This window comes from Zingiber officinale, chromosome 6B (genome assembly GCF_018446385.1).
Source record: "Zingiber officinale cultivar Zhangliang chromosome 6B, Zo_v1.1, whole genome shotgun sequence".
Classification (NCBI taxonomy): domain Eukaryota; kingdom Viridiplantae; phylum Streptophyta; class Magnoliopsida; order Zingiberales; family Zingiberaceae; genus Zingiber; species Zingiber officinale.
Genome location: NC_055996.1, coordinates 111,790,138 through 111,853,087, shown reverse-complemented (window position 1 = coordinate 111,853,087; position 62,950 = coordinate 111,790,138). Strand labels below are relative to the sequence as shown.

The 62,950-nt window shown below is 38.2% G+C and overlaps 4 protein-coding genes across 4 annotated transcripts; 3 read left to right on the top strand and 1 right to left on the bottom strand.

The window, feature by feature from the left end:
• The first annotated feature begins 6,499 nt into the window (after positions 1-6,499).
• On the top strand, positions 6,500-7,225 carry LOC121991381. The gene has a single exon (XM_042545390.1). The coding sequence runs from the start codon at positions 6,500-6,502 to the stop codon at positions 7,223-7,225; it is 726 nt and encodes a 241-aa protein (XP_042401324.1).
• A 24,912-nt stretch (positions 7,226-32,137) lies between these two features.
• Positions 32,138-32,866, top strand: LOC121991380. Its single transcript, XM_042545388.1, has one exon. The coding sequence runs from the start codon at positions 32,138-32,140 to the stop codon at positions 32,864-32,866; it is 729 nt and encodes a 242-aa protein (XP_042401322.1).
• Positions 32,867-33,522: 656 nt separating this feature from the next.
• Positions 33,523-37,950, top strand: LOC121988938 (vacuolar protein sorting-associated protein 2 homolog 1-like). The gene is made up of 5 exons (XM_042542670.1): positions 33,523-33,746; positions 33,950-34,080; positions 34,961-35,065; positions 37,301-37,561; positions 37,670-37,950. The coding sequence occupies exons 1-5, from the start codon at positions 33,710-33,712 to the stop codon at positions 37,805-37,807; spliced, it is 672 nt and encodes a 223-aa protein (XP_042398604.1). The 5' UTR covers positions 33,523-33,709; the 3' UTR covers positions 37,808-37,950.
• Positions 37,951-41,628: 3,678 nt separating this feature from the next.
• Positions 41,629-46,557, bottom strand: LOC121988937 (BTB/POZ domain-containing protein At5g60050-like). Its single transcript, XM_042542669.1, has 2 exons — positions 45,851-46,557; positions 41,629-42,885 (listed from the first exon to the last, which is right to left on the bottom strand). Exons 1-2 carry the CDS (start codon positions 46,421-46,423, stop codon positions 41,917-41,919), a joined length of 1,542 nt encoding a protein of 513 aa, XP_042398603.1. The 5' UTR covers positions 46,424-46,557; the 3' UTR covers positions 41,629-41,916.
• Between the last annotated feature and the right edge of the window lie 16,393 nt (positions 46,558-62,950).

Sequence of the window (62,950 nt, the reverse complement as noted above, 5' to 3'; positions counted from 1 at the left end):
CAATCAGCGTACATCACTTCAGCTCATCTAGTCATCCGTTCGTCCCCTTTCCGGGCACTTGAATAAATTCCGAGCACTCGAACCTCTGGGCGCTTGGACTATGTCCTGGTGCCTGAAGCCCCTTTTTCAACCATATATTTTTTTGCATCACAAGGTTAGCATAGTAAAATAGAACTTACAAAATAAAGTTAGCACAATACATAGATAATATTATTAATTAGATCCTATTTTATTAAGACTGGGATCTACTTACATTCTTAGTTTAGGTTTACAAAATGGACATAAACTGGACCAGCACCTACAACTCCACTTGAACTATCCTCACTGGATCACTCTCCTCGAGTAACTTACCTCACTTACTGATGTGGATACGGTTTAGGGCAGAGGAGAGATTAGTGGAAAAGTGAGGGGCAATTTGGTAAAAGCATGGGGTAGGGTTTTAAGAAAAGGACACTGTAGCATGCAAGGGAGGCGTTTGGTTTTCTGGGGTTTTTCGTGGATTTGCGCCGCCGCCACCGGAAAACGTCCTCCCGCTCACGATCCTTGCCGGCGCCGACCTCCGGCCTTCGCCTCTGCTCCTCTCCTTCTCCTCACCAACGACCGCCACCTTTCTTCCTCTCCCTCTTCTCCTCATGAGGCCAACCACCGCTTTCTTCTTCCTCTCTTCTCCCGCTGGACACACCACCGTCACCACGAACGGAATGCTGCCTTTGCGACAGCTAGCCGCCGCGCCTCCTCTTCCTCATCTCCTCTGTCCTTCTCCTCTCGCCACCACCAAGGGAGGGACGCACGCCAGCGCCGCCTTCCCCACGCCAACGACGTCGAACCCACGTCCGTCAACCAGTCTTCACTCTCCCTACTCCTTTGCTCTCTCCTCTCCTCCTCCTTCCCAGCGGCCATCGCGGTCACTATAGCCACGTTCTCCGACGCCTCCCTCGACTCCTTGTGCATACTCCGCCTCCAGGCCGATGTCGTCGTAGAGCACTGCTGCAGCCCAAAGAGGCCTTCGGCGTCACCGGCAGCAGCCTCCTCCTCTTGAGCTCGCCGGCACGCTGACTGCCTACTGCCCTCATCGTCATTCATCTGACCGCCTCTGTGGCGGACCGCCTCCTCTCTCCATCGTAGCTCGCTGGCAGCTCCAGCGAGCAGCCCCGCGCCGACAGCCCTTTCTCCCCCTCCGCGTCGACGACATAATGTTACCTCTCTCTAGCATCACAGCCCCTACACCGGCCCCCCTCCCTTTTGGTCGCCATCTCCAGTGGTAGCCCTCAACGGACCCACTATCTTGGTTGACCTATTGTCCCAGCTGACCCACGGTCTTCGCCGACCCATGACCTGGGCCTACTGTACAACGTTACTGTCACTGTCGGCAGTCCACGTGTCGATTTCGTCCTTGTTGCAGCTTTGTATTGTGGTTGTGTTCCGGCCTTCGAGCTGTGGCTATGTTCCGATCTTTGTATCGTCCGAACTGTGTGCCCATATTTTACTCCGACCTACGTGCTAATCTCGTCTCCCGGTCTGCGTACCGACATCTTATCCCGGTCTGTGTACCGCTATCTTATCTCGGTCTGCGTACCGATGTCTTATCCCGGCCTGTGTGTTGGTGTCTTAACTCGGCTTGCGTGCCGTTATTATCTCCCGACCTGTAGCTCGTCTTCCGACTCCGTGCCGTATCCTGCTTCGCGTCGTCGTCAGATCCCTCTCTCCAGCCTGATCAGAGTCACCCGCTCTTCCGGGTCACGACAGCTCAAGCCGCGTCCCATCTGAGGGCGCCCCCTGGGCCAGGGTACGTTACCGTACTACTCTCTATTTATTTTATTATTATTTCAGTATTAGTCTGTTACTTATATGTTCGTTGTATCTGCCTCGAGCCTCGGAGTACTAGGGACCGGGGGGACCCGGTCGCTGGCTGCAGGGTAACGTTGACCAGAGGATTTCCGAAGACTTGGTCAACACGGGAGCCATCTCAGCACACCCCCCTCCGGGACGTCGCGACTCAGTCAACGTTCTCACCACCTCACCCGGCGGTCCATCCGACTCAGCTTCCGGACGGGATCACTTACCATTTGCAGTCACTTGACTTGCCTTTTAACCCACCTGGTCTTTCTACCAAAATCATACATCTAAACTTCAACCAACTGAAATTGAACATTCCGACTAGATTTCAACCAACTATCAGGTCCCGTAAACCCAGCTAGATTTCCTACCAGAATCGTACATTTGGACTTCAGCTTGTTGTAAAGTCTTTTAAACTCATCAATTCCTGCACACTCGGTAAAGAGATTAGATAACATAACATCTAATTTTAATCTATTTGTTACTTTATCAAAATCTAAATTTGACCATTGGTGCTAACTATTCCAACAAAGACAACCAAACAATTTCACCCATATGCCCTCACACGCATCACCGTTACCTTACCTTACATATCACACACTTGACAAGCATTTTTTTAATGAAAGATAAATGGTAACATCAAGAGACGATGAGTGGAGTCAACAATCGTTTGGATGATCAGACGATAATAGAATTTGGGTCTAGTCAGTCAATCATGAACCTTATTCGACTAGACCCGAAGGGGAGACTTGTAATACAACATGTTTTGGGTGACCCCGAAAATAATGTGTAATCAAGATGATATTGTAATCAAAGTCAAGGTGATGTGACAGTCAAAATCAAGGGGCAGTTAGGGTGTATTCCTTATGGGCATGGTTCCACCATACAACTGGTCGCCCCAGAGCCGAACGAACTCCCGGGACTTATCTCTCTACTCTTCAAGGGAAAGCCTCCTAACATACAACCGATCAGTCTAAAGCCGGTCGGACTTCCAAGACTTACCTCTCTACTCTTCAAGGATAAATCTCCCAAGATATAGCCAGTTGGCCCAGAGTCGATCGAACTTCTAGGACTTAGCTCCCCACTCTTCAAGAGCAAGTCTCCCAGCATACAGTCGGTCGCCCCCAGAGCTGGTTTGACTCTTGGGACTTAGTTCCCTACTCTTCAAGGGCAAGTCTTCCGGTATACAATCGGTCGGTCCCAAAGCCGGTCAGACTCCTTGGACTTAGCTTCCCACTTTTCAAGGGTAAGTCTCTCAGTATACAGTTGGTCGACCCCAGAGCTGATCAGACTTCCGGGACTTAGCTCCCTAATCTTCGAGAGCAAGTCTCCTAGTATACAGTCGGTCGGTCCCAAAGCTGGTTAGACTCCCGGGACTTATCTCCCCACTCTTTAAGAGCAAGTCTCTCGGCATACAGTCGGTCGACCCAAACCGGTCGGACCTACAAGGCTCAGCTCCTTACTTCCCATGTGCAAGTCTCCCAACATAGAGTCGGTTTACCCCAGAGCCAGCCGAATTTTCTCCAGGAGACAGCAATGTCAGAGAATCATAACAACCGTCAGAGAATAACAGTTACTCATCAAGGAATATTTCGCTATCCTGGCATCACACAATGGAACCTTCCTCTGAGGGTGACGATACATCTTCCTTTACTCGACATATTCTGACATCAGATATTTTCTGACACCTCATTATTATAGAGGTTATAAGGATTAGTATAAAAAGAGATCCTCTCTATTAGCCTGATACACTATACTATGTACGCATACAAATATCAATACTATTATTCTATTGTTTATCTTTTTTTCTATTTTTTCACAGTTTTAACTTGAGCATCAAATTACTTGCGTCACTCCCTGATTCTAGTTCTAATATTTTCATTTCCTCTCTTTTGATGTGCACAAAAAGAATAGCGTAGTGTCATCCCCTTTCAACGAGAGTCTTTTTATGGTCAATAGAAAAATCACCTACTTAACGCATTATTTTTTCAATTTCGATCATTAGTGATATATTGTCATAAGCCATATGAGCTTAATTTTATTTTGGCGAATATATGAGGAAACAATTTACGTAAAAAGAATATCCTATGGCTCCATTTTAATGATAAAATAATAATAATAATAATAATAATAATAATAAAACGATATTTAATGATTCTATTAAAAAAATAAAATCCTCTCAAATTTTGCCCTTTTCTTCTAGTCAGAGTAATGCATGCTAGGGTTACAGAAATTTCTGGAGAATTTCACAAATGGGACAGTTGCTTAATTATCGGGACGACGTTTGAGTGAAGGAGGTAACGTTACCTCCATCGAAATTATATAAGCGTGAGAGAGAGTTCGATGTCCAAGCCATGTTGGTAAAATCACGATCATGAATTCTAAGAACGTATAATCCTATGATTTAGAAGCACAAATTAATTTAGGATCATACCGAATCAATTTTTATAGTAAAATCATAATAGGATCGGTATGATCAAAACAGGATAGGATCGGAATAAATCGATGGAAGTTTTGAGAGATGATAACTTTTGATTCAGATTGAATCACGGTGCCTATAATATATCAAATCAAAATTAGCTCAAATATCTTTAATAAATTTCAAAGTTTATCTTTAACCATCCTATTTCAAATCCAAAAAATATTATTTAAATCATTTTCGGAGGTCCAGAAGATTTTATCTTTTTTTATTATCCTTTTTTCATCTTGTTAGGGTTTTAAATTATTTAAATATATGTTTAATTATTTTAAGTTAGTTTTTTATTAATAATATTCTATCATTTCTTTTCCCTAAAATGATGAGTTTTTGGATGCCTAGTGTCTAATATTACGTGACATCAACTATATTTTAGAAGATTATTTTTGACGTTTATATTTGAATCAAAGGATTCGATAACTTTTATTATACATTAGGTGCTTTGCTGGCCTTTAAATTAGATCATCTTATAAACCAAGGAAATATTTTTGAAGTTGAATGTGATATTATTATTGTGTTAATAGAAATTTTATATTCTTTCATTTTATGATATGAAAATATAAATATTATTATGCGAGAATAGTAGTTAAATTATTAGTTAATTTAAATATATACATGTAGTAATTCAACATGAGGTGTTGAATGTAAATGATTGTAAATATATGTAAAATTAATTAAGTATATTTTTAATTATTAATTATGTATGATAAGATTTGAAATGTTTTTGATAGGATCTTATAATTCTACGATCCAATTTCGACTGATCCAATCTTGATCCTAAATTAATTCTACGTAAAATTATGATTCTACCAACTAGTCGCAAGTAAGAGCATACCTAAGAGGTGCTTCAGCGTTAAGAAACCACCGTTATAATTCCTCGATGTTTGTGTTGAAAATAATTAGTCAGGGGCGGATCTAAGGGAGGGGCGGCATCGGCGGCCACCCCCCCTTGCCGGCGACGAAACCTCTATTATTGTAAGGTAAGAGCTCTGACCTCACAAGTCCACCAGCCAAAGCAATAGGCCCTACCACCCTCAGCACCAGCAACGCCTGTAGCAACATCAAGCCAAGGATGGGAAGAAGAAGAACAACAACTGGAACAAATGCCAAAGCGACCAAGTCCTCATCCAAGGCCTCAAGGCCTTCAAGCACCAGCACAACACGGCTGATTCCTTCAGCTCAGACGATGAAGACCTGGAAAGGGGCGACTTTAACGATGAGGATGAAGATGATGAGCAGCTGAGCCTTAACCTATTGAAGAAGCTGAAGCAGCCCAATAATGCTGTGGGTGCCAAGAAAACTCTACACACTGGTGGGAATGGTAACAAAAGGTCTGAGGAAACTTATCCCAATTGACCTACTGGATTGCAGTACTCAAATGTGTCACATGCCAAGGGATTAAATGTTGCACAACCAAACAACAGAATGGCTAATATGGTCTCATGGACCTAGCAGCTTTGCAAGGATATGGTCATTGGGGTTTCACCGACGGAGATGGAGGATACCGACCTTGTTCCGCACATAAATCATTCTTTGTTTTGGCGTTCTCCTATTTATACATTTCTGCTATTTTTTTTCTTTTTTAAACGTGTCGAATGACACGTCGTTTACTCGAAGTAGACAACGTAACGTTCGACGCATTTTATTTTCTCTTTTAAATGCGTTGAACGACGCCGACGCGTCGTTTGCTTTGAGCAAACGACGTTTGACGCGTTTAAAAAAGGAAAAAAATGAAACGCGTCAAAATGCGTCGTTTTAATTTTGAATAACAATCGGCGAGCCAAAATAATTATCCCTAAAAATTGATTGAACTTGATGTCTCGTCCCTCCATGCTTAAATTTCTGGATCCGTCATTGTAATTAGTGATATATATTTAATTAGTCCACGTGTAAAAGGAACGAGAAATTGGATAGGTGAATAAGTTGTATTTGATTGGTGGCTAAGTGGAGGGAAAACTTAAATTTTGAACGAGTGCAATAGTTAAATGTGAACATCTGTATATTTTGAAAGTCCACGACCTTTCCCAAAGGTTGCTTCATTCATATGCGTCTTCATGAAAAGGTGTATATTTGGGTTGTTTGGTTCATTATATATACATCTTTAAAGCTCAATTTCAGTGGGGGCACAATAAGAAGTTCTATCGTCGATTTATTTCCAACCCTCAGCCATTTGGATTTTGGATCATCATGGCTCGGCTGCTCCGTGATCGCCATCACCACCACGACCTGCTGCTACTGGCCGACGAAATAGAGCCTTTCTGGTGTTACAGGTGCTGCGAGATGGGTCTCGGCGCTCGATACGCCTGCGTCGAGCGGTGCGGCCATGTTCTCCACAAGGACTGCGCAAACCCCGGGGAAATCCTCACGCATCCTTTCTTCCCCGACTGCACCTTCCACTTCCTCGAGGCGAGTAAACCCAACCGCCGGTGCGACGCCTGCGGCGGGGACGTTAACGGCTACGTCTACCACTGCTTCAAGCAAGGCTGGGACTTGCACCCCTGCTGCGCCAACCTCAAGCATCGTAAGCTCGTCGAAGCAGAGGAAGGAGACGGAAGCATGCTGTTGACTCTCCACCGCAGGGAGCGGTCTGAGTGCTTCGTCTGTGGCAAGAAGACGCTGAACAGGAAGGCCAGCAGCTGGACGTACGTGTCGGAGTGCGGGAAGTACCACTTCCATGTGGCCTGCATGAAGAAAGAGGCGATTGAGGCTGTGGAGGAGGGCAGAGGGCAGGAGATTGAGAAGCTGGCGAATAAATTGTCGGTTGCTGGTAAGAGAAGCAGAAAGGCAAGTAAATTTGAAAACATGGCGAAGATCGTGAAGACTGCCATCGGATTCGTGATGGCCGCCGTCTTCGGAGATCCGAGCACACTTCTCATCTCCGTTATGACCACCCTCTTCAGTAATAATGGATAGTCCTGTTTCTTGCGTCTCGCAGCATGCAGCGAAGGAAACCGGCTTGGTTCATATATTATTCCCCCTGTTTGTTTCAATTATTGCATCTCATTGAGGAGATCATAAATGTGTTTTTTGTTGAAACTATGAATGAAAATAAAGAGTTGGATGGAGAGAATTCTGTTGTGCATGAGAATTTTAATTCCATTCTGGAATTTTATGTTGTTATACAATTTTAATTCCAATTGTACTGAATCATGTTACGAGCATGACTTATACGATTCAAATTTTGGACCGGTTGGGTTAATATTTATTTGAGATTAGTGTAATCCATAATCACACTTTTATTCGACCATTTACTATATCCAAAGGTTGAGCTTCTTTATATCAAGGAGCCCATGAGTAGAGTGAAAGAATAGTTCATCCACTTTGTTTCCCTTCACTCTCTTTCTCTCTTTGTGTACTCGCTCAACAGAATCAGGGTAAGCCTTAGACTTTGAAGAGTCCACGTAAAAAAGGACCCTGTATTAACTTAAAATATCATTACATCATAGAAATGAAACTAACTATTACAAACTATGAAAAATTGATCTTTTTATATTTTTATCTGTGAAGTCATCCAATAATTTTTTATAATTAAATTTTTTTAGAAACTCACTCTCAATTGAAATCATAACTAATGTATTCAATTTTGTTTGAGTTATGATTGATCTTGAACCCAACTTTTTAGCTATGAAAAGACATCTAAAAAGATCTTCATATTCCTCATATTGCTTAAACCTTTTTTTCAATGACCCAAATATTTGATCTATTATATATAAGCAATAATGAACTCTAAAACTTCCTCGGTCGATTCTTGAGATATTTTGGAAGACTCACATGTAACCTCATCAAAATATATTTTTCTATATATTTGTCTCTTTTTAGGAAAAACATTTTCAATCTTCATTGTTGAAGCAAGTTTTTTTGTTATATTAATGACTTGTCCAAATCCAGATTCTTTGTACTCTTTAAAAAAGCAATTAGCTTCTTAACCTTAGTCATAATAATATCAATAAATATGTTTTCAGATTGTAATCCTTTGCTAATAATGTTAACTTTACTCAATATGTCATACCAAATAATCATACCTACTAAAAACTCAAAGTTTCCAAATTCAAAAGCTTTTAAAGACTTAGTTTCACTTCTTATTTTAGGGTCTGTTTTTTCTTCTGCAACTTGAAGTAAAACTTTTCTAATTTATTAAGCTTGAAGTACCACCACTTTCACACATTTAATATGGCTTTCCCGTGTAATGATTGACAATGGTTTGAGAGTTAAACATTTTATCGTCACATGATCTATCAAAACCTTCCATCTCTTTATAGAATGAGAAAACATTGTATAAATCCATTGTACTACTCGAAAAAAGTCTTTCACTTTTCCATAAGAAGTTGTAATGTCACAAAGGGTTAAATTTAAACAATGACAACCACATGATGTATATAATGCTCTAGGATTTATATCCAATATTTTTTTTGTATGCCTTGATCTTTCATATTTGCCCCATTATCATATCCTTGCCCTATCACACTATCAATATCAAGATAAAAAATTTTCAACACATTTTATAGTTCTTCAAACAACTCTTGTCCTGTTGTATTATTTACTTTCAAAAATCCTAAAAGTATTCTTCAACTTTCATTGGACTTGTAGAAACATCAACATATCTTAGAGCATTGATATCAGCTTCCTTATCCAAAATACATAATTTAGAGTAAAAAAGTTACTTTATTAAATTTAGATATCTACTTTTCACTACACCATATATCATATTCTCTATTTTTTTCTCTCTTCTCTATGATGTTTAGTGAATGAAATCTATTCCCTAAATTTAAAGCAATACTATTCATAAATGTAAAATTTAAGGAATGGATAGAGTAGCTGATATAAAGGTTTTTAGCTACCCTATCTAAAATTTAGAATAAAATCTTTGGATAGGGTAATTGATATGGATGCTCTTATAACTAAAGTCATTTTTTCTTGGTTACTAATATCAGGAGTGTAATCAAGTATTACAGAAAAGAACTTAGCTTCTTTAATATTTTGAAGAAATAGAACTCTTGATTTCAGAAGCTAGCAAATATATCAACTCATTCTGAATTTTATGGCTAAGATAATGATAATGTATATTTCTTTCAAGATGTTCCTTCATCACTGAGTCCCACTCGACAATCATCTTAATAACAACTATAAATTTTCCATTTTTATCATCATAAGTTTCTCATTGCTACCATGAAATACTATGTTTTGTTTAGCCAAAAATCTCACAAGTGAAATTAATCGGTATAACACCTTCCTCCAATACACTTTTGCCTTTTTGATTTTATCTTGAATAGTGATCCCGCCCAAAATTGGCGAAGATGGTGGGCTTGGAATGTGGCACTCTCTTTGACCTAATGAAGACTTTTCGTGATCTGTAAAACAGGGAACGTCAGTGTCGGGCCGAGAAGGGGTTCTCGATGTTGGCATTCCGACGCTCAAGTCAGTTTCCGACTGTGTGTAAGATAGGAGAAACTATAGCATAAGTGTGTAGAAATGAAGTTGCACATACTTCTTGTAAATGGGAACCCCTTTTATAGCGTCACTGTAGTGTTCGTGCACGCATCTCCAAATATAGGCATATTTTCCTAGGTGTCCTAGGAAAAGATAAATTAAAAAGTGTCCTTAACACCATTCCTTAAGTAGTCATGTAGTTCTTTGATGTGATAGCTTAGAAGCTTCTAAAGTATAATTGTTTGCTAAATCTGTCTTGTTGTCAGCGACACAAACTCCCAAAAGGATATGATAAGATATTTGGTGGGGTTATGCACATCGGGCTAGAGTCTGCTCGGTTGGGTTGTCTCCACTCGGTAGTATCCTTAGGGCTTACCGACCCGTCTCTTTCTTTGCTTCCTGACCCTTGTCAATTATCCCTGTCTATCATCTGACGGGGCACAAAGCCCGGTTGGCGAGACTGCTTGCTGCTTAGCTCTCTTTATTGTCTGAGGATAATTTTATTCAGCCGGGGAGAGCTTGACGTACTTGTCTCCTGAGCTCGTACCATCTGCTCGACAGAAGCTGGTCTGCTCGGCCGACTTAGCTACCCCGCTTGACTTTGTCTTCCACATCATCCAGTCTTCCTTACTTTGACCTATCTTTGGTGGGATCACCCATCATTACTAGATTAAATAACATGATCAATTTTTGTACCCTTTACTAACCTGATACGCAATTTAGACTAGCAAGCATAATAATTGATATGTTCAATACTTGTCTCATGTTCTTTAAGTCTGCTACTAAGTGTAAGTACCCCAAATTAGTTTTGATATGGTCAACCAAGTCAAGTTATGTCCTGTTTGTTGGTGCAGGAAACATCCGACAGTCGAACCTGTGTTTTGATTATGTCAAAGGGTCCAAAGTTAAGTTATTTTGTTATCTAACGAGTTTGAATGAGATTGCAGGAAAGTCTTAAGTGTACTTAGACAAAAGTCCTAGCTGCAGTTAGGCAGGTGGAAAATCCTAGGGGGTTGTAACCCTATGTGAGGAAAAGTCCTAGCTGCGGTTAGGTAAAGGGAAAACCCTAGGGGGTGGTAACCCTAGGCGGAAAATCTTGGCGGGTCGAGAGCTTTGGGCAAAATCCTAGGGGGTGGTAATCCTAGGTTGAAATCCTGGTGTCGCGAACCGGGTAGAAGACTGGACGGGTCGTGGAGCGGACGTCCAGCATGAAGACCGAAAGCTTTGAACGCTGAGCAAAAGTCTAGTTAGTCTAGAGGATCAACTGGCAACAAGTAAACTCTCCTGAGTAGAATAGGTGAGGATGTGTTCCCCGGTGAGGGAACAGTAGGCGTCGGTTCGACCTAGGGTTTCTGGATGGAAATCCAAAGTCAGAACCGGACAGTCCAGAGACTGTCAAATACTTTATTTATCATATCTATATTGTGCTAACTTTATTTTGCAGGGTATGGTTAGTTTCTAGGATTAACGTATTTTGCAGGAAGCGAATTAGACACATTTGCCTCAGATGAATAGTACCCGATGCACCCTCCATGGAGCTTGGAGACACCTCGGGGTCACTTGTAGAGACGACCTCGTAGCAAGGTGCGATGGTGCCTCCATGGAGCTTGGAGGCGCCTTGGACATTGGCGCGAGGGCGCCCTCCATGTAGGTTGGAGGCGCTCTCAGGCGGATAAGCAGCGACCAGTTCAGAGCTCATCCACGCTGCAGTTTCGACGGGATTGAGGGCGCCCTCCACGAGCTACTTAAGCCCAGTTTGACCAGCAGCAAGGGAACAACGAAAACTGACAATCCTTCTTTCGTGTGCTGCTCAAAGATCGATTCTACAAACTTGTAACTCAACACCGACGACCACTTCAAACTCTCTATTTTTCATTGTCGGTATAATTTCCATTTTGCTTTATATTGTAAATCAAAATTGTATATTTCTGAGCTTATAGTGATTGCCCAAAGTAAACGCTCAATGAGCGTGAGCCTTGGAGTAGGAGTCGCCACTGGCGCCGAACCAAGTAAAACCCTTGGTGTGTTCCTGTGTTTGTGTGTTATTATTCCGCTGCGTATTACTCAAAATTTTCTGAAACGAATGTGAAAGCCAAGAGCGCTATTCACCCCCCTCTAGCATTCTTCGATCCTTCACTGTTTGTGTTTGATGCCTTGTGTCTAAGTGTGCAGGAACTTAGGAATACAAGAAATTTAGTGGAAGATACAACTAACGATAAGGGTAACATGAGAAGCGAGTTGATGGGCTAAGTGTATCTGAGAGACAAGAAGTTGCGTAAGAGTACACTAGTGCATGAGAAGGATATGTTCGACATTCAAGGGATGAGAAGCCAGGGAGTAAGCCCGCTCAAGGAGAAGATCAGAGTTGAGTTTGGATGAGAAGCCAGGGAGTAAGCCCGCTCAAGGAGAAGATCGGAGCATCACCCACATAAAAAAAGTCAACTCCAAAGTTGATTGGAAGGCATCAGGAGGTGCGGTAGAGAACCTGCTGACTTGGGGATCCGAGGCACCTCTAAAAGAATTAGAGGTGATCTCAAGGTAACTGGAGGTGCCCTCACACCTTTCTAGTGGAGGCACCCTTAATGTATCTAGAGGCACCCTCGCGCCTTAAGCGGAGAAGACCATTGCCATTGTAACCGTTGCGAAGAAGATAAAACTTCATCCATTTAGAGGCTCCTTGGATCCCCTTAAAGGTGGTCTCGAGCAACGTAAATCAATGGTTACATCATCCTAGGAGGCTATAAAAAGCCCCCTAGTGCTAGGAATAAATCAATAACTTCTATATTCATTTTCCTAGTTCTTTTTTAGAGTTCAAAGTATGTAAGAGGCTATTCCGCATGCACGAATGAGATTTTTCTTAGTGAAATTTTTAACTATCTTGGATTAACAATCACCTAAATTATAACTAAATAAATTCTTCTGTCCTCTTACTTTATTTATGTTATTACTTTTTATGTTAATTATTTGTGCTTACTTAATTTGACTATCTTTGCTAAGCAAAAATAAGAGATTTGGTAACTTATTTTTTAGGACAATTCACCCCCCTAGTCGACCTACGCGGACCTATAATTAATATCAGAGCCCAACTAGCTACCTCAAAAGAGCTAATCGTCGACTGAAGTAACAAGACGATGACCTAATACAAAAAGTTTCATCAACAAATTAGTTTTCCAATTATCAAAATAACTATTTTGAATTAGAAATTCATATTTTTGAAAATTTAATGTTTAATAATAGTTTAGAGTTCAAAAAATCATGTTAATTTTTTTGAGTCTAAAAGATATGATGTTTATGCACAAAAAAATTTTAAATTTGCAAAATTATAATTTCAAGAATTTTTAATTATTAAAACAGTATTTTTGATTAAAAAATCGTAGTAATTTATATAAGGGTCGAATAATTTCAAAAGAATTTCTATCAACCGAGTATTATGTTATGTTACAGAAAAATTAATTCCTTTAAAAATCAATTTCTAAAATAATTTTAATTTTAAAAATATTATTTTAATTAGAAAATTCATTAAAATTTATGAAGATTAAAAAAATTTCAAAACGTTTGCTGTTATTCGATCAAATATTATATAGTACAGTAAGAAATTTCAATTCAATTTATTAATAGTAAGTATATCAAACAATTACATTTTATAAGTAATATTAAAATTAAACTAAATATATATTTGAAGCAGGTATAAAAATTAATTTAAATTAGGCATGATTTAAGAATTGTAAAATAAATTTCTATCTACGGGATTTATCAAAAAATTTCTAGTAATTTTATTTCTAGAAATTTTTATATTGTGACTCTTATGATATTTAAAATATCAATTAAATCTACCATTATAATTCCTAAAATTTGAAGTTCGAAAAGTATTAGGACGTCCACTATTCTTTACATTTAAGGTTTTTATTTCCGCTTTTAATTTTATATTTTCAATTTTGATTTATTTAAAATTTTCTAATAGGCATTTATAGTCGTTTTTTGATTTTAAGTACTTGGTTCTAGTTTTGCATAGAGATCTACTTTATATTTGCATAAGCTCATATAGTTGGTTTGATATAAGGTTACGTACCTCACGTACCATGTTGGAGTTGTAGTTTGTAGCTCCCCCTTCCGCATTGCTGTCAATACTCATTTCGAATGAGCTTGCTCTGTCTTCTACTTCTTGATGACTTGTCATAAGTGCAAGTTCGACGTAAGCCTCGATCTCGGAATCTGACGATGACTCATCCCATGTTGCTTTTAGATTTTTTTGCTTCGATCGTCTTGAGACTTTTTCTTTAGCTTCAAACAATTGTCCTTTATATGTGCTTCTTCTTTATAATTGTAACAATGAACTTTTCATTTGTTCTGTATAGTAGTAGCTTTGTTGCCTATTTGTTATCAAAATTGTTAGTCTTAAAAAATTTATTGAACTTCCTTACCATATACGCTTCTTCATTTTCATCGAGCAAGCATTCTGACTCCGACTCTATCTGCTTGATTTTGAGTGTCAGGTTCTGAGTTGACTTTTCTTCTTTATTCCTTAAATCTGCACATCTCGACTCATGAAGTTCAAAGGTGGAAAATATATTTTCTAACGTACTTACCTCGAGGTCTTTTGAGATATACAAGGAGTCTGTTAGAATCATTGGCGACCGACTAGAGGGGGTGAATAAGCCTTGAACAAATCAAAACAAAATACCTTCCTCAAACTTATAACGTAATATAACACTTGCATAAGAAATAAATAAAAGACTAAAAAAAAAGAAACATCGAGAATTTACTTGGTTATAACTGGGGGGATGAGATCCTCTGGTCCCCTTGTCCTGGTCCACTCCTGGACCAGGACAAGGGGATTGGTGGAGGCAATGGCCCCCACCTGTTAACAGGTGGGGGGCCATTACCCCCACCAATGCAAAGGCTGGACCATGGATTGGTCCAGCCTTTGCGGACCAGAGGATCTGGTCCCACAACTGGGGAGGTTGTTAATCCAAGGAAGTTAAAGCGCGCTTGAAAATCTCCTTCAGGCGGAGAAGTCTCTTTACAGCAATGAACGCACAAAAAGATAAAGCTAAACAAAATAAAAACGCACAAGTGTTGTTTGAATATTTCTAGTTGTTGTTTAGCTTTAGGAGTAAAGCTGCTTATATAGCCTTACTTGATGCGCCTGGAAGGGTTCCAAGCGCCTGAAGGGGGATAAAATTTTATCACTTTCGCAACGAATTGTGATCAAATACGATCTGGATAAAATTCAATTCTGGGTACCCGGAGTCTGGGAGCCCAGACCAGGAAAGTCAACTAAGTTGACTTTTCAGTCCGGGCCTTCCGCTCCGGTTTCACTCGCCTCGGTCCGGGTCTTCCACTCTGGTTCCTCTTGCTTGGGTGATTTCAGCTATCCGGAATAGGGCTCACCCGAACCCAACTTCCGACCTTCTCGAGCAAGCTTCTGCTCCGACTTCTCGTCCCTCGGAAACACCGCGCGCCTTCTTCTCATCCGTCCGTGTACTTATCCGCAGCACCTCGTCCCTACCGAGCCTGTCGGCTCTCTCCCGTGCCGTTCTTCTCGCTAGCTGCGTCTTTTGCTCGATGCCTTGTGCTCCTAAGTTCCTGTATACTTAGACACAAGGTTAAACACAACAAGACCTAACCTAACTTGTTTAATCACATCAAAACAACCCTAGGATACCAATAATATCTCTTTTTTTGATTTGAGTAACCCAAGTTAAGTTAGGGAAAACTAACATAAAGTAATAAAGATAAATTTTGTAATAAAAGTGTAAAAATTAAAAAAAGGTTAAACTACCTCCCCCTAAACTTAATCTTCCCTTCTCCCCCTTTGATCACATAAAAAATGGTGTACCAAAAAAAATTCTAAGGGTAACTTTTCAAAAAAAAAAAAAGAAGCAAGTTTTTAATTAAAAAAAAACTCTGATTTTCCAATAATTTTGAAAAACTTATCAAGTTTTTAAAATTTTGAAAATGATTTTGATAGCACTTAAAAAAAATTACATTAATTTTAGAAAAAAAAAATTCTAAGTAAAAAATATTTTTGATCTCACCAAAAAAAAAATATCAATATTTCCTAAGTTAAACAAATTTGTAAAAACTAATTTTGTAGAAATAATTTTGGTAAAGTAAAGTTGATACTTTCCCAAAAAAAATTTAAGTCTTTAAAAAAAATTTAAGTTAAAAACACCAAATTTTTTTTGAGTAACTATTTAAAGAATTATTTAATTATAATTAAATGCTTTATCAGTTAGTCAACTAAACATTTTATTTCATTAAGCTTCCATACCGTGGCGAGGTACTAGGTCTTCTTGGTTATTGGAGCAACAACCACTTTCTAGACAAAGCCTCTTAAGGAAATTCAAACATTTAATTTTCTCGTTGAAAGCGCTAAGTCTAATTAAAGTTCAATTTAGACAAGACTTTGAAACCTAATATAGGTTCTAGCCAACTAGGTTACTTAAAAATCTCTTAGGAATATATTTCTGAGAAATTTTCCTAACTTGTCCCTTATGGTAATTAAAATACCAGTTCAAATTATTATATTTCTTAATATTTTAATTTTTAACATTTGAGCATGCACGATTTTTCAAGTCTTCTACTTGTATTTTTAATTCATTATTTTCTAATTTTAATTTTTCAAAATCTTCTAATAGGCAAGATTTGGCTAGAATTAACTTTAATTCTTTATTTTCTTTTTTTTAGTTTGCAATAATCTTTAGATAATAATTTAATAAATTTAAATAACTTATCGAGAGGAAGAGATCTTACCTGACTTATTTTATTGATCTCGTTATCCATAGCTCCCCCTGAATTGCTGCTCTCTTCCGATGTCGTTCCCCATTCATCAATGCTCTCGATGCTCATTTCGGATGAGCTTGCTTCGTTTTCATCGTCTTGATGACTTGCCATTAACGCAAACCTGGAGAAAGCCTCAATCTCTGATTCGGACGACATTTCGTCCCATGTCACCTTCAAGTTTTTGTGATTGTTCATTTGGACGGTCTTCTTGTTCTTACCCTTGTCCTTGTTCTTCAACTTAAGGTAGTTATCTTTAACGTGTCATTCTTTGTTACAGTAGTAGCATCTGATTGCTCTTTTCTTTCTACTCTGCAGATGATTAGATTTTCTTGTTTTAAATAATTTTTTCAATTGTCTTACCATCATCACCGTTCGTCGTTGTCTAGAGAGGATTCTGAATTTTGTTCATCTATCTTAACCTTGAGGCCAATATTGTGCTTTGGCTTCTTCTTCGAAACTACACATCTCGTTTCATGGACTTCAAATGTTGAAAGCATTTCTTCTAAGGTGACAACTTCTAAATCTTTAGAAATATAGTAAGCATCTACTAATAATGCCCACTTAGTAGATCTAGGAAATGCATTAAGTGTGTACCTTAGCGAATCTCGAATGCTTACCTTTTCTCCTAGAATCGTGAGTCCAGTGATTAGTTCTTCATTCTTGAGTGAAGATGTGCAACGATTTCTTCAACTTTCAATTTTATGTTGCTTAACTGATTCCTTAGCAGATCTCGTCTCACGAGCTTAGCTTCGGACGTCCCTTCGTGTAGCTCAAGAAACTTCTCCCAAAGCTCCTTTGCTGAGTTATAAGCACCGATTCGGTTGACTTCTTGAGGCGGTAGGACGTCCAGCAGATGGAACTCTTCTTTATTGTTTGCCACGAAGTCGACCTGCTCCTTCTCCATCCACTAGTATTCTTCCTTGCCTTCGGGTGCTACAAAATCAAATTTCATTATTAAAAGTAATTAAAAGTCAGTTTTAAAGAATACCTTCATTTTCTTTTTCCAGCTCGCAAACTCCCTCTCGAACTTTGGTGGGTAGATGCTCGGTCCGACCATCTCGTGTTCTTCGTTTGACAGTTAGTCCTCCTGAAACGTCCTGACTCTGATACCACTTGTTAGTACTCTTGGTGGCCGGCTAGAGGGGGTGAATAGCCCCTGCACAAATCAAAATAAAAATACCTTCCTTAAACTTATAACTTAATATAACACTTACATAAGAAATAAATAAAAGAATTAAAAGAAAGAGACACCGAGAATTTACTTGGTTACAACTGGTGAGGTTGTTAATCCAAGGAAGTTAAAGCGCACTTGAAAATATCCTTCAGGTGGAGAAGCCTCTTTACAGTAATGAACACACAAAAAGATGAAGCTAAACAGAAAAGAAAAAGCGTACAAGTGTTGTTTGGATATTTCTAGTTGTTATTTAGCTTTGGGAGCAAGACTGCTTATATAGCCTTGCTCGGGGCACCTGGAAGGGTTCCAGGTGCTTGGAGAGGGATAAAATTTTATCCTCTTCACAACGGATCATGGCCAAACGCGATCTGGATAAAATTTGATTCCGGGCGCTCGGACTCAGTCGGGGCGCCCGGACCACGAAAGTCAACCAAGTTGACCTTTTCAGTTCGGGCCTTCCGCTCCGGTTTCGCTCGCCTCGGTCCGGGTCTTCCGCTCTGGTTCCTCTTGCTTGGGTGATTTCGACCATCTAGAATAGTGTTGGTTGGTCCTAGAAAGATCGTACCGGTTCCACTGTACAAAAATTTTGTACAAGTGTCGAACCTTTTCTAAACAACCTATTGTGTTCTTTAGAAATTAAATTAGGAATCGCAAACGGAACTTAACATTATTGATTCCAAATTTAACTTATCTGTTCTTGATGGTTTATATTTGGATCGCAAGCAGAACTTAACACTATTGATCCAAATCCACCTATGTTATAAAGTTGATTAAATATTTATTTCTAAAATCGGCTCCCAGGTCAAACATGGCGAGACACTAGGCCTTCTTGGATATGAGATCATCCACCACTGCCTCGACAAAGCCTTTAATGGAAATTCAATATTTAATTTCCTAAAATAAAATTAGGTTTAACCGAAAAGAACAATCGAATCACAAATTCGAAAAACAAAAAAAAACACAACTTCGAAACAAATCAGAAATTCTAGAATCATGTGCCTCTTGTGTTTGGAATTCTAACAAAGAAGAACTAGTATGATGCGGAAAATAATTACTAGTTATACCTCTTCTTTGTATGCTAATAACCTCGAGATCTTCTGCCGTATACCTCGCCTCCTCTTGGACGTCATGTGGGCGACGATCCTCCAAGATGAACACCACCCAAAGTTCCTCCTCCTTCTCTAGTATTCGGCCACCACCACCACCAAGGAACAAAAAAGAGCAAGGGGAAAAGAAAGAAGAGAGAGGCTGACCACAATGAAGAGCTCCAACAAGAGAATAAGAATTGATTCAATCCCTACTTCTCCTCTTCTTCTCCTTCTCTTTGTATCCGGCCACACAAAGTAACCACAAGAGGTGGCCAGCCCTAGCATGAAGAGAAGCAAGGGCCGACCCTTAGGAGAAGACTAGAGAGAAGAGAGAAAAGAATAGATTGCTCCATGAGGCCTCTCCTCCCCTTCTTTTATATTACTTGCCCAAGGAAAATAAGGAAAGATTTTTACATTTTCTCTTGTTTTACATTTTCCTCTTTTATTTTTCCTTTTCCTTCCTCTTGATTGATTCAATTATTGATTGGCCGGCCCCTTGCTTGGGCACCAAGCAAGGGTGGCCGACCCCTTAAAAGAGGGAAAAAAACTTTGTAAAAATTTTATAAGCAAAGAAGGAAAAGCTCTTATAAAATTTTACAACCTCTCTTTTAATTCCTTAAAGTGGATGTTAAAAAAAGAAAGTTTTTAGAATTAAAACCAAGTTTTAAAATTTAAAACTTCTCTTCTGAAATTTCCTTTTTTAACATGGTTACAAAAATAGAAAGTTTCAAATTTTAAACTCCTTTCCTTTTTTCTAAAACCATGAGGATGGTTAAAAAGGAAAGTTTTAAAACTTTTAAACTTTCTTTTAAACCATGTGACCTAATTCAAATAAGGAAAGTTTTATATTTTAAAATCTCTCTTTTAAAACTTGTAGATATTTACAAAGAGAAGATTTTAAAAAATTCAAAACGCCCATCCTAGTTTGAATTTTGTGGCCGACCCCCTTTACAAAACTTGAGGCCGGCCCCTTTAGAGAAGATGGTGGCCGACCCTTGGCTTGGTCACCAAGCCTTGGGTCGGCCCCCTCTTGGACACCAAGATGAGCTTTATATAGATGGACTTGAGGCTTTAATGAGGCTACGACAGGGACCTAGAGGAGAAATTGGTTTTGATCTTCCGACGAGCTTGAGTATCCCGTGTTCGCCCCGAACACACAACTCAAGTTCATCAATAATAACTCATTCCACTAGAGAGTTATTATTGCACTACCGCACCAATCCCAAATTACATTATGGACTCCTTCTTATCATGAGTGTGTTAGTCTCCCTGTGTTTAAGATATCGAATGTCCACTAATTAATTGAGTTACTGACAACTCATTTTAATTAATGTCTTAATCCAAGAGTAGTACCACTCAACCTCATTGTCATGTTGGACTAAGTCCACCTGCAGGGTTTAACATGACAATCCTTATGAGCTCTTCTTGGGGACATTCTCAACCTAGATTACTAGGACACAGTTTCCTTCTATAATCAACAACACACACTATAAATAATATCATTTTCCAACTTATCAGGCTTATTGATTTATCGAACTAAATCACACCATTTGATAAATCAAAGAAATAAATATTAAGTATATGTGTTTGTTATTATATTAGGATTAAGAGCACACACTTTTATAATAACAGAGGTATTGTTCTTTTATTTAGTCAGTATAAAAGGAAACTACCTCAAATGATCTTGGTCAATATACTTATACTGTACTAGTGTAATTTATCAGTCAAGATAAACTAATACTTAATTACACTACGACTATTCCAATGGTTTGTTCCTTTCCATCTCAGTCGTGAGCTACTGTTTATAATTTATAAGGAATTAATAACATGATCTTCTGTGTGTGACACCACACACTATGTTATCTACAATATAAATCAATTGAACAACTACACTTAGCATATAAATGTAGATATTGACCAATGTGATTCTTTTATTTCAAATATAAATATTTACAAAAAGCTAAGCTTTTAGTATACACTCTAACAATCTCCCACTTATACTAAAAGACTAAGCTGCCATATCTGCTGCTATACATCTAATTCCCAACCCTTCAACATGCCCATCAAAAGCTCTAGCCTTAAGGGCCTTAGTGAAAGGATCTCTTAGGCTATCATCTGATGCAATCTAGGCGGCAACAACTTCTCCTCATTATACGATGTCTCGTATTGGGTGGTACTTGCGCTCTATTGTGTTTACTTGCCTTATGGACTTATAGTTTCTTCGAGTTTACTACTGCACCATTATTATTACAAAAATTGTAATAATTTTTGGACAAACCAGAAATCATGTCTAAGTCCATCATGAAGTTTCTGAGTCATATAACTTCTATGGCTGCCTCAGAGGCTGCCACATACTCAGCTTCTATGGTGGAGTCCGGAAAAGCACCTATGTTTAACACTCCTCCATAGTTATGGCTTCACCTCCTAAAGTAAGCACAAAACCCCGAGGTCGTCTTACTATTGTTCCTATCTGATTGGAAGTCAAAATCCGTGTAACCCACATGGATCAAATTATCTGCCTAGTAAATTAGCATATAATCTCTAGTCCCTCTAAGATACTTTAATATATGCTTTACGGCAGTCTAGTGTCCCGGTCCTGGGTTACTTCGATATCTGCTAACTATGCCCTGGGCAAAACAGATATCCAGTCTCGTGCACAACATAACATACATTAGGCTTCCGACAACCAAAGCATAAGGAATTACCTTCATGTCCTTTTATCTCCTTTGATGTCTTTGGAGACATCTCTTTAGATAAAGCTACTCCATGCTGAAAAGGTAAGAAACCTTTCTTGGAGTTTTGCATGCTAAAACGAGCTAGAATTGTATGAAGCTTGGGATAAGCACAACATTCTTTTCTTGTGATCATTTTGATCCCGAGAATATGTGCACATGCTCCCAAGTCTTTCATATCGAATTGCTTGGACAACCATATCCTTACTTCCGACAACACTTTGATATTGTTTCCAACTACCATAAATGTCATCTACGTATAGTACAAGAAATACCACCACGTTTCTATCACACTTCTTGTATACACAAGACTTATTCGGTCACTGAATAAATCTATGCGATTGGATTACTTTATTAAATCGGATGTTCCAAGACCTTGAAACTTTGTTTCAGTCCATAAGAAGACCGATTGAGCTTACATACTAGATGCTCTTTGTCTTTTGTAATGAACCCCTCTGGTTGCTTTATATGGATACTTTCTTCAAGACTTCCATTAAGGAAAGCTGTCTTGACATCCACTTGCCAAATCTTATAGTCCATATGAGCAGCAATAGATAAAAGAATCCGGATAGACTTAAGCATGACTACCAGTAAAAGGTTTCCCTTTTTCAACAAGCCTTGCTTTGAAAGTTTCCACCTTCCCGTCTATCCCTCTTTTCCTATTATAGACCCAATTTTCTCCCAATGGCTTTTACACCATTTGGTGGTTCTATAAGCTTCCAGAATTTATTAGAATACATATATTCTAATTCTGTATTCATTGCTCTTTGTCAAGATGCTGCATCTTTATCTTGGAGCGCTTCGTCATATGTCCGGGGATCAGGTTCATGTTCACTAGGGATCAAGTCCAAAGACTCTCCCAAAATATGAATCTTTCAGGTTGCCAACAATCCTCCCACTACGATGAGGCACTATCTGTAATTGTGTATCATTTATGATACGTGTTGTAGTTTCTTGTGATATTTCATCGTGTACAGTTGGTACTAGATTAAACGTGTTCTTTATTATTTCTTTAAGAACAAATTTACTTATGGGCTTGTGGTTAATTACATAGTCCTTTTCTAAAAATCAGGCATTGGTGTTAACAATGACCTTCTGATTTTTAGGACTATAAACCTCCTTTCGTTTATCTAGGATAACCCACAAACAAGTGAACTTCTGTCCAACTTATCAGCATCTCACATGTGCTAGACTACCCCGAATCCGAATATGCTTCATATTAGGCTTATGCCAATTCTGCAATTCTATGGGAGTAGAGAGTTCTGACTTAGGAGGTACTATGTTCACTTTCGTTTTCAGAGTATATCCTTAAAACGAATTTGGTAATTTTCTGAATAACTCATCATCGATCTAATCATTTCTATAAGAGTCATATACCTTCTTTCTTCTACACCATTCTGTTGGGGTGTACCAGGTGCAGTTAGTTGGGATTGAGTCCCGACTTCTGATAAGTGACTCCTAAACTCTCCTAAGAGGTACTTGCCACTACGATCTCAGCGTAGTGTCTTGATACTTTTACCTTGACGTTACTCCACATTAGCCTAATACTCTTTGAACTTATCAAAGCACTTAGACTTATGGCGCATTAAGTAAATGTACCTGTATTTTGAATAGTTGTCTATAAAATAGATGAAATATTCGAAACCACCTCTTTCCTAAATAGTCATAGATCCACACAAATCAGAATGAACCAATTCCAACACATTTTTGACTCTATACCCCTTAGACTTAAAAGCTTCTTAGTTATTCTTCCTTCCAAGTAAGACTCGTAGGTTGGAAAGGTTTCCACTACCAATGAACCCAAAAGTTCATCGGCTATTATCCTTTGAATCCTACTTAAGTCAATGTGACCTAGCCTTAGATGCCAAAGATATGGTTCATTTCCGAAGGTTTCTTTCTCTTATTAGAGTTAGAAAATGTGTTATTAATTTCTAATTTGTCGCATTGTGGAAGTTATAAATTGTCAACCAACGTACTAGAACAGATAACTTCCCTTTTTTTCTTGATAACAACTTTGTTATCAAAAGAGACAGTATATCAATCCTTAAATAGTTTTAGAAACTGAAATCAAGTTCTTTCTAAAACTTAGTACGTCAAGACAATCAATATTTTATTCCTTTCAAAGGATAAACATCTCCCACTGCAACAGCTGCTACTTTCGCAGCAGTGCCCATGGTGATTTTCTCTTCATATAGTTGTCGGATTTCCTGGAACCCCTGCAATAAATTATAGGCATGATCAGTGGCTCCTGAATCTACACACCAGGTACCGGTAGATAACACCACTAAACATGTTTCAACAACTAATGAATAAAATACCCCTATATTGTTCTTGGTTCTGAGATGACAGTCCATCTTAGAGTTCAAGTTTTTGTTTCCAATCTTAATTGGGACTACTAAGTCTATTCTATAATATAACAGTTAGGGGATTAACAAACATTTGAAATCCTAAGAATCACAAAAATATTTGATCAAGACTAACACCTTAAAATCCTCATGAATTTTGTATGACACGATAGTGTGGACGTATACAAAATCAAAGAGGAGATTTTATCCATTAATTTATTATCTTGTCAACCTAACTTTATGACAAATAGAATTAATAGTTGGTTTATCTTTGATCAAATATTTGGTCAAAACTTTGAATTTAAAATAATATTGATTCCTCAAAACAATATCATTTAAATTCACCAACACCTTAAACACCGTGAATTTTGCATGCCACGATAGTGTGGACATATACAAAATTGAACATTTGTGAGAGGAGGGTTATACCCATTAATAACCTTGTCAACCTATCTTCATGACAAATAAAATTACCTCAAACACCGTGAATATTGCATGCCATAATAGTGTGGACGTATACAAATTCAAACATTTGTAAGAGGGGTTTTACCCATTAATTTTATTATCTTGTCAACCTGACAAATAAAATTACCTCAAACACCGTGAATTTTGCATGCCACGATAGTATGGACGTATACAAAATTGAACATTTGTAAGAGAGAGTTTTAATTTTATTATCTTGTCAACCTATCTTTATGACAAATTAATAGTTGGTTTTCCTTCGGTCACACAAATAATAGTAGTGACTCCGATGGGGAGGATACTATTAAATGTGCCTAAGTGTATACCATTACTTTATACTTAGTCCATTAATTAAGATTATGCCCCTTCCGATGGGGAAGATCACACACTCTTAATTAATTTCCTATAACCATCCAAAATGGAAGTTTAATCTAGTGATTCGCAAACAAACTCATCCAATATGGAGGAAGGCACTCAGAGCCAACGCACAAGTTTGTTTGCATTACTTACAAACCAGTAATGAATACCGTGAAATTTATTTAAAAATATCCCTCTCCCACTTAGTTATTTAAGGTGAGGAATTTTAATCTATGCAAGCATACATCACATGCGCACACACACATCACAATAAATAAAAGCAATAAATTTGAAAATTAATTTTCCAACTATTATGGCCTTTTCCATCAATGTCCTCTATGTGCACTAACCCTAGCTGTTGCAATCTTTAGCCACCGCTATCGGGTCCAGTCGTCGCATCTATCTTGCTTCTTATTCCGCTGCGCCTCTGGTCCTCTAATAGCACTATGCCTCACAAGGATACGATTCGCGACAAAAATAGAATTTTACATATATCGATCCTATATTCCACGAAGGAATGCACATGTAATCTAGATCGAAAATAAAATTCTAAAATCCTAGGGCTAATACAGCTCCTGTTGTATTAGTCACATACAATCATGCACACATAAAAATAATGCCCTTGACATGTCCAAGGGTCCAATCACACACAACATATATAAGACATAATAGTTGGAGCCTGCAACCAAAGAGTTAGCACATCCTACTATTATCCTGCCTAAATTATGTATGACATGAGCATAATTAACTGAAAACCAAAACACACAGAGGCAAACCCTAGCTTTGATACCAATTGTTGGTTGGTCCTAGGAAGATCGTATCAGTTCCACTGTACAAAAATTTTGTACAAGTGTCGAACCTTTCCTAAACAACCTATTGTGTTCTTTAGAAATTAAATTAGGAATCGCAAACGGAACTTAACATTATTGATTCCAAATTTAACTAATCTGTTCTTGATGGTTTAGATTTGGATCACAAGCGGAACTTAACACTATTGATCCAAATCCACCTATGTTATAAAGTTGATTAAATATTTATTTCTAAAATCGGCTCCCAGGTCAAGCATGGCGGGGCACTAGGCCTTCTTGGGTATAGAATCATCCACCACTGCCTCGACAAAGCCTTTAATAGAAATTCAATATTTAATTTCCTAAAATAACATTAGGTTTAACCGAAAAGAACAATCGAATCACAAATTCGAAAAATAAAAAAAAAACACAACTTCGAAATAAATCCGAAATTCTAGAATCATATGCCTCTTGTGTTTGGAATTCTAATAAAGAAGAACTAGTATGATGCGGAAAATAATTACTAGTTATACCTCTTCTTTGTATGCTAATAACCTCGAGATCTTCTGCCGTATACCTCGCCTCCTCTTGGACGTCGTGTGGGCGACGATACTCCAAGATGAACACCACCCAAAGCTCCTCCTCCTTCTCTAGTATTCGGCCACCACCACCACCAAGGAACAAAAGAGAGCAAGGGGAAAAAAAAGAAGAGAGAGGTCAGCCACAATGAAGAGCTCCAACAAGAGAATAAGAATTGATTCAATCCCTACTTCTCCTCTTCTTCTCCTTCTCTTTGTATCCGACCACACAAAGTAACCACAAGAGGTGGCCACCCCTAGTATGAAGAGAAGCAAGGGCTGACCCTTAGGAGAAGACTAGAGAGAAGAGAGAAAAGAATAGATTGCTCCATGAGGCCTCTCCTCCCCTTCTTTTATATTACTTGCCCAAGGCAAATAAGGAAAGATTTTTACAAAAATTAAAATCTTCCTCTTATTTTTCCTTTTCCTTCCTCTTGATTGATTCAATCATTGATTGGTCAGCCCCTTGCTTGGGCACCAAGCAAGGTTGGCCGCCCCCTTAAAAGAGGGAAAAAAAAACTTTGTAAAAATTTTGTAAGCAAAGAAGGAAAAGCTCTTATAAAATTTTACAACCTCTCTTTTAATTCCCTAAAGTGGATGTTAAAAAAGGAAAGTTTTAAAAATTAAAACCAAGTTTTAAAATTTAAAACTTCTCTTCTAAAATTTTCTTTTTTAACATGGTTACAAAAATAGAAAGTTTCAAATTTTAAACTCCTTTCCTTTTTTCTAAAACCATGAGGATGGTTAAAAAAGGAAAGTTTTAAAACTTTTAAACTTTCTTTTAAACCATGTGACCTAATTCAAATAAGGAAAGTTTTATATTTTAAAATATCTCTTTTAAAACTTGTAGATATCTACAAAGAGAAGATTTTAAAAAATTCAAAACACCCTTCATAATTTGAATTTTGTGGTCGGTCCCCTTTACAAAACTTGTGGCTGACCCCTTTGGAGAAGATGGTGGCAGACCCTTGGCTTGGTCACCAAGCCTTGGGTCAGCCCCCTCTTGGACACCAAGATGAACTTTATATAGATGGACTTGAGGCTTTAATGAGGCTACGACAGGGACCTAGAGGAGAAATTGATTTTAACCTTCCGACAAGCTTGAGTATCCCGTGTTCGCCCCGAACACACAACTCAAGTTCATCAATAATAACTCATTCCACTAGAGAGTTATTATTGCACTACCGCACCAATCCCAAATTACATTATGGACTCCTTCTTATCATGAGTGTGTTAGTCTCCCTGTGTTTAAGATATCGAATGTCCACTAATTAATTTACTGATAACTCATTTTAATTAATGTCTTAATCCAAGAGTAGTACCACTTAACCTCATTGTCATGTCGGACTAAGTCCACCTGTAGGGTTTAACATGATAATCCTTATGAGCTCTTCTTGGGACATTCTCAACCTAGACTACTAGGACACAGTTTCCTTCTATAATCAACAACACACATTATAAATAATATCATTTCTCAACTTATCAGGCTTATTGATTTATCAAACTAAATCACACCCTTTGATAAATCAAAGAAATAAATATTAAGTATATGTGCTTGTTATTATATTAGGATTAAGAGCACACACTTCTATAATAACAGAGGTATTGTTCTTTTATTTAGTCAGTATAAAAAGAAACTACCTCAAATGGTTTTGGTCAATATACTTATACTATACTAGTGTAATTTATCAGTCAAGATAAACTAATACTTAATTACACTACGACTATTTTAATGGTTTGTTCCTTTCCATCTCAGTCGTGAGCTACTATTTATAATTTATAAGGAATTAATAACATGATCTTCTGTGTGTGACACCACACACCATGTTATCTACGATATAAATCAATTGAACAACTACACTTAGCATATAAATGTAGATATTGGCCAATGTGATTCTTTTATTTCAAATATAAATATTTACAAAAAGCTAAGCTTTTAGTATACACTCTAACAAATAGGGCTTACTCGAACCCAACTTCCGACCTTCTTGAGCAAGCTTCTGCTCCGGCTTCTTGTCCCTCGGAAATGTCGTGCGCCTCTTTCTCGTCTGCCTGCGTACTCTTCCACAGCACCTCGTATCTCAGACATATAGAGCCCGTCGACTCTCTCCCGTGCTATCCTTCTCGCTAGCTGCTCTTTTGCTCAACACCCTGTGCTCCTAAGTTTTTGTACACTTAAATACAAGGTTAAACATAACAGTACCTAACTTAACTTGTTTGCTCACATCAAAATAATCCTGAGGTACCAACATAGTCCACCATGGACATCCATTCGAGTGTTCTTGAAAAAGCATTTAGTGCATACCTTAGCGAGTCTCTATTTGCTACCTTTTCTCTAAGATTCGTGAATTCGATGATTAGCTCCTTAATTCTTGCGTGTAGATGAGCTACTAATTCTTCCTTTTCCATCCAGAGATTGCTAAGTTGTTTCTGGGGTAGGTTCAGTCTTGCAAATTTCACCTCTGAGGTTCCTTTGTGCAACTCCAAAAACTTCTCCTAGAGTTCTTTCGTCGAGTTGTGGCTACCGATTATATTGACTTCCTAGGGTGAAAGTACACTCAGCAAGTGGAATTCGGCTCGTCCGTTTGCTAAAGTTTGCTTGTTCCTTTTTGGTCCACAAGTATTCTTTTTTTTTCTAGTCCATGGTGATCTTTAGGTGCTACACAACCATACTTGATTATTAACAAAATTTCGAAGTCAGTTTTAAAGAATGTCTCCATTCGCTTTTTTTCACATCGTAAACTCCCCCTCAAACTTTGACGGATAGATGCTAGATCTAGCCATCGTCTTGTTGCTTCAGTTGACGATTAGTCCTTCTGAGTTTGTTGAACTCTAATACCTATTGTTGGTCCATGTTAAGTGGACCAGAGGGGGATGAATATCATTGTAATTAAAGTTAGAATTTTCTCTTTCTTGAACTTAACAAGGATACAAGTTAGTTAAGCATAAACAATTAACATTAAAAGAAATAGGTAAGAGACACCGGAGATTACTTGGTTACAACCTAGGTGGTTGTTAATTCAAAACAGATGAAAGCATTAGAAAAATCTCCTTCGTTAAAGGTGGAGAAGCCTCTTACACTCTTTGTAAAGCTCAGAACATAACTAGGAATTAATTACAGAAGTTGTTATTGAATTCCTAGCTCTAGGGGGTTTTCTATAGCCCCTAGAAAAATATTTCCATTGTTTGGAGACGTCTCCAAGAGAGTCCAAGGCACCTCCAAATGGATAAAAGTTTATCCCTTCGCTAATGGTCATATCAACAGTCATTCTTTCTATTGGAGGCACGAGGGTGCCTCCAGTTCCATTGGAGGCGCCTCCAACAACATTGGAGGCGCCTTCTCCTTAAGGTAGAGGGCGCCTCCAAGCCTCTTAGAGGCACCTTCCAACAAATAGATCAGCCACCAAGCTGGTCTTCTTCACGTGGATGATGCTCCGGTCAACCGGAGTTGAGCTCACCCGAACCCAACTCCTACCTTCTTCTCGAGCAGACTTCCTCCCCGGCTTCTCGTCCCTCAAATATGTCGCACACGTCTTTCTCATTCGTCGATGTACGCCGATGTACACTCTTCTGCAGCTTCTCGTCCCTCAGACGCACTGAGCCCGTAGATTAGCTTCCCATGCCATCTTTCTCGTCCGTTGCATCTTCTGCTCAATTTCTTATATTCATAAGTTCCTACACACTTAGATACAATGATCAAATACAATATGACCTAACTTGATTCGGTTGATCATATCAAAGCCAACTTGGGGTACTTACACAATCTCCCTTTCATTCACATTATACTTGAGGATATTCTTTCTTAGCCTAGAATCACAAGGATAGTCATTTGAGTTAGCATCAGAAGGAGGTGGTGGAGGAGGCAGAGGAAGAGGAGGTGGTGGAAGGGGAAATGCCTTGTCTGAAGTAGGTTCATCTTGTATTTTATTAAAATACCTCAACATTGTTATTTCACCTAATTTATCATCAATATAATATTTTAGAAACATAATCATTTAATTTAATGATTATTTTTCCAACTATTCTAAAACAAATAACAAACGAAATTGATATAACTTTCTTGAGAGTTAATGATCTCTTATTTTTTACATATATTGGTAGGGAGAGGTACTAAGTCATATGTTTACATTATAAAGACATAATTTTCTAGTTATATGACTATCTAATTTTAATTTCTATCCTAAAGATGATTCCTTCCATGTATATATGGTTATTATAAGATGTTCGTGTAAATTATATGATGAATCCATCCATACAATAAATAATATGATTCAATTAATCAAATTTTTGAATGATCACATTTATCTAATAAATCAAACTTTAAATGTACGAAATACCTCAATATCTGTGAACACTTAATTAGCAAATAAAAACATAAATATATAAAAAAATTAACAGTATATATTTTTCAACACTTAAATTTATAATTGAAATAGATCAAGAAAACTTTACCTCAATCAAAATACATTTGCTATAAAGCATCAACGAAGCGATGATGGCGGCTCTGTCAGCAAATGACAACGGTGTTGGCAGCAATAGCGTTCAGCAAGAGTGACGTGGATGTCAATAGCAGCAAAGTGACAGTGGCAGAAAATTTTGAGGGCAAAATAAGGGTTGGGGAAGAAAGAGATTAGGGGAGGAAGAAGAACACGAAATAGAAAAATAAAGGGAAGGAGATTAAGGGAAAAAGAAGAAAACATAGAATATTAGGGTTGTAAAGGAGCTGAGCCGAGATTTGGGGTGTTTAAACTTGTTTGATAAGGTAACCGATCTGAGCCGAGCTTAAAATGAATCAAACTTTTAAAATGATTATTCAAACTTGACTTGATTTATTTTTTTACGAACTTGGACTTGTTTGAAGCTTGACTTGAGCTTGGTTTGTTTAGATGTTATGGAGCTCTCAATTCAAACTTGGCTTGAACTTGCTTCGAGCTTGGTTTGTTTAGATGTTATTAAGTTCTCAATTCAAGCATGTTTGATTGTTTGAAACTTTTAGTTGTTTGATTGATTATTGAGCTTGATAATTCAAATTTATTTGTTAATTTTATTATTTATTTGACATATTAATAAGAGTTTTATTAATGAAAATTATTCATCAATATTATTCACGAATGTGTTCAAGCTTATTTATTTAATTTAACGAGCTGTTGAAACTTATTTATTTAATTAATCTTGTGTATATTGAAAAAAATAAATAAATTCTTATCAAGTCGAATACTAAACTTATTTACAAATACTTAATTCATTTATAGTATGGAATAAGGGAAAAAAAAGGGTTCAGTGGGGAGAAGGGGAACAAGAAATTTGCAAATAAAGTAGAGAGAAAAGAAAAAATAAGAAAGGTCGGTTGGTTGCTGATTTTAATTGGACATTTTGCAAAACAAAAATCCAAAAGATTTTAAAATTTATATTTAAGTCGTTTTAAATTTGTTTAGTGTAGCTACGTCCTGATCACATTGGCAACAGAAGCTCGGATACACCTTGTTAACCCAAAAATTTAACGTAACCCTCGACCTCATATGATAAATCTTCTTTACTTACCAGTTATAACCGTGGGAGCGAATAAAAAACTGTCAATATGTCGTTAATATATCGAGGTAAATGTCTTCTTTATGTGTTAGTCATTATTTCAAAAATTAGTAATTGTCCATAATTTACTTCCTCCGTGTTGACCCTGAAACGAATTGACATGTACGTTAACATATACATCTTTTGTCACGAGCGAACAAAACATATAACAATGCACAACAGTAGAGAAAGGCGATTTAACCCATATAAAAACAAGAACACATAAAACCCGAGTTCTTCTTGTCTGCGTACTGCTTGGTTGCAGAAATTTCTAGAGAATTTCACAACTGGGACGGCTACTTAATTACGCGTACGCGGGACGACGTTTGCTCGTTCTGTCAACGGGGTAACGTCATCGAAATTACATAAGCGTGAGCAGCCAACCATCCAAGGAGTGCGCCCCACGGCGATCTCTTTATATATAGAGAGATCGATGTCCAGCGTCGGAGCATAGTGCTTCAGCTCTAAGAAAACACCGTTATAATTCCTAGATCTCTCTACGTATACCATTTGGATCATCATGGCTCGACTGATCTGTGATCACCATCACCACCACGACCTGCTGCTATCGGCCGACGAAATAGAGCCTTTCCACTGTTACGGGTGCTGGGAGAAGGGTCTCGGCGCTCGATACGCCTGCGTCGAGCGGTGCGGCCATGTTCTCCACAAGTACTGCGCAAACCCCAGGGAAATCCTCACGCATCCTTTCTTCCCCGACTGCACCTTCCACTTCCTCGAGGTGAGCAAGCCCAACCGCCGGTGCGACGCCTGCGGCGGGGACGTTAACGGCTACGTCTACCACTGCTTCGAGCAAGGCTGGGACTTACACCCCTGCTGCGCCTACCTCAAGCATCGCAAGCTAGTCGAAACAGAGGAAGGAGACGGAAGCATGTTGTTGACTCTCCACCGCAGGGAGCGGTCTGAGTGCTTCGTCTGTGGCAAGAAGAGGCTGAACAGGAACGCCAGAAGCTGGACGTACGTGTCGGAGTGCGGGAAGTACCACTTCCATGTGGCCTGCATGAAGAAAGAGGCGATTGAGGCTGCGGACGAGGGCAGAGGGCAGGAGATTGAGAAGCTGGCGAATAAACTCTCGGTTGCTGGTAGATCAAGAAGCGCAAAGGCAAGTAAATTTGCAAAGATAGCGAAGATCGTGAAGATTGCCATCGGCTTCGTGATGGCCGCCGTCGTCGGAGATCCGAGCACACTTCTCATCTCCGTTATGACCACCCTCTTCAGTAATAATGGATAGTCCGAAGCATACAGCGGGGGAAATCGGCTTCTTTCATTTATTATTCCCCCCTTTTTTTTTCTTGATTAATATGTTTGTTTCAATCATTGCATCTCAGTGTACACGATAGCCAAGTGTTTTTGCATATGTTGTATGTAATTAATTTGCGATGTGAAATCTTTGGAATAGACATTAATTTTAATTGGCGGGAATATACCCGTTGACATGTTATTACCTGACTTCGAAGGAAAAGGTGGATTGCAACTGAAAATTAGTTATATTTTTAATGAAGTTCTCGCACAATTGCCCATGCCAACTAGCGGTGCAAGACTAACGACATAATTACTCATTATCGAAATATTATATGAGACAAATTAAATATAGATATGGTGGACAAATTTCACAAGTCGGATATATTTAGTAATTTCTACAAATTTAATATATTTAAATCTTTGTAATTTTTGAGAATAACTGTAAAAGTTAAGTGAAAATTTAGTTTGGCTATCTTAAAAATAATTTAATACGTAAGAGTTATTTGACTTATACGCAACGCTAAGTCGCTAACCATCCGCCAAGTAAACGCGTACAGGACTTTACTTTTTACGCTTCTGTATGCGCGTTTTAGGTGGAGCAAAAAAAAAAAAAAAAAACAGAAGGAAGATTATGCTCCTCTCGACGCGTTAAAAGATCTAATCGACTTAAAAAGCTATTGAGAAAAATAAAAGGGATCGACGATCGAGAGCAAGAAGACGATTCAGTCCTTGTCGACCAATTTTCTCTTTCGATCGGGCTGTTCTTCCGCCAGTTTGATCGATCCAATTCGATCCGACATCGGTTGAAGAGATTCAGAGCTAATTCAAAAAAATGAGTTTCATCTTTGGCAAGAAGAAAACCCCAGCTGGTGATTGTTCTGTTCTCTCTCCTCCATTATAGCACACCTCTTACTGGTGGAGTTATTCATTTAATTTTCTTGAATCGTCATTTATCACAATGGAATCTTGTTACGTCTATGATAGTTCAATTACCTATTTTGGTAGTCTGAGTTGATTGCGTTGCTATGCATCTGTAACATTATGTGAAGATTCATTGCTTCTTTGAAATCAGAACTGCTGCGGGAGAACAAGAGGATGCTGGATAAATCAATCAGGGATATAGAGAGGGAAAGGCAAGGTCTTCAAGCTCAAGAGAAAAAACTTATTGCTGAAATTAGGAAAACTGTCAAGCAAGGACAAATGGTATAACTTTTTACTGGGTCCTAGGTCTTCTAATGCAACAGATTCAAAATTTAGAGCATATGATGCCTTTTGATTCTGACAGCTGTCTCATGTGATCATCTCGAGAGTTTTTCCTTTCATTCATCTTAACTTAGCATTGAATTTTAAGTATTTTGTTTTATATTTAGATTATAGATGAAGTTCCTTCCATAAATCGTGATACCAAATGAGTGAAAAATTCAGAAATGGCTCAGAATTTCACAAGATTCAAATGAGTATTTCACATTTCTCTGTTTAACTCTTTTTTTTACATTAACCATGAAGGTAAATACATAAGCTGGTTGGCTATGTTTGGCAGTACCATTTACTTAACAATCCAGTCACTCTGACATCTTTGTTTATCTGGTGTTACATATTTTTGCCATGTTAATAGATCTTTAGCTCTTCACTCCTTAGTAATATCTTGATAAAATCCCGATGCCAACTTTCATGATATTGAGGCCCTTAGGATGCATATTTCTCTGGCCCATTGGAACGAAACTTGTCACATTTGCAATATACCACACAATCACTCCTAGCTGACATGGCATTATTTCAATGTTTTCCTTCAAATTTTCAGTTCGATGTGAAGTGCACAGTTTCCTCCAATATCTATGTTTGAAGAAGCACAATAATAACATGCCTTATTTCATTGCAATTGTAATTTACCTTTAAAATTTATTATTGTCTTAGATTAGTAATATTACATTCTTCAAGTGGTGCATTTCTTTTCACTCATGTAGGCGGTACTTCTTCACTATGTTGGTTTCAGTTTGTCCAGGTCGACTTATCTTTTGTTAAGGTCCATAAAATAATATGGTGTGCATTGTTTCTTGCTCATTAGAGGTATACTTCACTGCAGGCAGCTGTAAAAGTCATGGCAAAAGATCTTATCAGAACAAGACATCAGATTACAAAATTTTATGCCCTCAAGTCACAACTACAAGGTGTATCACTTAGGATTCAGGTATTTTAATGGTTATGTTATCTTCAAAATGAGAAATGACACATTCATTATTTTGATGAGTTTTCTTATTCAGATGCTCTCCACATTGATTGTCTGTCTGATTCACATGTTTTTGGACCTTGTACTTATTGATAAATTGAATTTATTTCCTGGCCTTATCCTAGTCTATATGGCATAGGTAAATTAAAGTTTGAGCTCATGCTGTTGTTGATTGAAATAAATCGTGTAACAGTATGTTGTCGTTTTGTTCGCTGCTGGTTTTCTTGAGCTTTATGAAGAGTTTAAATTTCAGGTTATCATCATCAAGCTGTCATTCTACCACTACTTTGACCTGATTTGTGTGAATTTACGCTTTCATTGAACCCTATGTAAGGGAATTAATATTTTTTCTATGATTGATGAATCTCTGGTATGTATCCAATGATGAACATAGTATGCTGTTTTGATTTAAGACTGAAGCACCCCAAGAATTTTGGACCTTCATGCAGTTGAAGTGGAAATGACAGTATACAACATACCAGACAATCAAAATAATAATAATAATACTCTTTGCTATAATTTTTTTCTGGCATCAATGGCATGAGTATGAATTGTTGCATGCACAATGTTGAAAGTATTACCACTTTTTCATCTTATATGTTATCTTCCAAATTTCTTCATCATCGTCGTCATCGTCATCATCTTCATCAGAAGTTGTGCTTGTTCTAACTATTTGGGATTGGCCGCATGAAACTTCTCTGCTCATTAAACTTTATACAAGCTTGTATCACTAGTAATGTTTAGAATACGTAGGATAAGTGTCAAAATTGATGGTTGCTCAAGGAATACTTCACCACTTTCCAAGCAAATGGGATAAATTATCTATATATCATCTTATTTCCATTGATCCTAATATGTTGAAGTCGACTTGAAGGATTTTAGGTGAACAAATTCTTATATGGCCTAAATGATTAATGCAATACTGTCCGCTCACAATTGCTTATTGATTTGACTATACACTCCTTATCTAATGGTTTAGCATGAGCCCTACATGCTACTCCAACATGTCACCTTTTCTTTCCATTTGAAGCTATGGTTTTGTTGTTGGATGAGGTCGTGGAGGAGGATGTATTGTCCCACAAACCATCCATCAAATCATTGTCAGGACTACCTCCACGATTGTTATTATCAGATTTCTGTGGAATATCCAACTTTACAAACAACTCAGAAAACTCCTCTGGTTCATCACAATTTATTGTAGCTACCTCCACTCCTCTTATGTTTTACTTGATTTTAAGATTTTGAAAGTTGCTTTTGCGTTGCTGACCCACTGCATAGCATATATACAGTATGTAGTCAATATTAATAAAATATTAAAAATAATAGTTAATTGATATAAAACATTAAAAATGACTAATATATTTATTTAACAAATTATATTAATTGATATAATTTTTCTTGTTTCCATCTTTGTTCTTTTTATCTTCCTTCTAATTGAGTTAACCCTTCTAACCATAGAAGCTATTGGTTCTTTTAACTGTAGAATTCACTAGACAGCATTTGCTAAATAATTTAAAGAAATGAACAGTGGCTTGTGCATTGTCTGGTAAGACTGTTCTTAGAAGTGCCAAGGTTTTCAATTCCTCATCTCACTGCATTAAGTTTTCATTCATTGTGTAAAAACTTGCTTTCCTCTAGGTAGTTCATTGTTAAGAAATTCAGCCTAAAAGATAAATTATATGTCTCCATTCGGATAACAGGGACTTGGGAGAGCATGCAGCAGAGTACATGTGTTTGTTGTTCTTTGATTAACTACAGATATCTTAAGTTGACACAGAAACACAAGGACAAAAAAAAAAGTACAAAAGTTGGGAAATTGTCACTTAATATATGGGAAATAATCGAAGTCAATCCAAGAGCAGAGTCGAAAAACTTGAACTTATATACTAAGGAAAAAGACCAACTGTTAAGTTGCTAGGAAGACAATTAAGAAAAGAGTTATTTTTGCCATTAAAAAATTTATGAAAGAGAAATTCGTCATATAGATCTCCAAGAAAATTATATATTTGCATTAGAACTGTATTGTCATGATGAGAAATTTAATTGTCTTCTTACTGATATCATTATTTTGACTGGTTTAATTGTCTTCTTACTGAATATTGTATTTTTTAGTCAATGTTAATTAACTTAGTATGTTTGCAATTTGTTGCCTTCATTATGAGAATCATGATCGCTATCTTAAATAATTGCTTGTAGACACTGAAATCAACCCAAGCAATGGGTGAGGCTATGAAAGGTGTTACAAAGGCCATGGCGCAGATGAATAGGCAGATGAATCTTCCAGCGTTGCAGAAGATAATGCAAGAGTTTGAAATGCAAAATGAGAAGATGGAAATGGTTAGTGAGGTAATGGGTGATGCTATAGATGATGCCTTGGAAGGAGATGCGGAAGAGGAAGAAACAGAAGAATTAGTGAATCAGGTCCTTGATGAAATTGGCATAGACGTTAATGCAGAGGTGAACATTTACATGTTTCTGACCTTGCAGTTTCATCAAAGCTTTGATTTTGCTCGCGGTGTAAGGGCCGGCTAACTGTTCTAACTCTCTTGGCTTCTTTTGTTACAGCTTGTCAAAGCACCATCAACCATCGTGGCCAAACCCGAGGTCGTTAACAAGGTTGCTCAAGTTGAAGCAGTCGGGCTTGGAGATAATGGAATAGATGATGATCTACAAGCAAGGTTAGATAATTTAAGAAAGATGTAACTGATCATGACGTTTTAAACCACAGAGTGCATAGTTATATAATGTTTTTCTATCATCTGATCATGTAATTATTACCTGCATTTTGAGTATATTTACATGATCTAATAAATCTTCATTTCGTGTGTTTGAATTTTGTGTGGATACATATCCTTGAAATATTTGTTGCTTGATTTTATATATTTTCTATGGAAGAGTGACAAAGTCCAGACTTTTCTTAAACTTTCTCTTCCATCCGCAATACACTTCTAATCTCATTTTGGCAGCTGTGAATTGCATCATCTTATAGTAAATGAATGAGAGCCTGAGCTTACAGGCTTCAATCAAGCTATGAGAAGTCTGCATCGTATCTGAAAGGATTCAAAGAAATGACAATCCAAAAAGAGGGACAATATTTTCAGCCCCGTTTAAAACTTTCTGCTAATGGACTACGCATGCGCTAGTATAAATGAATCATGCAATATTAACTAAAACTCTCCGAGCCATCACTAATTAGTGATTAGTTATGAGTGTTCAAAAGTTTAAAATAAATGTCAAATTAGAGCTTACCATGTGTTTATGGACATCAATTGTATAATTAATACAATCAAATCCTATATGTTTTTGTTCCAAGCTGCATGGTATCTATATGTAATAAACCATTAACATTTTGTTTTATAATAAGATAATCTATTATACATATCATTTTCATAAATTATCACTAAATTATAAATGCTAATTATGCATAAAGTATTGAAAATTAACATAGGAAATAATCTTATATCATAAAAATATCAAAATTAATTATATGATTCTCAATAATAAAATAAAACATTAAATTAAAATTATGAAACCAAAATTAATAAAATAAATATAAATAAGCTTAAAATTAGTATTATTATTTTGGCATCGACTTGTTTGATAAAGAATATTGGAGAGATGAGGGCAATTGGTGTTGCCCTTAAGCTTTAGAATTAGGACTCACCATTCCTGCTAAATAGTATAAATTAGATTCAGTAAAACCACGTATATAAATTTATAAAATACCTATTTCATATAGGGAAATTTTAAAATAGAGATACTGATTTTATTCTTGTTAATTGACTGGTGTTATGAACAGTCGAATGGATTTGGTTATGAAAACGTCACATTTTTAATTAAATAAGTCAAATGAATCAATAGAACTGATTTATTTTTTTATTTTTTTAAAATCAAAATTAATTTTAAATTAAATCGATTGATAGACCAAATAATCTCGGATTGATATGAAATTAGTTACTATGTGTTCGTCTATCTCTTTTGATTATATCCATGCCCTCAAATATCAATTTTACGTTTGGTACATCAACCGATTTTACCTAAAATCAGATGATGTACCAAATGATCTCAGATTGACATGAAACTAATTACTATGTGTTCTTCTACCTCTCTTGATTATATTCATGCTTTCAAACGTCAATTTAACTCAATATATTGATAGTAATAATTTATTGAACATGAATATGTTTGAAAAATTTAATCCGTGTTCAAAAAATTATTGCTCTCAATATATTAAGTCAAATTGATATTTGAGGGCATGGATATAATTAGGAGAGGTAGACGAACATATAAAAACTTGTTTTATATCAATCCGAGGTCATTTGGTTCATCGGCCGATTTTGCCCAAAATGAGCTGATGGACCAAATGACCTCAGATTGACATGAAACAAGTTTTTATATGTTCGTCAACTTCTCCTGATTATATCCATGTCCTCAAACTTCAATTTAATCTAATATATTGAGAGCAGTTATTTGTTGAACACAAATATATTTGAAAATTCAATTCGTGTTAAAAAAATCATTGTTCTCAATAGATTGTGCCTTGAAATTTGAGGGCATGAATATAATCAGGAGAACTAGTCGAATATATAGGATCTAGTTTCATGTCAATCATAGGTTATTTGATCCATCGGTCGATTTTAAACACGAATTAAATTTTTTAAATATTTTTTATTTTAAAAAATTATTGCTCTCAATATATTAGGTTAAATTAATATTTGAGGACATGTATATAATCAGGATAGTAGAACATGTAGAATCTAGTTTCATGTCAATCCGAGGTCATTTGGTCTATTAGTCGATTGTGCCCAAAACTGGCTGATGGACCAAATGATCTCGGATTGACATGAAACATGTTCTTATATGTTCGTCTACCTCTCCTTATTATATCCATACCCTCAAACTTCAATTTAACCCAATATATTAAAAGTAATAATTTTTAGAACATGAATATATTTGAAAACTTTAATTCGTGTTAAAAAAAATATTGTTTTCAATATATTGGGTCAAATTGAAATTTGAGAGTATGAATATAATAAGAAGAGGTAGACGAATATATAAAAACTTGTTTCATGTCAATCTGAGGTCATTTGGTCTGCATCAGATTGACAAGAAACTAGATTCTATGTATTTGACTAGTTCTCCTGATTATATCCATATTCTCAAATATCAATTTAACCCAATATATTGAGAGCAATATATATATATATATATATATATATATATATATATTTTTTAAAAATTTAATTCTTGTTCAAAATCGGGCGATGAATCAAATGACCTCGGATTGACATGAAATTATATCCTATACATTCGGCTAGTTCTCCTAATTATATTGATGCCCTCAAATTTAAATTTGACCCAATATATTGAGAATAATGATTTGTTGAACATGAATATATTTAAAAAATTAATTCGTGTTAAAAAAATCATTGCTCTTAATATATTAGGTCAAATTGATATTTGAAGGTATGGATATAATCAGGAGAGGTAGGCAAACATATAAGAATGTGTTTCATGTCAATCCGAGGTCATTTAGTTTATCAGCCAATTTTGGGCAAACTCGGCTGATGGACCAAATGACCTTGGATTGACATGAAACAAGTTGTTTTTATATGTTCGTCTACCTCTCCTGATTATATCCATGCCCTCAAACTTCAATTTGACCCAATATATTGAGAACAATATTTTTTTGAACATGAATTAAATTTTTTAAACATATTCGTGTTCAAAAAATTATTGCTCTCAATATATTGGGTCAAATTTAAGTGTAAGGACATGGATATAATTAGGAGAGGTAGACGAACATATAAAGAATATGTTTCAGTCCATCAGCTAATTTTGAACAAAATCGACTAATGTACCAAATGTCAAATTGACATTTGAGGACATAGATATAATCAAGAGAGATAAACGAATAGATAAGAATTATGTTTCGTATTAATCTGAGTCATTTGGTCTATTAATCGATTTAATCTAAAATCAATTTTGATTTAAAAATAAAAAAAATTAATTCTACTTATTTCAAAATTCATTAGACGGATTTAATTAAAAATTCGACGTTTCAATAATCGATTAAAAATTTAAAAACCAAATTAATTTAACTATTCCATAACACGATAAAATCATAAATAAATACGTAATTTAATTATTTTGAAACATAAATGAGTTTTTTTTATAGATTTATGTACGTGGTCCAATAAAACAAACTGTATTAGATTAGAGACCGTAGGAAGGCAGGTAATAAATATTAAAAAGGCACCGGAGCAGTTAAGTTCCGTGCACTGTGGCTGCTGCAAGCTGCTGTTATTGCTGCGTCTCTTTAGTATTTGTCCCTACCCACAATAATTCATACTCACATTTAATTTTGTTTTAATTCAATATTATATATACGTTGGAAGTCAATAAATGATAGGTTGAAATAAAAAAGGGAAAATTTGTTTCACGAACACCACCCCATGACCATGCGGGCGACTATCATGTTATCCGAGTTACATCTATATTAAAAATAAACAAACCATTTCAAGTAGAAATTCCACTGTAAACATTTCAAAGGCACGGACATTGCAAATTGAAGATTCAGTCTAGGTGACAAAGAAAAGGGGATTCCTCACTAATTATTTGTCTTTCGTTCTGAGTTAACCCAGCTGAGTGAAACCATGCTTTTCCATTCTATATATGTTTCTATGAGTGGTCGTGTATGAGAAATCATAAAGGTGAAAGAATGACTGATGAGAGCAAAATGGAAGACAATTCTATGTGCACGACTAGAACAATGAATATCTACATTCAATAGGGCAACTCATAACAGACCTTCATGTATGATCATCAGAGACAACATTCTGCAACTGCAAGTTATTTGGATCACCTGTGTATTGTCGCACAAAGGCTCTCCTCCACCAAACCTCAAAGGCCCTCTGCATGTTGGGACAATTGTCACCATTACTCAAAAAACAATCAGACCATCTTAATAAGATTGATTGTTGTTCCACCATGGGCAATGTTAAGATTGTGGCACATAGTCCATCTTCTACCATCTTTTTATCAAACTCCCTACAAGCTCTTTTCATCCAACCAAAATCATCATATAGAGCTTCCAGCCATGTCCTCAAAAGAGATATTTTTGCATTTTTAGATACCAAAATCTGTCCTCTTCCTAATGCAACAAACAGTTGAGCAGTGATCCTGCTGATCTCAAATCTGTACATGCATGGTATCTTGGAATGGCAAGTAGAAAGCTCTCTTTGGTCTCCCCAGAGAACCACAAATTCATCTGCGATTCTCTTGTTTATTAGGATGTCAACAAGCCACTGCACATTGTCAGCTTCTCGAGCAACCTCGTTCATCAAGGAAGCTCGATCACCCAGACATTCAACGTTTGCAGCCTCGGAAAACAACTGCATAAGATGATCAAGGCATTTATGGCACAAGTAGTACAGGGATTCCTTGGAGACATCAAGCTTGTTATATTGTGCATTGCTGTGGTTTACATCCTCCTTAAGCAAGCTAGAAATTAAGGTTTTCATATCTCGTCGAGCTTTCTTATCCTTGGATTGTAGAATGCCATCAAATATCCCTAAAAATATGGAATCAGCGTTTGCAAAACTAGATGGTTCAACTGAGACTCTCTGAAGGATTTCTCTGACTGGCTCACTTAACTGCTGAATGTGTAGCTTGCCAATAATAGATGTTACCTTCTCTTCCTCATACTCAGACCAAGGAATGGCTTCCAAATAGTCAAGACAGGCAGAAATTCCCTCGTCAAATTTTATATCCACAGATACCTGCAACAAATTCCGGCATTTTTTCCTTCTGTTATGTAAGTTTTATACTTGTTGCAAAAAAAATCTACTTCTACTATTACAGTCAAACATCAGAAATCAAATTTGATACAATCTGAGAGGAGAGAAAAACAGAAGTAAATATATGTTTTAGATTTTATCATTCCAAAATAGAACCAGATCTCCAAATACTAGAGTTGTATTTCTGCATTGCTTTTTATGCCCAACATCTTAAAATGTAAATTTCAGAAACTTTTGGAGTTTTTAAAACAAAAAAAACTCTGCAAATGATAACAAAGGCGCAGAGAAGAAGGCTAACATAGAACTTTAGTCCTGCATCTATCTTTTGAAAGGAGATGAAGACATTTATATATTTCGACATCTACAAAGAAATGTCTTATAAAGTGGAACTCTGGTGAAGCCACATGTGAAACTATGTTGGTAATCTGCAAAGTTCATGGGTTAACTCATCTAAACCTATTGGAGCATTGCACTGCAGTTTGAGGATTTCTGTGTTATCACTTTCTTGAAAGGATTTTTAAGGATAAAACATAAGAAAAAAAAAATTCAAGGACTCGAGTGATATCCTATGCATTGAAGAGGATGGATAATCCCACCAAAGAAGATCCTAATACTAAAAAGAAAGGGACAACAAGGTGCTGATGTTTGAAAACAGCAAGGTATTAAGCCTAATGGTTGAATAGAAAAATTATTGGATCAAAGGATGTGACTTTGATAAGATAGGATTTACCTCTATAGCAAGGGACAAGTTCACACAGCTGGAATCTAGCTTGATGACAAAAGTAACAGACGGAATCTTGAAACTTGGAAGAAATTTCAAAAAAAAAAAACAAAACATAGGAATAATCAACTGGGACTACCTAACATATCCAGTACAGATGGTAAATGCTTTTGGTGGGAAAAAACAATGAAAAAATTGCTTCATAAATTTCAATTGCTATGGTCATATAATTCAATCCCATCACTTTTAAGGAGGTTATGTCATCTCATAATGTTCTTCTTTAAAAAGAAGCTATTAACAATGAAGGAATGTTTTGAATAACAAAATTTGAGTTACTGTCACAGTGTAAGCCAATTGTTTACAAGTGGCTATTCACATGGAAAAGATCATGAACGATAGTATTGAAAAATACAGAGATAGATTGGTAACTAATGGGTAAACTAAAAAGAAAGAATGACCTTTAATATTTGTTCTCTATTAGCTAGAATCATTTCTATTAGATTGTTCTTAGCATTGGCTTTCTACAAAGCTTCAAATTCATCAAATATAAAAAAAATGCATTCCTAAATAATCATTTAAACATAATATTTACATGGATCAACTAGAGGATGTTACAGCGTAAGCACGTTTAAAAATTGTGCCAGAGTTTAGGTCTTCGACGGGAACAAAACAGTTTTGATATTGTAACCTGTTGTGTCAATATAATCTCAACACTTATGTAGAAATAGGTTACAAATTATTCCATTGATACACTACTTCAATTGATATTTGAAAATAACAAATTACATGTATTACAAGAATCACCACCTGAAAGTTATAACCATCAAGTGTTTACATTATATGTCTCATATCATTTTCTAGTTTTGATAAACAAAATACAAAATAATATATTTTTTCTTTCTACTTGATTTTTTTTTTCTTTTTGAAAAGAAACCTTTTCTAACTATTTCTATTTGTTTTCTTTGTAGTGAGTAAGAACATTCCAACTAACTGGAGGGGAAAAAAAACTCCATATATGAGATGTATATTCTACATTAGAAAAGCAGGCCTATGTCAAATCTTTATTCATTTAAATTAATGTTTGTATGAGCAACAACGTTTCCTTCGTTAGTCAAGGTACACTGGACAAACAAGTTTTTTTTTTATCTTTCCTACCAAAATCCTTAATCTAATGCCTTGACCGACTGACTATTCACTCATATCTCACATTTGCCTTTCAGTTTTTCCAGCTTACTTCTCAATGCTTGTTTGTCATCACTGACTAGCCAATGTCTTCACTTAACAACCCTCTTGGTACCTTTCTGACCCAACCATTTTATATTAAGTATTGGCAGCTAATGATGACAGTTTCAAATGGTAATCACACATTATTTAGCAACTATGACTATAGTGCATCCCAGTTTACACATTTCATCACCATTTAAATTGCAAGAAGTAAAAAAGAATCAAAATGAGTTGCTTCATGTCGTTAGTTTAATGGAAAGTCGAAGCCATGACCCTAAATTCTGAATTTCATATGCAGGACTAACCTCTCTAAGACCATACATCTATGAAATTCAACACAACCATCCTTGCCAAGACAAAACAATTTAGGAATCCCATCCAATACTATTGACCCTAGTCAACTTACCCGTTATCAAGGTTATCATAGAAGTATAAATGGATAAACCTACTAGCTGTTGTGAAAACCCAGGTAATGTGGAGTAAAACAATGACATGCTACTCAACCCTCAATCATGTTGCTATACAACAGAGTTCTAGATGAATCTGTAAGTGAGCACAGAGCGACAGACATGGTGGTGGGATAAAAACCTGAATAGGTACTACTTGGCTCACAAATAGTACTTTCAACAAAAGACAAATGGCAAATTGCACCATGAAGAATAATATATTGAACGTCACATTATGGAATTGTGATTTTTATTTTACTGGAAAACGATACATTTTGTTCATCTACAGCAACCAAGATGGAGACTTAACAGAAGGGATGGAGAAAAGAAAGAATCCTTGGCTCCTTGCATTTAGTTTAAGCTAATATACCAATTTCCAATTCATTAGGTTTTGTTTTCTTAAATTTCAAAAGATCTGATATCGTTTAGAAACTGGTTGATCGCAAACTAAAAAAGAAAAAGAGGGCACCGGCTTGAATTCTTACAAATTAATCTCAATCTAATAAGCTATAGATTTTACAATAACAGAGCATAAAATTAAGTTTCCCAAACTTACCTGGAGCAAGCCAAGAACCTTTTCGACATCCTCTCCGGCCAGCATCCGCCTCAGATCGTCGGAGTACATGAGCCCCACCGCCTCCACGTAGACTTCCGCATCGTCGCACTCACAGATCTCCACGACGACCGGTCGGCTACTCGTTCTGCCACATATCCCTGCTAGCTTCTCCGCAAAGAAACGGCTGCGGGCCGTCAACACCCGCCGGTGCGCAGCCATTCGGATTCGCATCCCGTTGCTGGAGCTTACCGAGAGCTTCAAGTCGCTGGGGCCCTTACTAGCGAGGACCGCCGCTATCCTCTCTTGCAGGTCGTGTTGCTGCGTCCGCATAGGGGGCCGGAGCGGGGCGCCCTCCTGGGCCATCATCTCGAAGAGTGTGGTGGTCCTTGGGGCCGGAAACGAAGGACGCAGGGGAGAGGGGAAGGCGGATGCCTCGGAGGATCCAGAAACAGTTGCCGGAAGTTTCGGCGGAGGAGAGGAGGCCGGGGACAGGCGAGGCGAGGAGATGAAACCTTGGCGGATCATGGCGGAGACCTCGCCGGACTTCAACAAGTTCTCCGCGACCACCGCCATCTGGAGAGAAGTGAGGTGCCGGTATCGGACGCTCCGCCTCCACCGGCCCAAAATAACTGAGGTCTGAGGATAAAGCGGACGATTCCTTGAAGCTTCTAACGAGACTGATGTTCGAGATCACCGACGAATTAACATTCACCGGGAGGTAATATATTTTTTATATTTATCTATGTATTTATTTATTATTATTATTTTGCGTAATGAATGCGTAGCGGCGACAGCGAGGTGAGTTGCGCCTCGGTGGAACAGCCACAAATCAAATTTTTGAGTACGAAGATGCTGTCTGGTGTTCGATTGTTGGAAGGTTAAAAAGGTCGTATTAAAAGGGTAAAAATTAAAAAGGATTTTTTAATCATTAAAGACGATTTATTATTAAAAAGATGGACTCTGCTTCCGTGGACACTATTTATTTATAGGAGGCCTGGTCGACTAAAAGTATAAACTTATTCAGAGCATAGAATATATGTGTGGCATTGGAACTTTCGACAAGGTTAGACTAATTTTTTTTATCCATCCTTAAAGAATGCCCACATTTTTTTTAAGATTCTTTTGAATCATTTCCCATCAATTGTAATTTTTTTATTTTTTTAATTAGCATGGCGTATCTAAGTTTTCAGCTCTCTTAATTTATTCGATCGTATAAAAATTTTAAATAAAAGAAGCATACGTGAAGATTCATTTTGCCAGTTAGTATTCTCGAATCCATTATTCATTGAGAGGAAAATCTTCTATTATACATCGCGATTAAATCTTAAACTTCATATGTCTAATTTGATATTGGAGGATCTACCAGAGACCATATATAACTCATAGGGAAAGAGTATATGACTAAGTCATTTAATCCATTAAAACCTTTTCGATAATTTATCAAAAGGCGCACTTGAAAATCTGAATTTATCAAAAGGCGTACACTACTTTGATATTTATCAAAGAGCGCACTTTTTTAAAAGCATTTCCTATTTTACCCTCATGATAATTTGACTTTTTCTATTGTTTTTCTTTTCTTCATTATATTTCTCTCACTTCTCTCTCTCTCCTCTGTCGGCAGAATATAGGAATAGCATTAGTCAATCTTTAATCACATTTTAATACATTTGAAGAAGCCAAAATAAATAATGGACATCATATTTGGACTCCTTGTAATTTTAGAAATCCACAGAAACTGAAATGGGTGCAATCGGAGCTTTCTAGGTCGATCAGTGGGTTTCGGTCAAAACCCACTGATGGACCTAGAGAGCTCCGATTGCACTCATTTCAGTTTCTATGGATTTCTAAAATTACAAGGAGTTCAAATATGGTGTACATTATTTATTTTAGTTTTTTATAGATGTTAACAAGCAAAATAAAAAAATCGAAAGCCCACTTTGGGCCGATATGGAATCATATCGGGCCCAACGTGAAAAATCATATCGGGCCCACGTTGGGCCCGATTGAGTCATATCAGCCCAATGCGCTTTTCGATTCTTTGATTTTGCTAACATCTATAAAATCAAAATAAATAATGGACACCATATTTGAACTCCTTGCGATTTTAGAAATCCACGTGAGTTCAGAGGTCTCTGGGTCCATCGATGGATTTTGACCGAAACCCACTGATCGATCTAGAAAGCTCCGATTGCACCCATTTCAGTTTCTATGAATTTATAAAATTACAAGGAGTGAAAATATGGTGTCCATTGTTATTTTTGGCACTCCTAGTGGTGGACCAGAGGTTTTGAAAAACCCTTAATCTCTTTTTTTTTTTTTTGTTTAGGCCTGATATGAAGAGATATCATGCCCACGTTGGGCCTGATATGAAGAGATATCATGCCCACGTTCTCTTCATATCAAGCCCAATGTGAGCCTGATATCTCCCCATATCAGGCCCAATGTGGGCCTGATATGGGAGATATCAGGCCTAGTAGTAACAACAAAAAATAAAAAAATTAAAAAAAAAATAAAAAAAAATAAAGACCTAGTGAAAATATGGTGTCCATTATTATTTTTGGCACTCCTAGTGGTAGACCAGAGGTTTTGAAAAACCCTAAATCTCTCTTTTTTTTTTTCCTTTTTTTTTAGGCTTGATATGAAGAGATATCATGCCCACGTTGGGCCTGATATCTCCTCATATCAGGCCCAATGTGGGCCTGATATGAGATATATTAGGCCTAGTAACAACAAAAAATAAAAAAATAAAAAGAAATAAAGAGAGATTTAGGATTTTTCAAAACCTCTGGTCTATCATTAGGAGTGCCAAAAATAATAATGGACACCATATTTTCACTCCTTGTAATTTTAGAAATTTATAGAAATTGAAATGGGTGCAATCGGAGCTTTCTAGATCGATTAGTGGGTTTCGGTCAAAACCCACTGATGGACCTAGAGAGCTCCGATTGCACCCATTTCAGTTTCTATGGATTTCTAAAATTACAAGGAGTTCAAATATGGTGTTCATTATTTATTTTGGCTTTTTATATATGTTAACAAACAAAAAGCAAAGAATCGGCAAAAAAACCCACATTGGGCCTGATATAGACTCAAATCAAGCCTAACGTGGGCCTGATATGGAATGATATCAGGCCCACGTTGGGCCTGATATGATTCCATATCAGGTCCAACGTGGGCTTTTATGTCGATTCTTTAATTTTACTTGTTAACATTTATAAAAAGCTAAAATAAATAATTGACATCATATTTGAACTCCTTGCAATTTTTGAAATCCATAGAAACTGAAATGGGTGTAATCGGAGCTCTCTAGGTCCATCAGTGGGTTTTGACCATTGCACCCTTTCAGTTCCTGTGGATTTCTAAAATTGTAAGGAGTCCAAATATGATGTCCATTATTTATTTTGGCTTCTTCAAATGTATTAAAATGTGATTAAAGATTGACTAATGTTATTCCTATATTCTGCCGACAGAGGAGAGAGAGAAGTGAGAGAAATATAATGAAGAAAAGAAAAACAATAGAAAAGTCAAATTATCATGAGGGTAAATTAGGAAATGGTTTTAAAAAAGTGTGCTCTTTGGTAAATACCAAAGTAGTGTACGCCTTTTGGTAAATTCAGATTTTCAAGTGCGCCCTTTGGTAAATTGCCGAAACCTTTTTAGTTTACTTCGTCTACTCTACCACCACATCCAACAGGCCAAGTTAGTCAATTGCTAAATGCGAGTAGGTTCGAAATGGTGTTGATATGGCCTGGGAACATCGTCGAACGAACCATCGATGAGTTAACATGGATGCTAACTTGTCGTATTTAAATTGATTAAGGACCACCTACGAGATACCGATTGACCATTTGTTAGGACTCTCGAATGGTCATGACCGACTAAACCGTTCTCCTCTTGGTTTCATGACCTTTTTTCAAAGTTATATATTGAGTAAGTTGTGTTTGTTAGGACCAAAAGTAGCTAGAGGGGGGGGGGGTGAATAGCTCGTCGCGTGCTCGTTGCTCGGCGTTGCTTGTTTCTTCTAAGATGTGCAGCGGAAAATACAAAGAAACAAATCACATAACGCTAACAAGGTTGGTTTACTTGGTATCCACCTCACAAGAGGTGACTAGTCCAAGGATCCACCCACGCACGCACCCTCCACTATGAAAACACTCCTTTTCGGTAACTGGGAAAGCCCTACAAGACTCTCAAGACAAGAAGAAAGGAAAGGAAACAAAATACAAGCTTAAAGCTTACAACTGAAAATCCTAACCCTAGCTTCTCTTCTTGCCTTTGATCCGCCTCTTGACTTGAAAGCTTCCAAGATCCTTCAAGAACTGGTTGATCTTTGTGAGCCCTGTGGAGGAGTTGGCGAGAGATCAGAGTGAATCGGTGAAGATGTATCGCAGCCATCGCACGCCTGCAGCGACCCAACGGTCGGAACCCGATCGATTCAAATGTTCCCAATCGATCGGGAGGCTTTGGATCGATCCACGGATCGATCCGAGCTTCTGATTTCGGCGGATCGATCCACGGATCGATCCGGCGCTTATCGCGCTTCCTCCCAATCGATCCAGCGATCGATTGGGACATCTGATCGATCCACGGATCGATCCGAGTTTCTGGGAATCTCGGATCGATCCAGCGATCGATCAGCTCTGATCGATCCCGATCGATCCGGCTCTGAATCGATCCACGATCGATCCGACAATTTTGCCCAAAACCAAGTTCCAAGACTTCCAAACCAACATCCGGTCATCCTTGACCTGTTGGTACATCATGCCTAGCATCTGGTCACTCCCTTGACCTGCCAGGACTTCCCAGTGTCCGGTCAATTCCTTTGACCCACTTGGACTTTTCTCGTCATGCCAAGTATCTGGTCACTCCCTTGACCTACTTGGACTTTTCTATTCAGATGTCTGGTCAATCCCTTTGACCTATCTGTATTTCCTCGTGCCAAGTATCCAGTCAATCCTTTGACCTACTTGGACTTCCCAACACCAGATGTCCGATCATCCTTGATCCATCTGGATTTTCCCTTGCCTGGCTTCACTCACCAGGACTTTCACCTAGCTTCACTCACTAGGGTTTTCCATCTGCCTAGCTTCACTCACTAGGTCTTTCACCTGGCTTCACTCACCAGGATTTTCTCTCTGCCTACCTTCACTCACTAGGTTTTCCATCTGCCTAGCTTCACTCACTAGGACTTTCACCTAGCTTCACTCACTAGGGTTTTCCATCTGCCTAGCTTCACTCACTAGGTCTTTCACCTGGCTTCACTCACCAGGATTTTCCTTCTGCCTAACATCCCAGTTAGGACTTCCCAGTCAAGTATTCGGTCAACCTTGACCTACTTGACTCTTCTTCAATTAACATCTTATTGTCAAACATCTAAACTCAAACCAAGACTCAGCTTGGTCAACCAGGTCAACCTTGACCTGAGGGATGTTGCACCAACAATCTCCCCCTTTTTGATGTTTGACAATACCACAATAACACTTACAATACCACATGTAAGTTAGGCTAATCCCATAGCCTCATTCTTCATGCCACTAGGTAATGAAAGCATAAGTTAAGCTCTTCATTCTCCCCCTAAGAGGGCAAACTCCCTCTTAGATAATGAAAGCCTAACTTACTCCCTTTCACTAGTCTTTTCATTCTCCCCCTATTGGCACACATCAAACTCCCCTGTAGGGCACACTCAACCCATCTTTAGGCACACATCAACCCATGCCTCAATTTCGGGTATACTTCAACAAATCCATTGTTGAAAGACTCTCCCCCTGAAGAGTTGCTCATCGTTGTTCACAACATCACTCGTTGTGATCAACACGATAAAGAAGTTCCCATACCCTTCATTTATCCGTAACTTCTCCCTCATTATAGACAAATACTCAACCTTGAGCATTTTCTAACCACGTGAGTTCCCACTTGAAATAATGAGGATATCCACTCCCCATTTCAAGTTCAAAAGCTCATTCATGAGCATTTTCTTTAAAGAAGGTTAACTACCTTCCTAGGTTCATGAAAAGATAATTTTTCATGTCTTTAAAGAGTCCCTCCCCCTAAAGACATGGTGGTAACTTCTGTCATTGCACCAACAATGACTTGGAATCCCTAAACCTTTAGGAAACCCAAATTTAGAAGTTTTGAGGTTCAAATATTCAAAATTTGAAACAAACCTCAACCTAAACTTCAACTTAGCCTTCCTTAACTAATCCATCCTTGTTTTTACATGAAAACACCCGTTTTATGTATACAAATGTATTTTTAGGGGTTTGGAATGGTTACCTAGACTAAAATAGGTTTAGACTGCTGAAATCAGGCCTTCCCAGCCAAAATCAGCATCCTGGATCGATTGGAGTTGGGTTCCAATCGATTCAACCTATTTGAATCGATCCACTGATCGATTCAGGATGTATGGATCGATCGGCTGATCGATCCAGCGAGCTTCTGTTCGCAAGAGTTGCCTTCTGAATCGATCCACGGATCGATTCAGGCACTCCAATCGATCCATGGATCGATCGAACTCGATAGTTGCTGAAATTCCATTTCAGTCAACTTCAGAAACCCCTAGAGAATTCTACAAAAATCCAAAAATCATGAAATTTCGTGTAGACATTATTTAGGGCATACTTAATCATGGAAAAATAGTTTTCTATGAAAATACATAATATTTTCAAAGATTGACACAAACTTGAAAACTTACAAAAACTTTAGTGTTTTCTTCAAGTTTGTGTCTAACTATTCAATGGTGATTACTATCAAAAGATAGTCTTCACCAAGGTTTTCCAAAAACATTTTAAAAACATTTTCAAAACCAATATCCCATCATGTTCCTTGGGCATAATGCACATGACTTGTACATTAGCTTTCCCAATGATGGGAAAACACATAACTATGTGTTTTGATGAACCTAAAACTCAAAAGAATGCACTAAATCAACATCTTGAGTTTTGTTCATCTTCCTAACATCTCACTTGTATCTAATGTACACTAAAACACGTACAAGTCACCTTATAGTCCTTGTGAGATGTGAGATTTTGGTTTTACCCTAATTTAGGAATCATGCATATCTATCTAGGCATTCTAGAGATATTAGACATCCACCTAGGATGTCACTTGTCAATAATTGTTGTTAAATGCCATTTGTCCTTAATTACAAGGAAATAACCTAATGCATGATAATGTTATGGCATACATCAAAATAAAATAACTTTCAAAAGAAAGATTCCTATAACTACATGATGTATGAATGTCATGACATGGTATTTTTGGATTTTGCATAATAAAACATGAATGCAAAAATAGACATGATGTCATGACATATGATGGGCAAACAATCATGGCAAGATTTAGCATAAATAAAATATACCTAGATTAACTATCTAAGTATCCTTAAAACCTTAGCTAAACTTACAACTTAAACCTAGATTGCCCTAAAGTGCTTCAAGAAAATACCAAAACCTAAATTGGCATTTCTAATTCCCTTGATTAATTTATGCCAGTCGAAATTAAGCATATCCTCAAATGTTGGCATATTTCATTTCTCCACAAGAGTAGCACTTAAATCAAGGCCCGGAGTGCCTTAAAATTTCTACCAAGATCCCAACTTGGTATTTCTCTAGGTTTTCCCAATTTATGCCTTTTTAAGATAAAATCAATTTTCCACCATTAGGCACATTTTACTCTTTCAAGGAGTAAATAATAATTCCATTTCATTTTCAAAGGTTAACAAAAACCTTGAAAATGCTTCTTGAGTGTCAATTTCCTCAAAGTTGGGTTAACTACCCTTCTAATCGGAGTTGACACTCTCTAACCCATTTATGGGGTAGAGAAAATGCTCCTAGGAACCCAACACCTATTGGTGCTCCTTGGATGCTCTAGGTACTCACTAGGGATAACTTCCCTAGATACCTTTCTAGTGACCTTGTTTGGCTTCTTGGAGGCCTTGGTCACACTTTCTAGGTCAACTCTAGGGATAGCCTCTCTTGTGACCTTGTTTGTGACTTTCTTAGACTTCTTAGAAGCCTTAGTCACATTTATTGCAAAAATACTCTTAGGGATGACTTCCCTAGTTTTTTTGGCTTGACCACTAGACCTAGGGTTTGTTCCATAACTATATGGAACTCTATGGTAAGAGGGCACATCCTTCTTAGCCTTTGGTTTATATCCCAAACCTCTATGGCCATTGGATGACTTTTGTACCCCTAAACCTAGGTTATGCTCATTTTGCCCTAATAGGATATTTTCCATCCTTTTTAGGGTCTTTTCCATTTTATCAAGTCTTGACCTCAAGACTTGATTTTCCATCACTAAGTCCTTAGTTTTTGATTTTCCATTTAGTCCATGAGCATTTTTGTTTCTAGCCTTATAGCTACAATCCTTAGAGTTCTTGCCTATACTTTTACCTACATTCCTAGCCTTAGGTGTAGTAGTTTTGGCATGTAGGGCCACATGCTTTTCCTTAAAGCCCTCATGCTTCCTATTCTTATGGTAAATCGCATTAAAATGATAAAAGTTAGAACTATCATGCTTTTTACCATAATGTAAAGGGGTAGGCTCAATAAATGTTACCTTCTTCTTTACCTTGGAGGCTCCCCCTTGACTAATGCCTCCTTGAGCCTTGACCATCTTCTTCCCCTTGGGGCATTGACTTCGGTAATGCCCTTTTTGGTTGCAAGAAAAACACACAATGTGCTCCTTGCTCCTTTTTGTTCCGGGGATGATCTCCTTGGGCTTCTCCTTGCCTTTTTGTGCCACTTGGTCCTTCTTCTTGGCCAAGTTGGGACACTTGCTCTTGTAGTGCCCACTTTCCCTACACTCAAAACATATTATATGATTTTTATTTTTAATTGAAACATTTATACCTTCTTGTGTAGGGATGGCACTTGCTCCTCCATTTGCTATTTCTTGAATTTCGGAGGTGGCACCATCTTCTTCTTCTTCACTTGACCCGGATGTAGAAGCTTCTCCTTCTTCTTGATCCGGCGTCACCAAGGATTGCTCCCCCTCAATCCTAGAGGTGGAGGCTTCATCATCTTGAACATGAAACAAGGAGTATGCTCCCTCCTTGTTCCCTTCGTTGCATTCCCTTGAGGATGAAGCTTCTTGGATTTCCTCTTCTTCGGAGGTTGAGCATCTCTCAACCTCGGAGTCCTCCTCTTGGTCTTGCTCCAAAGAGTCACCCTCTCTGGATTCTTCATGATCTTGTACAGTGGAGGGGATCTCTTCATGAAGCTTGGTCAATTTGCTCCATAGCTCCTTTGCATCTTCAAACTCTCCAATTTTGCAAAGGATTGTGCTTGGCAATAAATTGACCAAAAGCTTGGTCACTTTGTCATTGGCCTCGCACCTTTGGACTTGCTCCGGGCTCCATTTGCTTTTCTTTAGAACTTTGCCCTTTGAATTTCTTGGAGCCTTGAAGCCTTCCATTAGAGCAAACCATTGCTCTATCTCCATCATAAGAAAATATTCGATTCTTGATTTCCAAGAATCGAAACTTGTAGAAGTGTATGGTGGAGCCATCCTTGTGTCAAATCCAAGCCCATCTTGGAATTGCATCTTGAAGTTGAGCTTGATAAAGTCTTGAACTTGAAGAATTTGCTCCAACTTCTTCACCCTCTAGCTTTTCTTGATATGCTTGACCCTTCCGGCGATGATTCCGGTGAAGAGCGGCCTCGCTCTGATACCACTTGTTAGGACCAAAAGTAGCTAGAGGGGGGGTGAATAGCTCGTCGCGTGCTCGTTGCTCGGCGTTGCTTGTTTCTTCTAAGATGTGCAGCGGAAAATACAAAGAAACAAATCACACAACGCTAACAAGGTTGGTTTACTTGGTATCCACCTCACAAGAGGTGACTAGTCCAAGGATCCACCCACACACGCACCCTCCACTATGAAAACACTCCTTTTCGGTAACTACCGAGGGCGGAGAAGCCCTACAAGACTCTCAGTACAAGAAGAAAGGAAAGGGAAACAAAATACAAGCGCAAAGCTTACATTGAGTACAGAAAACCCTAACCCTAGCTTCTCTTCTTGCCTTTGATCCGCCTCTTGACTTGGAAAGCTTCCAAGATCCTTCAAGAACTGGCGATCTGATCTTTGAGAGCGCTGTGGAGGAGTTGGCGAGAGATCTGGAGTGAATCGGTGAAGATGTATCGCAGCCATCGCACGCCTGCAGCTTAAATCGACGCCAACGGTCGGAACCCGATCGATTCAAATGTTCCCAATCGATCGGGGAGGCTTTGGATCGATCCACGGATCGATCCGGCGCTTCTCTGGAAAACGCTGGATCGATCCACGGATCGATCCGGCGCTTACCAAGTCCCAATCGATCCACCGATCGATTGGGACATCTGAATCGATCCACGGATCGATCCAAACCTTCGTTTTGAAACTCCCGGATCGATCCAGCGATCGATCCGGCTCCTGAATCGACGATCCAGCACTTCGTTTTTGCCCAAAACCAAGTTCCAAGACTTCAAACCAACATCCGGTCATCCTTGACTGTTGGTACATCATGCCTAGCATCCGGTCACTCCTTGACCTGCCAGGCCTCACCAAGTGTCCGGTCAATTCCTTTGACCCACTTGGACTTTTCTCGTCATGCCAAGTATCTGGTCACTCCCTTGACCTACTTGGACTTTTCTATTCAGATGTCTGGTCAATCCCTTTGACCTATCTGTATTTCCTCGTGCCAAGTATCCAGTCAATCCTTTGACCTACTTGGACTTCCCAATACCAGATGTCCGATCATCCTTGATCCATCTGGATTTTCCCTTGCCTGGCTTCACTCACCAGGACTTTCACCTAGCTTCACTCACTAGGGTTTTCCATCTGCCTAGCTTCACTCACTAGGACTTTCACCTGGCTTCACTCACCAGGACTTTCACCTAGCTTCACTCACTAGGGTTTTCCTTCTGCCTAACATCCCAGTTAGGACTTCCCAGTCAAGTATTCGGTCAACCTTGACCTACTTGACTCTTCTTCAATTAACATCTTATTGTCAAACATCTAAACTCAAACCAAGAGTCAGCTTAGTCAACCAGGTCAACCTTGACCTGAGGGATGTTGCACCAACAGTGTTTCCCTATTCCAATGTTTTTTGATTGAAGTATCGCAGTATTTTCGTATTCCATTATCGTAACTTGGCCCTGACTCCTTTCTCATCTTAATTCTTAACTGGTGTAGTAATCCCGCTTGTATTGCCTTCCTCTCTCCCCTCGCATCTTCCATTTCTTCTTTTACCTGAATAATATGAAAGATGAAGTATTCTTCTTCTCAACCCAAACTGGGCTCAACCTAATCAAGAGCCTCCCACCATCATGCAAAGGGTGGAACCCCCAATTTTCCTTCATCAAACCCTCGAGTATAGTGTCCTGGTCGACCCGGTGGCAACGCGACTTACCCATGCCTCCTGCCTTGAAAAATTGCCAACTAGAACGGGACTATTTCAGTGCATCATAGAAGTTAAAGGACTTGAAGTTTGAGACCAACCTCTACTCGAGGAGGGACTTGAAGTTTGAGACCAACCTCTATTCGAGGAGGGATTGCTACATATGTTTGACTTGAGCCCCATCCTAGCTCCCCTTATAGCTTCATTTGCTAAGATTTTTCATCCTCCAAATCTTGGCATCTAACTGAAGGTATATCATTTTTTGTAGCTACCATTATAATGAAGGCATCTATGAACAAGGTGGTTAAGTTCACCGAGGTAGAGTTGGAGGCACGCGAGGTGGCAATTGTCAATCTCACCTCAGATGAGGCGATGTCCAAGGACAAGGCACCCCGACCTCGATCGTAGCTCTAACGAAGATCATCCCCCAAGCGACGACTAAAGATTGCCCTTATTCTGGGAGCCAAGACTACCCCCAGCTATGTGATTGGTGACTGTGGAATTGACTCCATCCAAGGAGTTGGGAAAACCTCTTAGGTTCACTAGGAAAAGGTGACACTGGACAGGAACTTCTTCCAACTATTCAGGTTTGTCTGCCCCATTGCTAGCTCCTGTCAGCTCCCCAAGACTGTTTATTCCCACACCCGTTAAAAGATCGAGCGTGCCAGCCGGATCAAGGTATCACTCGGCCTTAGCTCCTATGTCCCTTACATAGTTGGGGGATTCCCGTACACAACCTCCTTCGGGCCCAAGTTTTATAAATAACTAGGCAGATTTTTCAGGTGATGATGACATCCTGATTGCCCTAGAAGCATCCCAAGAATAAATCCAGGGGAAGCATAAGCTAGATCTCACTATTTATGGTCAGATGCCCATTCGATGGATAATGTTGAGGAAGCAACTAAGGGCATGCCCATTCAGGTCTTGGTAGAGGATCTTTTGCTATATGGGACCAAACACATGTTATAATTAATGGTGCTTGGCAAACGATATCCTAACATCTAGTAGGATCGACGAGAACTGTTGTCCTAAGTAGCTGAACTGGAGTCTCGACTAGTTGCGGCCCCTTCCCAGGAGATCTTGACCACAACCCAAGAAGAAATGACCCTTATATAGTCATAGATTGCTCGCTTGAAGAAACAATAAGTTGACCCTATTTTCGATCATGCAGTGATCACTCGATTGAAGAGGGGAATATTGTAGGCGATAACAGAGAAGATCCAGGCAAAATACGATCCAAACAAGATGAAGAGAGAGGTTGAATCCCTTAAGGTCAAGAGCAAGAAGCTGAAGTTGAAGGGGAGAGGCTATGGGAGGGGCTGTGGAAGGAGATAGAGGAGTTGAAAGCTACGACAAAAGCACAAAAGACCTTGCTGGAGGGCACCTAGGCAAGGTAGAGGTTTCTAAGGCTGAGTTGACGACAACTAGACTCGCATTGGAAGCCAGACACACTGAGTTGGGATCCTAAAAGTGGAATTGGGGGCCACCAGGCGGAAAGATTAATGCCTAAAGAGACCAACTGGAAGGCAAAATGGTTGAGTTCCAGGAATATTAAGCTGAGGAGACTGAGAGCTAAATCATCAAAAAGAAAGAATTCCTTTATTCAGTGAAATTTTATGATATAATTGGTATTCACCTTGTCTGGCCATTGGAGAACGGGCACCTCCCTGCTGGCGTGCCACCCCCTCTTATCAACTTATCCAGAATCACCAACAACATCACCAATGAGGTCATAGCAGATTTAACTTAATTTGATCTTGAACTATCTTTTGTTACTAAACATCAGTATGTAAGAAAAGAAACTTTTATTTATCTCGAATTGCCCTTCTGTGGTGAGCTCCCTAACGCGGAGTCGAGAGATACGAATTTGTCTGGAAGGGTCATTGAGAGTTCGACCTCTGATGAGATACACGCTTCACCAGGGCTAGGAATATTGAACCCAATCATGAATGTAAGGGGGATATCACATCATGGGCAACCCTGACTATATTCAAGTCGAGTGAGTTTTAGGTCCTAAAAAGGACAAGGCGATATGATATGTACTCAACCCTTGTGTGAAGAGGAGGTTGCTATCACAAGCTGAAGGATCTCAACCCTAACTATATTTGAGTTAGGAGAGTTTGGGGCCTTAAAAAGGACAAGGTGATATGATACATGCTTGACTCTTATGCAAAGGGAAGGTTGCTATCACAGCCTGAAAGATCTCGACCCCAACTATGTTTGAGTCAGGGGAGTTTGAGCCTGAAAATGACAAGGTGATAGATACGTGCTTGACTCTTGTGTGAAGGAGAGGTTGCTATCGCAGCCTGAAGAATCTTGACCCCGACTATGTTTTGAGTCAAGGAAGTTTAGACCCTAAAAAGGATAAGACGATATGATACATGTTTAACCTTTGTGTGAAGGGGAGGTTCCTATTCCAGCCTAAAGGGTCTCGACTCCAACTATATCCGAGATGGGGGAGTTTAGGTCCTGAAAATGGCAAGGTGATATGATACACTCTCGATCCTTGTAGGATGGCCAGTTGCTATTGTAGGCTGATGGATCTCGACCCCGACTATATCCGAGTCGGGAGAGTTTTGGGACATAAAAAGGGCAAGGCGATATGATACGCGCTGCGCTCGACCCTTGTGCGAAGGGAAGGCTGCTATCATAGCCAGAAAGATCTTAACCCTGACAATGTTTGGGTTCGAGAAATTTTGGATCCTAAAAAGGACAAGGATGAGAGAATCCAAATCTAACAAAAAAATGCTTATTTATTGATAAAGAATGAAAAAAAACAAGCATAATGCCAAAAGGATAATTTGAGGATATTGAATCGGTTTAAAATATATAAGGCTTTAGGTGGTTGACACTCCACGAGCGATTGAGCTTCTTGTTGCTAGTGTCTTCCAAATAGTATGCCCTAGTAGCATTCTTATAGATCACCTGAAAGGGTCCCCTCCCATTATGATTCCAATTTGTTAATGTTGCCAACCAGCTTGACCTTCTTTCAAACTAGGTCTCTGATTTGAAAAGCGCAAGGAATATCACACTTGTTGTACTTTAAGCACATCCGCTGCTAATACTCTACGAGTCAGGAAACCACCTTTTCTTGGGTTTCTATGATCAGGTTGAGGTCCAGGAGCCGTTATCCAGAATATTTGAGTTCATAAGTGCTTCGTCGAATGGAGTCTTCCACAATTTCTACTGGAATGATTGTATGCTCTCCGTAAATAAGATGGAAAGAAGTCATTCCCGTGCTTTCTTGAGATGTGGTTATGTATGCTCATAGAATACTTGATAACTTATCCACCTAACTGCCTTTGACATGGTCGAACTTGATTTTGAGTCCACAAAGTATTTCTTGATTAAGCACCTCAGTTTACCCTTTGTAATGTGGGTAGAATACTGAGGTTAAAGCTTGCTGAATTCTGAATCCTTCACACCACCTCTTTAGTCGACGACCCTGAAACTATCTATCATTATTTGAGACGAGCTTGTGAGGGATATCATATCGGTAGATAATATTCTTCCACATAAACTTCTCAACTGTATCTTCAATTATTCAGGTTAAGACTTCAATGTTGACCCATTTTGAGAAGTAGTCGAGAGTAACCATTAGATTTTTTTTTATTAAGGCCCAACCTAGAAGGGACCTACAATATTCATGTCCCACTTGTCAAAGGAGTTTGATATAGTGAAGATTTTTAAGAAATTAATCAGGTGATGAGAGAGGTTCTAGTGCCTTTGGCAATGAATACAAGCTATGGTGAATCGGGTAGTATTTGCATGCATTGTTGGCAAGAAATACTCAGCCAATAATGTCTTAAGAATGAGTGCCCTCCCTCCAATGTGATTTCCATAAATACCTTCATGAATCTCCCTTATGACATAATCGGCGTCATCGATACCAAGGCACTTAAGGAGGTGTAGAAGGATTACCGATACAATATGTTCTCAATTAAAGTGAAATGGGGAGCTCTTCGTTTAAGCAGTCGGGATTGTTTCGGATCAGTAGGTAGAATTTCTTATTTGAGATAATCAATGGGCGTTCTCCAATCGGTAGGCTCATCCTGACTTGAGGCTTGGTCGATCTATGAAACCAATAGAGTTTGAGACACAGAGTCATTCGTTCTCCAACCTGCCAGTGTGTTTGGTACTTTGGCCAGTTCATCTGCCTTTTGATTATCCACATTAGCAATTTTCTATAAAGTGACCTTTTGGAAATCACCTTTTAGCTTTTCAAAATGTCCGCATAGCACCATAATCAATCACTTCTGATCTCAAAACTTCCTTCTAGTTATTGAGTAACCAATTGAGAATATGAATAGATGATCACTCAGGAAGCCCTGGCTTGTTTCTTTTCTTGAAGTCCTATGAGTAAGACTTCATATTCGACTTCATTATTGGAAGACCAGAAGTCAAGTCGGACAGAGAGTTGGAGCGCATCTTCTTGGAGGGAAATTAATAATATCCCAACTCCGCTACCTTGTTGGGTCGAGGAGTCATCCACGTAAACCATCCAAGTCCCATCTACTTCTTGGTCAATCTGCTAGGGCTTAATCTTTATTGGCTGTTCACGGTTGATATTTGATATTGTATTCACTCATCTCGGTGGTCCACTTGATCCGCCTCCCAGGGACTTTGAGATTCGTTAACACCCGACCCAGAGTACTACTGGTAAGTGTAGGATCGTAAAGATCTAGAGGGGATGAATAATGTGAGTCACTTTTTTTTTTTTACTTTTTCATAAAAATACGAGAGAAAGCAACAGAAAATAATTACACAAAAAGAACATGGCTGATCCTATCTGAAAATCGTGGATATGGCAAGTTGGGGATGTGACTACTGTGTTGACTGGATGTAGACTCCACTCCGTTCTGCAACATAGGAAACGTCAATGCCGAGCCAAGGAAGGGGTCCCCGGCGTTGGCTCTCCGATGCTTAAGTCAGTCATTAGAAAGAGGAAAAAGATGGAGCAATAGTAGACACAAGCGTGAATAGTGAATAACACATACCTCCACCGGTGTATGGACCCCCTTTATATAGTACCCTGGTGGATGACGTGCACACTCCTTGAGGTGTGGGCACGTTCTTCAATTTATCCTAGGAAAGGACCTATCAGGAAAATGTCTCTAACACCATACTTTAACAGGGCATGCATATCCTTAACAATACAGTAGAAGCTTTCGTCTTACGATCCGCCTGTTGACCATACCTCATATCAGCGACACTATCTCCTAAAAGAATATTCAGAGATACGTCAAGGATTCTACTGCTTGGCCGAGTGGGGAATCCGATCGGCTACGAACACCTCTGCTCAATTGGTATCGGCTGCTCTTCCTTGGGGCAACTGGGTACAGTGGCTCGTTCTGCCTGACAAGGCTAACGCTCTGGTAGCCCAATGCTCCTCTGCTCCGTGATGAACGCCTGATGATCTTGGCTTCATGGGCATTCTGCTTGGACCAGCCCTTTGCTGGTCGAGAGCTTTCATGCCTGATCGACTATTGTAGTAGAGCTCTGTTCGACCCCCTTTGGTGAGCTCGTTGGTTCTCTAGTGTTGACCTCCTTGACTTTGACCTCTACGTCAACTGCTATCTCCGTCCTTTGACCCACACTTAGTGGGCTCCCCTTTATCACCGCATTAACTGCTAATACAAGTTTCTTTTACTTGGTTTGAAGCCTTTGACAACTCCTACTCCAACGCCACACTCGCTGAGTGCTTTTGTTGGGAAATCTACTAT

What these genes read in the sequence shown, in the direction of transcription:
- LOC121991381 (XM_042545390.1), top strand. Translation starts at nt 6,500, where the DNA reads ATGGCTCGGCTGCTCCGTGATCGCCATCACCACCACGACCTGCTGCTA.
- LOC121991380 (XM_042545388.1), top strand. Translation starts at nt 32,138, where the DNA reads ATGGCTCGACTGATCTGTGATCACCATCACCACCACGACCTGCTGCTA.
- LOC121988938 (XM_042542670.1), top strand. Translation starts at nt 33,710, where the DNA reads ATGAGTTTCATCTTTGGCAAGAAGAAAACCCCAGCTG. An exon ending in GTGTATCACTTAGGATTCAG is followed by an intron (nt 35,066 to 37,300) that starts GTATTTTAATGG and finishes AATTGCTTGTAG; the next exon opens with ACACTGAAATCAACCCAAGC. An exon ending in GCATAGACGTTAATGCAGAG is followed by an intron (nt 37,562 to 37,669) that starts GTGAACATTTAC and finishes CTTTTGTTACAG; the next exon opens with CTTGTCAAAGCACCATCAAC.
- LOC121988937 (XM_042542669.1), bottom strand. Translation starts at nt 46,423, where the DNA reads ATGGCGGTGGTCGCGGAGAACTTGTTGAAGTCCGGCGAGGTCTCCGCC. An exon ending in AGGTTCTTGGCTTGCTCCAG is followed by an intron (nt 42,886 to 45,850) that starts GTAAGTTTGGGA and finishes AATTTGTTGCAG; the next exon opens with GTATCTGTGGATATAAAATT.